General features: G+C 41.7%; 3 protein-coding genes and 3 non-coding genes across 6 annotated transcripts; 3 read left to right on the forward strand and 3 right to left on the reverse strand.

Moving 5' to 3' along the window:
• Positions 1-10,100: 10,100 nt before the first annotated feature.
• Positions 10,101-10,182, reverse strand: trnas-uga. Its single transcript has one exon. It is a non-coding gene; the product is annotated as a tRNA-Ser (tRNA).
• A 9,249-nt stretch (positions 10,183-19,431) lies between these two features.
• On the forward strand, positions 19,432-19,503 carry trnaa-cgc. The gene has a single exon. It is a non-coding gene; the product is annotated as a tRNA-Ala (tRNA).
• A 435-nt stretch (positions 19,504-19,938) lies between these two features.
• On the reverse strand, positions 19,939-20,011 carry trnav-uac. The gene has a single exon. It is a non-coding gene; the product is annotated as a tRNA-Val (tRNA).
• Positions 20,012-23,647: 3,636 nt separating this feature from the next.
• LOC117813372 (microtubule-associated protein 11-like) lies at positions 23,648-34,183 on the reverse strand. The gene is made up of 13 exons (XM_034684549.1): positions 33,835-34,183; positions 32,822-33,162; positions 30,926-31,021; positions 30,472-30,601; positions 29,049-29,135; positions 28,523-28,643; positions 27,731-27,878; positions 27,418-27,500; positions 26,827-26,978; positions 25,015-25,151; positions 24,853-24,931; positions 24,583-24,697; positions 23,648-24,372 (listed from the first exon to the last, which is right to left on the reverse strand). The coding sequence occupies exons 1-13, from the start codon at positions 34,025-34,027 to the stop codon at positions 24,216-24,218; spliced, it is 1,839 nt and encodes a 612-aa protein (XP_034540440.1). The 5' UTR covers positions 34,028-34,183; the 3' UTR covers positions 23,648-24,215.
• A 16,882-nt stretch (positions 34,184-51,065) lies between these two features.
• LOC117813373 (odorant receptor 131-2-like) lies at positions 51,066-52,593 on the forward strand. The gene has a single exon (XM_034684551.1). The coding sequence runs from the start codon at positions 51,428-51,430 to the stop codon at positions 52,394-52,396; it is 969 nt and encodes a 322-aa protein (XP_034540442.1). The 5' UTR covers positions 51,066-51,427; the 3' UTR covers positions 52,397-52,593.
• Positions 52,594-63,918: 11,325 nt separating this feature from the next.
• On the forward strand, positions 63,919-64,877 carry LOC117813126 (odorant receptor 131-2-like). Its single transcript, XM_034684233.1, has one exon. It carries the CDS (start codon positions 63,947-63,949, stop codon positions 64,847-64,849), a length of 903 nt encoding a protein of 300 aa, XP_034540124.1. The 5' UTR covers positions 63,919-63,946; the 3' UTR covers positions 64,850-64,877.
• Positions 64,878-72,089: the final 7,212 nt, after the last annotated feature.

A 72,089-nucleotide genomic window follows, 5' to 3' on the forward strand; every position in this document is an offset into this window, starting at 1 on the left:
AAACACGCATTGCTTTACTGGATTTCATATTATGTAAAGGCTCAGTCTGAAGCTGTAGCCTGGACTCACACAGAATTTAGATTTTAGCTCTATTTGTCTACAAACATCATCTTTGATGAACTGATGAAGCAGGCAGCAGAGAAACTGTTCAGATCAAATCTCTGCTTCCATTCTCTCTTATATAACACTTACTTTTAATATTTCACTCACTAAATTAAAAGGGACGTGATCATTTAAAAAAAAGACTGTTGCAGTCACTTTTGGACATGCCCCTGAACTTTCCCATATTCTATAGAGTTCCAGCTGTGAAATCATATGGATTCAATTGATTTTTTTAATGTTTGACCAAAGAAAAAAAGGCAGGTGTATGGAAAAGTTAACCTGATATCATCAGGCTATGGTGAACACTTGGTTCTGATTGGTCAAGTACCGGAAACCACATACACACTAATTCAAAAAAGGTGATCTATACAGCAGAAATAAACACGTTTACAGCTTGGTACAAAAGACGAGTGTAGTCTGGATAACTAATGTCCCGATCGGCACACACTGGGTCTCAGTCATGAAACGTGAGTAAATCTGTGTGTAGATTTGCACATAAAAGCTCACCCTACTAAAACTCTACTCCGGATTCATGAACAGCCCAGGAAACTCAGATTTGAACGTAAACACGTGTGTAAGATCATGAATGCCAACCCTTCGTAAACTGACAGCGCACTCCCGGAGATCATCAATTAGCATAAATCCCCGCACATGAATAGCAAATAATCACCATATAAGGACGCAGACCTGTGCATCTGGTCGGCCTGCCCTGCAATCATAGCACAAGGAAAAAAGGATAGAGCGCGAAAAAAAGAACTTCTCCAAGGCGGAGATTTAAATTATTTTGGGCGAAGTGGAATGGAGAAAGCACATTTTATTTTCTATGGATAAAAAGTCTCTACATATAAAACACATGCATTTGTATAGAAGACTACATTCTTACCGACAAGCCAGCCGTCTCTCACAGCTCCATTTTCCAAATGGGTGCCAACTTATGAAGCTGTCATGCGTCCCACTTGGCCACCGAGCCACAACGTTGAGCAACACAGTTTACATCACATATCGGCTGCACATTCACGGAATGAAAGTTTATGTATGCAAATGCATCATCAGATGGAGCCTTGATGCGTATGTGTGTGCAGTCTATGGCACCAATGACATTTGGCATGTTGGCCAGCGCGCTACACCCCCGCTTTACCTCTATTTGCTGTTGTGCGCCATAGGGGAATTGAATGTACTCCGGCCTTGACTCAATAATGCCGGCAAGTACTGCCGGTAAAATGCAGCTCATTGATGGCTGGGAGATTCAAGATCTATCTGACATCTCCCGCTGGAAGGTCCCTGTGGCTAAGAATCCCAGCACGGAGAGCACCTGCAAATGTGCGGGTATGGCGTGGCTTCTTTTAGTTGGCCTCATCAGATTAGGCTCCAGTTAGTCTGTGTGGTTTTAAACATGTAGTTCACATTCTAAATAAACCTAATCTAGATCTCAAAGCTTTAATTGCCAACTTTTTTCTTGTATGGAGGAAAAATGTGTTATATATATATTTTTTTATATTGTGTCATGTTTAAATTACGTGTCTCAAAGGCATCTGCGTATTGTGTACATAACAGAGAGCAGTACATATTAAAATTGTAATTTCCGACAGTGACAAGCAGTATTTATGTGTATTCTTACATTTACACTAGTGCTACACACAGCTGGGAGCAGGTGTAGATTTTGTGAGTAGTTACTCACAGGTCAGCGCTACTAAAAGATCGATATATGCGGAAATCTACGGAAATTTCCGCTGCACACGGTTTACACACAAATTCGTGCTGCTCACGTTTCCTTAAAAGAGACCCAGGGTGTGCCGATAGAGGAATGAGCTATTCAGACCTAACCCGTTTTTTTGAACCAGGCTGTAAACATGTTTATTATTGCTGCAAAGGTCATCTTTTTTGAATTGGTGTGTATGTGGTTTCTGGTGTTTCTGCAGCCAGCCTCAAGCGGACTCTCAATGAACTGCAGTTTTTAGCACTTCTGCATGGGCTTCAGATTTTAAAGTAGGATGTTGCCGCTCACTCTCAAGGTGTTTAAACAGCACGAGTATCTGAGTAGAAAGCATTAGAGAGAGGAAGAAGAGAGGAGGAAAACAGAGAGGGAGGTTAAAAGACACAAGGAGCTGAGTGAAAGAGATTTTGACCAAACTTTGGTAGACATGCTCAAAGCAAACACAAATTATTTACAACTGAGCATAAGTATCACCTTAGGACCTATGGTAATCCATGAATCACCCCCTGACGTCAGTGTTTGGTGCGACACATTCAGACTTGATAAGTTAAGTCTGTAATTTACTCGACTTTACTGATTTCTGATTTAAAAACATTCAGGCGCTGCACCTTGTCTCTGGGGGCAGCACCACACTCTTTATGAATAAAAGAAGATGGTAAACTTCCACAAAGAATGTGCATTAAAATCTTTAGGACATACAGTACATGGACTTTTACTTCACAAATCACAGACATGGTCGGATTGCACAAGATTAAAAACACAGACATCCTCCACAATTATTACAAATAATCAGAGGTCCCCATGTGATACTAATCCTGTGTGACGGGGCTTTAACCACAAATGAAAATGTTCCGTTTGATGTTAATTCAACTGCACAGAGGCTGATAAGAATATACCTCTGACATGGAAGCGCTACAAGCAGTGGACTTGGAGGGACCGTAGTTTTAAGCCCAAAAAAAAAAAAACACTTGAAAATCCATATTTTGTTAACTTGCTTATGTCTTTGGATGGTAGCCTGTTGATCAGTGGGATGATTAAAAACCAGAATAAAGTAATTTGTGCAAATGAATTATATTTAAAGTCAACGCATAGATGCGAATAGACTCGAGTATTGGTCTGGCGGCGGCAATGACGAAAACTCCAGCAAATCTATCGCACCATGATAGCCAATCAGCGTAGATCCTCCGAATACATATGGTGTGACGAATGGACCAGCAGAGATTCATTCATCTGGAATATATCAGACACATTTATTATATCTCTGTGTGGCTTCCCTGAACTTTGTGAGTCTTATTTTTATGGGATCAGGAATAAAAAGGAGCTAACTGTGAGGAAAGTGAGTGAGGAGGTCGGATTATCTGGTAAATCGTGAAAACCTTTGTCTGTCACTTGAATCCAGCTATCGCTTGTACTAGGAAGTTAGCTCTGCCCCCATTAGCATACCCAGCTTGCCCATTCAATCTCTGCTAGCTCAACCTTGTTTGATAACAACAGACTAGTGTGTCATAGGAACCCCGCTCCCAAAAATGTGCGTCTTGGGCACTCGTGTACACGCGGTTTTGATTCACAAATTGAGCAAGTCATTAGCACGAATTAAGCGAGGAAACACAAAACATTCTCACATTTCTATTCGCACAAATAGCGCAAACATCCGCATGTGGAGTGAATGTAACATAAGAGGACATTTTTTCAGACTTGTAAATAACCCGAAAATCTTTAGGTATATCTCTTAACTGTCAAAGAGAAACCTACAACAGAACAAAAATACAGAGTTTAACTTAGAAAAACAGTAAGGTAGTTCCTTTTGACAGCATTCTGCAGCAGGTTTGTTAGGCATCATAAAAAAGAAGGAGGTTTGGGAGTATTAGTGACCTGACATGGTCACCTACACAAACTGATATGACTCAGTTTTTTACAGTGAAAAATCAGACTTTTAAAACAAATCTAAATGATGATGTTTGACCTTTTTTTTTTGTTTTTTTAAACATAAAAATGGGTCAACTTTGAAACTGAGATATGAAACCACCTTTCAGTGAGCATGTTGGCTCAGCATGGGGGGATACGCTCTGTTTTATCTTTCTATAATTCACAGATACATCCCCTGAAAATATAACCTGCTGCAGCTTTGGACAACAGTTAGGTATTAGAATATGTGAACATAGCTGAGGCTCTGACTGTGAAGGAGGTTAATACATAACTGAGCTGTGATGGAACATTTCTCCTCCAATAAAACACCAGAAACAATGGAAAGCTTATTTAATTTCTGCCGTGATTGTTATTGATTCAGTGATTAGAAAAGACACTTAGATGAGGCCCAACAAACAGCTGGATTAGAGTGAGTGAGTGAGTGAGTGTGTGAGTGTGTGAGTGTGTGTGTGTGTGTGTGTGTGTGTGTGTGTGTGTGTGTGTGTGTGTGTGTGTGTGTGTGTGTGTGTGTGTGTGTTTCTCCTCCACTTTGGGAGTCCTCTGGGTTAGTTCTGTGAAAATCCTGCAGCAGCTGAATACATTAGCATGAAATTAGCAGCGAGGAGATAATGGAAACAGGATTTACAGAGAATGAAGTGTGAGCTGTAATAATTACTGTATACACTCAGAGCTACCGCCCCCTCCTATATTAACACACAAACACAAGCCTGTCATTTTAAACACCCGACAGTGCCTGCTACAGGCAGCAGGATTCATTACAGGTAGAACAGAAACCCACAACAGTCTGGCAAATGATCTGCTCTGAAAATGCTCACCTATTTTGAAGCTCCAAAATCATGGCTTTCAACATGCAGCATCACTGAATCCTACATCCTACATCCTACACTTCTACACCCTAAACTCCTACACCCCTACACTCCTACATTCTTCATTTTACATTCTACATCCTATATCTTACATCCTACATTCCTTCATCCTACACTCCTACATCCTAAATTCTAAACTCCTACATCATTCACTCCTACATCATTCATCCTACACTCCTACAACCTACACTACAACTTATACTCCTACATCCTGCATCCTACACCACTACACTCCTACATTCTACATCTTACATCCTACATCCTACACTCCTACAACCTGCACTCCTATATTCTACATTCTACATCTTACATTCCTTCATCCTACTCTTACATCCTACACTCCTACATCATTCACTCCTACATCATTCATCCTAGACCCCTACACTCCTACACTCCTACAACCTACACTATAACTTATACTCCTACATCCTACATCCTACACCACTACACTCCTACATTCTACATCTTACATCCTACATCCTACACTCCTACAACCTGCACTCCTATATTCTACATTCTACATCCTACATCTTACATCTTACATTCCTTCATCCTACTCTTACATCCTACACTCCTACATCATTCACTCCTACATCATTCATCCTAGACCCCTACATCCCCACACTCCTACATTCTACATCCTACTCTCCTTCATCCTACACTGTAGAGGTTGATAGTCTAACCCTGACCTTGATTCTCTGTGTGTAATACACTTACCATTGATGAGTACTTCACACAACTACACTTTTAAAAACAAATCCCACTTTCCCTTTAACAGTTTGCCGTAGGTTAGTCTGTGTTTTTTTCTGTTCCCTCACTGTTTGCACAGTGGTAATACATTTTTTAAAATAACCGTTTTTTTGACTCGGGGGTAACATTTTTGTTGCCGAAACAGGTATAAAAAAATGTTTGATTCTCTACTATTATCACATCAAATCTATCGTCTAAGTCTTTCTAATGTCCAGCAGGGGCGACCCCTCTGATTGTTTATCAGTCTGAGAAATGGTGCTCCTCCTCAGCTGATTTATTTCCTCAGTAAACACTAATGAGTTTGTGGTCTCAATCTCTAGTTTCAATTCTTCTTCAACACAGCATGATGTTCATTTAGAAAATGATGGTCCTATTTAGAGTCACAGAGGGCAGGAAGAAGGGCAGGGTCAGACAGGACATACCTGGGACTGACAGGTGACTGGTATTAGCAAGTAAAACCTCTTTAAGAGTTTCATGGGATGCTTTTTTCTCTTAGTTTTAGATTTGTATTTATGAGTCTTCATGCAGAGCAGACAGCTTACCAGCATGGAGCTGCTGTTCTCTCTGTGATAAATAACCACATGAACAACAAGCAGCAGCTCCACGTAAACACAACACGCTCAAACTCTGACCATATGTGATGAACTGTTTGACACCTCACTCCTGCCAGGAGAGAGAGAGGGAGACAGGGAGCGAGAGAGAGAGACCTCTTGCTGAAGAACAGGGACATTTTGTTCTGGTGTTAGAGGCCGGACAGAGCAGGTGGTCACATCACACAGAAATAAAATCAACACTGTGAGGTGAGAGACTGAACAGCAGAGGTTTGGCTTCCTCATCTTGACTCTCTGAAGGTTTATGATTTCAGAGATTAAACACAAACACACCTTGATGTAAAAAATCAAATTCATCTACAAACTTGTTTAGACGAGACTGGCCCCATTAAAAATGAAAAGTAGAGGTGGGCGATATATAGTCCCAAAATTATATCACGTTATTTCAAGATAATTTGCAATAAGAATATACAGTATATGACGATTTTTTGCTAGTCAAGTTAAACCGATTTGAGCCATTCCAGCACACAGCTGATGTTAAAGCCTCAGACAGATCCAAATAGATTCAGTTCTTGCGAGCACACCCACTTAATGCAGCTGTTATCAGCCGACATCAAACTTAGAGAGAAGAGAGGTAAATTTAATGAATTACTTGTAAAGTCAATGTAGAGACGCGAATAATATATATGCGAATGGTCTGGCGGTGCAAGTGAATGGCGCAAATTCATTTGCATTATTATACACGTGAAAAATTCCTGAGAGTTGAAAAATCTGAACTCCAGCAAATCATTTGTGCTGCGATAGCCAATCAGTGGGCAGAAACTCTAGTGACGTATGTGATGACATAAGGACCAGCAGAAATTCATTCATCTGAAATATATCAGACACATTGATTATATCTCTGTGCGGCTTCCTGGAACTTTGTGACTCTACCTGTTTTTTAGGGGATCGGGAATAAACAGGAGCTCACTGTGAGGAAAGTGATAGAGGAGGTCGGATTACCTGGTAAGTTGTGAAAACCTTTGTCCATCACTTGATTCCAGCTATTGGTTGTACTAGGAAGAGAGCCCCTCTTTAGCATAACCAGATTCTCCATTCAATGTCTGCTAGCTCAACCTTGTTTGATAACAACAGACTGGTGTGGCGGTTGGCGTGACCCGAGGGACCACCTTACATCTGGGGCACTTGTGAACACGTGATTTTGACCCATGAATTGAGCAAGTCATTCCCGCTCATTAAGCTTGTAAACACAAAACATGATTTTGTTTGTATTTGCATGAATAGCGCGATCATTCGCTTCTGGTGTGAACATGACATGACACTGTAAACATTAACATGAGCTGTGACACTAGGAGGAGGCGGAGCTCTTCGGACTTTGTTCCGGAGCAACATTCTTCATCTGGTCACTAAATCATTGACATTGCCATAGGACACTTTTTATCAGGTGAAAATGTATACCGGTATTATCGTGGATGGTATGATATGGCACAGCCCTGATGCGAAGTCTTATATTTGTGATTTTCAAAAATCTGTGTTCATATGACATTGCTGTGAAAGTTATTTGTGCACGTGCATTTGCTGTTAGTACTGAAAACGCCTTTTCAGCCACCCAAAACGCAACAATATCTTTACACTCTTTTTGAATGTTGCGTTTTTGTTTTAAATTAACCAGCCTCTAATACATACCAAACATTAAATCTGAAGACATTAGCAGCCCTGTTTACACGTACACACATATTCTAGAAAATTTCAGAGCAGTCTGCTCCAGAGACACCCTCTCACACAGCTAAAGATTGAATGACATAAACACCATCACACCTTCCACTCTCACTGTGAATTTTCTAGAACATTACCTCCAGAAGGAGCTCCGAGTAGCGGCGCAACTCCTTCACATCTAAAGGAGTCAGTTGAGATGGTTCAGGCCTCTGATAAGGATGCCTCCTGGATGCCACCGCCTGGACGTTTTCTGGACCCGTGTAACAGGGAAGAGATGTCAGAGGTCACTGGAGAGGGCATAATCCCATTCAGCCTGGATATGCCTGCAGAACATCAAAATAATAATTATAAACACTAACATACATGTGTTAATGTTTTTGTTGGTGGTTGTTTACTGAAGAATGACATAAAATCTTAAAATAACAACCCTGATTCAACATGGATTAAGTGAACATTACATCAATCTGAAATCCCTAAGATTCAAACTCCAACCTGTTTTGGTGTGTGCAGCTGGTTAGAAGAGTTTGTAGACCTTATCGGGATGGAACGAGCTGCTGCCACATTAATACATCATGATCAGGGATTAAATGGATTTTGGGATAGAGTTAGATCCTTCTTGAACTCCTTACTAGAGTAAATATTATATTAGTTCAATGATTGTTATGGTTATTTTTTATAATCACCTATAACAACATGAATTTACACTTTACATGAACTTCTAGCATTCTTTAAGTATTTATTGATGCCCTCCAACCTCTGTCGTCCTTCTGTTTTTGTTTGTGGTAGTCTTCTTTCTTTTATTTATTGTGTGTGTGTGTGTTTGTGTGTGTGTGTGTGTGTGTGTGTGTGTGTGTGTGTGTGTGTGTGTGTGTGTGTTTGTATATATATACTGTAGGTAATATAATAGGTAATAATACATAATGTATGTTTAAGATGTAGCCTATGTCCTGTTCATGTGGAATAAAAAGGTATATAAAAATAAAAAATGAAAATAAATAATCTGAAATCCTACAAAAAAAAAACATAACATAAAAAAATATATACACTACCGTTCAAAAGTTTGGGGTCACTTAGAAATTTCCTTATTTTTGAAAGAAAAGCACTGTTTTTTTCAAGGAAGATAACATTAAATTAATCAGAAATACACTATACATTGTTAATGCGATAAATGATTATTCTAGCTGCAAACGTCTGGTTTTTAATGGAATATCTACATAGGTGTATAGAGGCTCATTTCCAGCAACCATCACTCCAGTGTTCTAATGGTACATTGTGTTTGCTAATTGCTTTAGAAAGCTAATGGATGATTAGAAACATCTTGAAAACGCTTGTGCAGTTACGTTAGCACAGCTGAAAACAGTTTTGCTGGTTAAAGAAGCTGTAAAACTGGACTTTCTTTGAGCTAGTTGAGTATCTGGAGCATCACATTTGTGGGTTCGATTATACTCTCAAAATGGCCAGAAAAAGAGAAGGAAGATTGGAAAAAAGTACGGACGGACGAATCAAAGTTTCAGGTGTTTGGATCACACAGAAGAATAGTGAGATGCAGAACAAGTGAAAAGATGCTGGAAGAGTGCCTGACGCCATCTGTTAAGCATGGTGGAGGTAATGTGATGGTCTGGGGCTGCTTTGGTGCAGGTAAAGTGGGAGATTTGTAAAAAATAAAAGGGATTTTGAATAATGAATTTTGCAACGCCATGCCATAAGCACTGTCCAACCTGTGGACAGTGCTTGATTGGAGCCAATTTCCTCCTACAACAGGACAATGACCCAAAGCACACTTCCAGATTATGCAAGAACTATTTAGGGAAGAAGCAGGCAGCTGGTATTCTGTCTGTAATGGAGTGGACAGCGCAGTCACCAGATCTCAACCCCATTGAGCTGTTGTGGGAGCAGCTTGACCGTATGGTACGCAAGAAATGCCCATCAAGCCAATCCAACTTGTGGGAGGTGCTTCAGGAAGCGTGGGGTGAAATTTCTTCAGATTCCCTCAACAACTTAACAGCTAGAATGCCAAAGGTCTGCAATGCTGTAATTGCTGCAAAGGGAGCATTCTTTGATGAAAGCAAAGTTTGAAGGACAAAATTATTTTATTTCAACTAAAAATCATTATTTCTAACATTCCCAATGTCTTGACTATATTTTCTATTCATTTTGTAATTCATTTGATAAATAAAAGTGTGAGTTTTCATGAAAAACACAAAATTGTCTGGATGACCCCAAACTTTTGAACAGTAGTGTATATATATATATAATTTCATCTTATTTCTCTGCACTAATTCCTATTCACCTATGAGTATAGTCGCATTTGGCTGGTTCAACAGGCTAAGGACCAGTCAAGTATGTTGACTTTCTCTCCACTTGTTTTCTTCAGCTAATAAACAGTCGTTCCGTGCTTTCAGACAAATTTCTACAGCTTGAATAAACCATTTTATACGGTCTATGAAATAAACACATGAAAAAATGTTTCCACTTCGCTGCGAGCAGGGTTCGAACCTGCGCGGGGAGACCCCATTGGATTTCAAGTCCAACGCCTTAACCACTCGGCCATCGCAGCTTACGTCACAATGTATCACAACTGTACACTATATTCCAAGTATTAGCTGCTGCTCCACAGTGTTCAACATTTAGCCTGTTCGACACGCGTCTTCGGCTTCAAACACGCTCCCTGCTGCCTCTGTGTGTTCCTGTTCTGACGAAGCTTACTCACTAAGCCTGCGTGGCTCCTAATGTAGACACCAGACTTCGGTAACAGCTCCACTTCGCCCGGGTAAAGGCACCTTTCAAAAAGTTAAATGTGAAATCAAAGATGGCGGATTGTCATTTTTCCCGCCGAGAACTCTTCCTCCGGATCTTTGGCCTAGTGCTCCCCCTCGTGGCCGGACAGCATCAACAAACACAATTTGACAAATAAGAGATATTTTATGACGACAGAATAATATTTTGACTTTTCATAGCATCAGCACTGTATTGTTGTTTTGGCCTATTTTGATTTTTAAGTTTAGGCGGCATTCATAACCATGGACTAAGTTACAACGTCTAATACCTGCCAACACTCCTGATTTAGGTGATTTAATGAGCTCATTATTTAAAGAAAATACAGGGCTGGTTTCTACTGTTTATGGTATTAATTATTTCTAATAAAAACACTTAAGCCTTTGTTAAGATTAACTGTGACATGAATAGGTCCAGCCTAAATGTGATTACTTTAAGTGTGAATAACCAAAAAACCCAGATCTGACATTTCTACCTTCAAATCATGTTCTTTTTCCAAATTTACTGACTTTCCTAACCCCTGATAAACAAAACTTTTTCTACATTGTTTGTTTTTACATTTATCCTACATCTGTATAGCATGGTATAGCATGGCACGTGCAAAGAATCCTTTTGTCCTTTATTTTCCCTTTTCCTCCTTACTGCACAATATAAATGATCTGTTACTTTGTATGTATGTTCGGGTTTTTTTACGTTTTAAACATTTGAAGGGTATCCAGCGGGCACGTTCATTATGTTTAATACATTCAAAGGGCATCCAAAAGGCACTTTTTTCTTTTCTTTTTTTACATTGTACGCACTAAAGGGGCATGCAGAGGGCACTATTTCATGTATTTTCCATTTTCCACTGAAAGCACACCAGAGAAGGCCAGTTTGAATGTTTTATCTACTTCTGTGGAATCCAAGAGAGCACTTCAACACAGTTTCTTTTGGACATGTGGGCACCATTGAATTAGACTAATTAATTTCAACCGAAACACCTTTTAATATTGTGCTGCACCTATATCTGCTTATCTGAATATTGATTTGGATGAATTTTTGCCTTAACAAATTAGTTTATTATTTGTGGCAGGAGAGTGGGGAAGGAACAGGTGTTGGCAACACCACCTAGGGGAATTTCACCCATAAGACATTCAATTTCGAACCAGCTATTTCTCTTAACTCCGTTCAAGAGAGATCTTGTTAATAAAAAAAATATATATTTTATTTAAATCAAAATAGATTCGCCTAAAATTGGCTGCAGGGTTCAAAATGTATCAGTAGTGCACAGTCAGTGGTTCCCTAAGGAGACTGCAGCAGGCAGAGGCATGAAAAAGGAGGGGACAAGGCTGTAGCTTACCATGAAAATCAAAAGGGGAAGAATCCAACTACCCCCACATCGTGACAACACAACAACCAAAGACTGTGTAAAATGCCACCACTAGGTGAAGGGACTGCCGCTCGTTGAGGTCCACAGCACCTGTCGAACACACAAAAACAGATCAAACGTTACAAGCTTGCCCTGCAGGGAACCACCAGACTGAAATACATGCAACCTTTAACAGAAATAATAATAGAAACTAAATGATACAAAAAAACTAAATTAAATGTATTAATAGCCTAAACAAAATAACTAATTAGGAAAATCAACAAAGGAAAGCAAACGAGTATTATTAATGAATGCACAAACTCATTTGCTTTAATAAACATCAAAAAGGATGAACGAGACAAAAAAAAATGGGATATGTGAAATAATAATTAAGAAAAACAACAAAAGGAAAATAAATCTTATCACACACTCAAATGGACTTAACAAACTATACCCAAACTTAAATAGAAAAGAAGGTGAATAAGAGAAACTAAAGAGCTAAACTAAGAACCGGGTCGGGTTTAACTATGCTGTCTACTTCATTTACTTTTTGACATCTTTAACTATCAAAGTCAGGTAAAGTTAGAAAGATATTGACAAATTTCGACCTTCTCGGATCAATAACTTGCTAATGAAAGGTGGTAAAAACACAAAATATATCTCTTTCCCATCAGTGTAAGACAGACAATGAGCTACAGCGTAATTTTCATCAATATAGGCCGTCTCTCCGTTGGGCTAATAACATTGGTCTTTATGCGCTATAGGTGGTGAGGAGAGTTGGCAGGGACCGTCTACAAAGTGTACTGCCGAAAAGATACACTAGTAAAAAACAATCAATGACATCACTCCTGAACAGTGTAGTGTCCTGAAAGTCACTGCAAACCTTAATCATCTCATTCTGATTATAACACAGCACTTGGTTTGAGAATATGGTTTGACCCCCCCCCCACGCTTCGGAAAAGTGTTGGTTTTCTTCCCTCAACCTCCACAACAGTCACCTCTATTTCTGCCGAGGTGAAATTCAGCATTTTAATGCACCAAACAGATGTCCTGGTAGTGGTAGTATGCTGATTGCATGTTGCGGGCACGCAGCTGTCAATTTAGAATGATTCTGATTCACTAATATACACACAGTGGTGAGAACAAAATTGGCTGGTACGCACGTGTCATGAATCTGATGGTGAATTCGCATAAGCACTTATTTTATGCACAGAGTAAGAACATTTCTACGCATTTATTAGTGAATGAGGCCCAATGTGTCTTACATTTCAAATTTTGATGGACTGAGATGAAACCCTTTGTTCATGCTTTGTTCCATCTTTATTCATTCTGACACAGACCGGACTCTTCTGATCCCAGCTGTGTGTCCCTGAAGAGTAACTCCTCTATGGGTCACCCTATGGCTGTTTCCGAAACGGCCTGCTACATACTACTTACTAATGTAGTAGGCAGTAGGTATTGCCTACTACATACTGCATTTGAATTTAGTATGTAGTATGACTGTTCTGTCCGATCTGTCATGCAGCATGCTGAGCCAGACTTCGCTGGATTTCCGGTTTCGGAAAGCGGAAATAAACAACGGCGAAGCCGATAAATAAAATGCTTATTTAGCATCCATTTATGATTTAAAAAGTTAGGAAGTGGTTTATATGTAATTTGATAACTTTCACAGCACCCAAAAACAGATTTCATCCCGTCAAAAAATGAGGAAAAAGAAAAAGCAGAACGAGCGCTGTGCATTATGGGAAACAGTACGCGAGGCAGACTGGTCCGATGCATACTGAGATATTTTCCCGAATCAGTAGACATCCGGGGAGTTTTGGCTTACTGCAGATTTTGCTCTTGTTCACATACTACTTACTACATACTGAATTTTGGACATATCAGTACGTACTGCTAGTATAGTAGGCGATTTCGGAAACAGCCTATGTCTTTCAAAGGTGGACGCCATTCTCCTGAGGAAAGGTAATGACTTTAAATACAAAGATTTGATCCTGTTGGGTGCAGGTTCCACATCCCTTTCTACAGTTTCCTCTGAAGTATATGTCTTTGTCATTATCTTATATAAAATTTTTAGATTCTTGCAGTTTGTGGTTTAATGATTTTGCACCAGTCATTATAATTTCAAAGGTTGTACTTTAACCAAGATGTGTTACATCCACAGAGTTGACTGGGAGAAAACTGAGGCCCCCACTGATCAATCTGCTCATCATCAAACACGTGTAGACTCCATATTTAAGGTTCGAAAATAGTGCAAAGACCACATATTGGGATTTAAAAACTTAAACATGTTATTGTTTGATAACAATATATGCTCAGTCATTTTAAATTTGATGCAGCAGCACGTTTCAAACAGTTGGTACAGAGACATGTTCATCATCAGCTCTTCTTGGAACAACACTCTGTAAACGTTGGTGAACCCAGCAGACCAGTTTCTGGACTTCAAAGTGAAATGTCCCATTCTTGCCTGATAGAAGATTTCAGCTGCTCAACAGTTCAGGGTCTCCTTTGTCGTATCTTTAGTTTCATGATGCTCAAAAAGTTTTCCATTGGTGAAAAGTCAGGACTGCAGGCAGACCAGTTTAGCACCTGGACTCCTCTACTACAGAGCCATGCTATGTACAGAAGTTGGTTTGACATCATCCTCTGAGAAGTCCGACCCTGGCTCCTCTTCAGATTCTGACACAGAGCAGGTCTCTCCGAAGGATGTCACTTCCTCGTCTCTGTCAATCCCTGATGCGGCAGAGGAGGAAGAGGAGTTGACTCTGTCACTAGGTCCAACAAGTGTTCCAGATGGTTGATCCGGGTTGCGGCGGTGAAAGTCACGGATGAGGCGAGTGTCAAGGATGTGTCGACTGGGGACCCATGACCTCTCCTCAGGCCCGTAACCCTCCCAGTCAATGTGATATTGGAGTCCCCTTCCCCGGCAGCGAGAGCAGATCAGACGATGAACTGAATAAGTGAGACCCCCATCAATCAGTCGAGGAGGCGGAGGAGGGTCAGCAGCGGGACACAGAGGACTCTCCCGTACAGGTTTTATTCTAGAAACATGAAAGGTTGGTGGATGCGCATGGACCGAGGGAGTTGTAGTCCGACTGCTGCTGGATTGATCACTCTTTCAATAGGGAATGGGCCAATAAACTTGGGTGCCAGCTTCCTGGATTCCACTCGGAGTGGCAAGTCGCGGGTCGAAAGCCACACCCTCTGGTCGACCTGGTAAACAGGAGCTTGGGACCGACATCGGTTGGCAGATGCTGTGCTGCGGGCTGACGAGCGGATGAGGTTTTCTCTGGCTCTTGACCATGTGTTGCGGCAGCGGCGGATGTATGCCTCCACCGATGGACAGGAAGCCTCCTTCTCTTGAGCTGGAAAGAGTGAGGGCTGGAAGCCGTATGCACACTGAAATGGAGAGAGTCCAGTTGCTGAACTGGTCAGGGTGTTGTGGGCATATTCTACCCACAGCAGTTGCTGCGACCATGAGGTGGGGTTCTTGGAAACCTGGCAGCGCAGAGCTGTCTCCATTTCCTGGTTCTTCCTTTTAGTCTGCCCATTAGATTGTGGATGGAAGCCAGAAGACAAACTAACTGTGGCGCCAAGCAGAGAGCAGAACTCCCTCCAGAATATGGAGGTGAACTGAGGACCCCGGTCTGAAACCACATCCCTCGGAAGTCCATGCAGTCTGAAGACATGATTCAACATTAAGTTGGCAGTCTCTTTAGCAGAGGGAAGCTTTGGCAGAGCTATGAAATGTGCTAGTTTACTGAATCTGTCGACAACAGTCAGAATAGCAGTGTTGCCCCCAGAGAGAGGGAGGCCGGTAACAAAGTCCAGAGAGATGTGGGACCATGGGCGGTGAGGGATAGGAAGCAGATGAAGGTGACCAGCTGGGGCATGATGAGAAGCTTTGTGGTGGTTGCAGACTTGGCAGGCGTTAACAAAGTCCTTGGTGTCTTTCTCCATAGTTGACCACCAGAAACGCTGTCGGAGTACATCCTTGGTCCTCTGGATCCCAGGGTGACAGGTGAGCTTCGAAGAATGGGCCCACTGGAGCATGTCAGAGTGCAGATCAGCTGGAACGTGTAAGAGGTCAATGGGACAGGAACTGGGACCTGGCTGATTCTCTCCTGCCCGCCTGACCCTCTCCTCAATCTCCCATGTCAGGGTAGCAACAACACAGGGGCTCGGAAGGATTGAAGCAGGACCCACAGCGGACTCCTCCAATTCCTGGAACTGCCGAGACAGAGCGTCTGGCTTGACGTTACGGGACCCAGGGCGATAGGAGAGGGTAAAATTAAAGCGGGTGAAAAACAAGGACCAGCGGGCTTGGCGAGAGTTCAGTCTTTTAGCTGTGCGGATGTATTCCAGGTTCTTATGGTCAGTCCAGACCAAGAATGGTGTTTTGGTTCCCTCCAACCAGTGGCGCCATTCCTCCATGGCCAATTTAAGCGCCAGCAGTTCTCGATTACCAATGTCATAATTTCTCTCCGCTAAAGAGAGTCGCCTGGAAAAGAAGGCACAGGGATGAAGCTTCTCGTCCATTGCCGAGCGTTGCGACAGCACTGCTCCTACTCCCACATCGGACGCGTCCACCTCTACTACGAACTGCCGATCAGGGTCTGGAAACTGAAGGATGGGTGCTGACGTAAAGCGTGACTTGAGGGTCTGGAACGCCAGGGGGGCGGCGATGGAGCTGTAGTTCCGGATGAAGCGGCGATAAAAGTTGGCAAAACCCAGGAACCGTTGCAGATGCTTGTGGGAATCGGGAACAGGCCAGGATGTGACAGCAAAGACCTTTGCTGGATCCATCTGGATACTTCCTCGGGCAATGGTGTATCCCAAGAATGGAACCGAAGAAGCGTGAAACACAAACTTCTCCGCCTTCACAAATAATGAGTTCTCCAGCAAGCTTTGCAATTTAGCCTGCACGTGATGAACATGTTCATCCAGAGTCTCAGAAAAAATCAAGATGTCGTCCAGGTAGACAAACACAAAACGGTTAAGCATGTCCCTCAGGACATCATTAACCAATGCCTGGAAAACAGCTGGAGCATTAGTCAGTCCAAAAGGCATCACCAGGTACTCGTAATGCCCGGTGGGGGTGTTGAAGGCCATCTTCTTGATTAGGGTTAAGGGTTAGGGTTAGGGTTAGGGTTAGGGTTAGGATAAGGGTTAGGGTTAGGGTTGTGATTAGGGTTAAGGTTATGATTTGGGTTAGGGTTAGGATAAGGGTTAGGGTTAGGGTTAGGATTAGGGTTAGGGTTAGGTTTGTGATTAGGGTTAAGGTTATGATTAGAGTTAGGATTGGGGTTAGGGTTAGGGTTAGGGTTAGGGTTCGGTTTGTGATTAGGGTTAGGGTTAGGATTAGGGTTAGGATTAGGGTTAGGATATGGGTTAGGGTTAGGGTTGTGATTAGGGTTAGGATTAGGGTTAGGGTTAGGTTTGTGATTAGGGTTAAGGTTATGATTAGGGTTAGGATTGGGGTTAGGGTTAGGGTTAGGGTTAGGGTTCGGTTTGTGATTAGAGTTAGGGTTAGGGTTAAGGTTATGATTAGGGTTAGGGTTAGATATTTGATTAGGGTTAAGGGTTAGGGTTAGGGTTGTGATTAGGGTTAAGGTTATGATTTGGGTTAGGGTTAGGATAAGGGTTAGGGTTGTGATTAGGGTTCAGGTTATGATTTTGGTTAGGGTTAGGATAAGGGTTAGGGTTGTGATTAGGTTTAGAATTAGGGTTAGGGTTTGATTTGTGATTAGGGTTAAGGTTATGATTAGGGTTAGGATTAGGGTTAGGGTTGGGGTTAGGGTTAGGGTTGGGGTTAGGATAAGGGTTAGGATTAGGGTTAGGGTTAGGGTTGTGATTAGGGTTAGGGTAAGGATAAGGGTTAGGGTTAGGATTAGGGTGAGGATTTGGGTCAGGATTAGGGTTAGAGTTAGGATTAGGGTTAGGGTTAAGGTTAGGGTTAGGGTTAGGATTAGGGTTAGGGTTAAGGTTAGGGTTAGGGTTGTGATTAGGGTTAGGGTAAGGATAAGGGTTAGGGTTAGGGTTAGGGTGAGGATTTGGGTCAAGATTAGGGTTAGAGTTAGGATTAGGGTTAGGGTTAGGGTTAGGGTTAGGGTTGTGATTAGGGTTAGGGTAAGGATAAGGGTTAGGGTTAGGATTAGGGTGAGGATTTGGGTCAGGATTAGGGTTAGAGTTAGGATTAGGGTTAGGGTTAGGATTAGGGTTAGGGTTAGGATTAGGGTTAGAGTTAGGGTTAAAACTAGAACTGAACCTAACCCTAACCCTAACCCTAACCCATGCAGAACCAGAACCAAACTCATGCAAACAGAACCAGAACCCAGCTCAAGCAAACAGAACCAGAACCAAACTCAAGCAAACAGAACCAGAACCAAACTCAAGAAAACCCAAACAGAACCGAACCAAACTCAAGCAAACAGAACGAGAACTGAACCAGAACTGAACGAAAACCAAACCAGAACCGAACCTGAACCGTACCAGAAACATACCACAACCGAACCAGAACCGAACCAGAACCAGAAACAAGCCAGAACCGAACCAGACCCGAACCAGAACCGAACGCAAGCAAACAGAACCAGAACCAGAACCAAACTCAAGCAAACAGAACCAGAACTAAACTCATGAAAACAGAACCAGAACCAAACTCAAGCAAACAGAACCAGAACCAAACTCAAGCAAACCCAACCAGAACCGAACCAGAACTGAACCAGAACCGAACCAGAACCAAACCTTACCAGAACCGTACCAGAACCGTACCAGAACAGAACCAGAACTGAACAAGAACCGAACCAGAACCAGAAGCATCAATCTGCTCTACTGTCTGAACGAGCTAAAGGACCATTCTCTTGAAGACGAGATCCAACTGTCCCTGAATTCAGGACGTCTCCACACAGATAAACTGTCTCCTGCTCAGTGGTCAGCTCTGGTCTCCATCTTACTGTAATCAGAGAAAGACCTGGACGTGTTTGACCTGAAGAAGTACTCTGCTTCAGCTCAGTGGTGTAAGATGAAGTCTGGAGGAAGAGGTAGATAGTGATGTCAACGGCAGACAAATTCAGAAATAAGCTCAGGTCAGTTAAAAAAGTGGAAGTCCTCATGAGAGAAGGATGTCTTCCGACATAATCCAGATTTTTTTTTGGTATCGCTGTTTTATTACGGAGTCTAGAGCAGCACAGTACAGGCTTTCCTTGGTTGCGTCCATTCTGAAATTTACTTCCTGACCCCCATTTGAATTCCACACTTCACTGGCATGACGTTATTGCAAACAACCTATATACAAAGCTGCACAGAATGTAGTGATAATGAGAAGTTAAGTGAAAATCATGTCAAAGATCCTAATTACATTACATGATAAAAAAGTAAAACAATTATGACATAAAAAGTCCTAATAATGAAATAAAATCTACTTTAGTGACATATAAAGTCGAAATGATGTAATAAAAGCAATAGAACCTCATCACCCAGTTTAACGCTGTATTTTAATATTGCTGCATTTATTGACGCAAAAATATGATTGAAATTATTATTCTCTTTTATACCTCATTTTATACAGTCTATGATCTCAACCTAAGACCATCAGGAATACGTTTTGTTTTCATAAAAAAAGTCTAACATCCCGGCTCCTGTTATCTTTGAATAATGGTTTCTGGGCCGTCTACCACGCTGTATGGGGATGTAGCTCAGTGGTAGAGCGCATGCTTCGCATGTATGAGGCCCCGGGTTCAATCCCCGGCATCTCCATCTTTTAGTTTCCAAAATAAATGCGTGCTGGTGAATTAATGTTGATATTTATGTTTCACAAGCTGTGAATGTATATTATTAATGTATTATTTATATTATTTTTTTATATATGATATTTAATTGTTGTTCTACTACTAATTCTAAAAAACAATAACAGAGTTAGTGATACATCGTGAAAACACTGCTAGGTCCTCTGAAAGCTACAAAAACACATGACAACCTTTTTATTCACAGTCTATGATGACAACAGATATTTTTAATAAATAAATTATAGTATAAACGGCAACGCGTCAACCGCTTTTATTTTGAAAGTGGGATCTCCAAACCGGATATGGACTTTCAATTTGACTTTCTATGTTGTCTTTGTTTTTGGATGTTTACAGGTGTTATATAAATGTGTGTGATGTGTAAAAACTGCACAAAGAAAATAATTCATGGTTCCACTGGGGCTCGAACCCAGGACCTTCTGCGTGTAAAGCAGACGTGATAACCGCTACACTATGGAACCAGATGGTATGCCACGGGAAGCTATATGAATTCTATATCAAATTACATTTTTTGGCGTATTGCCATTTACTACATATTGTTATCTACATATTAATTCTGCTGTTGGTAGAAATTGTGTAAAAAAAACCGTTATTTTTTCTGCTGGGTTTGGAGAAAGGGGCATAATGCCCATCTGTACTCATCAGTAAGTGGAGCAATTTGAGACTATTGCAAAATCTCTGCGGTTTCCAATGCCTTTGAATTAAGCAATATTATTATTCCCCCCTCCCGTTATGACAGACCAATCATAGTTGATCTCCAATCCTCTGTCCTGATTGGTTAAGGGGCTGCTCTTACTACGTTCTCCGATTGCTTATGAGTCTGGCACTATCATGACTGCACACGCCTATCTGTGTTGGGGGCAACGGGCAACCTGCAGTCTAAAAATACGAGTCCAATGCGGAAGTGTTAAAAACTGCAGTTCATCGAGGATTCGCTTGAGGCTGGCTCTGGAAGTACCGGAAACAAACATGTTTACAGCCTAGTACAAAAAACAAGTGTAGTCTGGATCGGAGGGGGGGGGGGGGGAATTTTTTTCTAACGCAGTAATTTCAAAGGTATTGAGATTACAATTCTTCCAATGAGAGGCACAGCTGAATTGATTGACAGGTGAGAACTCTGTAGCTGTTAGCTAGGAGGCTCAAAGCCCGCCTCTTTATGCTCGACAGCAGCGATATGGCTCCCGCCAATGATTGGCCTCAAAACAGTGCTTCAAAAACAGATGGGTGACGTCACGGATACTACATCCATATTTTATACAGTCTATGGTTGGGGGGCTTAGAGGAAATCTGGTTGGGAGGGATAGTGTTGACATTCAAAGTCCCTCTCTGGACAGATGTTTACTCTGTGATTACCAACAGCAGCTTTTACTACGCTGAAGTTGGCTTCCGGTTCGTCTAAAGTAGAGATTTAACCAAAATAAGTTCTAGTCTGGAACCACTTCACCAGGATTTGTAAAATCTGGATCAGATCATCCGAAGTAGAATACAGACTTTTTAAAACACAGTTTCAGATTTGTGAAACTTTTATTCTGTCTGTGAAAATGCATTAAAAGGAGATTTCTGTTATTTTTTTTCACCTTTGGACCACATTGGACCAGGACCACTACAACTGGACTTGTCTGATCTTCCGTTCTGCCCTACATTATTTAAGAGAGTGTACAGACGCTTTAATACACAGTCTCAAATTTGTGAAACCTCTACTTAGAAAACTTGGAAAAAGGAAGATTTCACTGCTTTTTTGGACCTTTCAATGGGGTTACAGGTGAAACTTTTGTTTTTAATGGGTGACTACTGTTGTAGCACTAATGCTTATTTTTACTTGATGTTAGCTACCCAACAATACGTTACATTGGTACTACGGTTTAACAAAGACTCTCAGCCCATTATTTCGACAGGCACCTAAGCATTCGACTGACGTGACAGATAGCAGGATGGGACACTTATTGAACTGAAACACTGCCCACTTACCTTACCATCAGGTGACAAATCTTTCTCCTGAAGAAGCGGTTTACTTCAATCAAATCAACAAATAATCAAATTAATCTGCCAACATTATAAAAAATAGCATTTAAAAAGGAAACAACTGCATTATTAAGGTGAATATAATAGTAATATAATCGTCTTGTTGGCTAGCTAACTTGAAGTAAAAAGAGAAACATACACATGAGCACTCCCAAAGTATTCCGCTATATAATAACCATTCAGCTTGTGTGAGCATTTCTCCTTTACCATTGTATCTTTGATTTTAAAACTTAATTGTTAACTAGGTAGTGGCTGAATGCTAACGCTAGCTGTGTTCAGGTGTTTAACACCTAAAATATGTCCAGATCTTTCTTCTGTTTTTTTTTTTTACTGTTAATTGTCTTTGATGCTGCTATCAATCTCAAAGCCATGAAATGAGATTGATAGACGTGATAACATTTGAGCTCCCCATCCTTAGCTTTACCAACATGTGGACCAAAGTGCAAGACCAAGATGATGTGGAATAAAGGAAACATAAAGATGTTGTTTCTTGTTTAAGCATTATATTACATTCTTTAAAATTACATAACAGACATGTTGGTTCTGAGTGTGAACAGAAAATAATACTGACTTAAAGGTGAATTCAGCCACAACGCGTCAGTCCTCAGTTTGAGACAGTTTCCTGTAACTTCCTCTGCTTTGGATTTCCCTCCTAATAACACAGAAACATGGTAATACATGATGAAAATATCTCACACAGATCTCTGACTGTGTTCTCCCAGCCTCTCTCTGTATGCAGACAACACTCCTCTCTGTGTGAGTGTATCTGAATCTGCAGCACAAAGGTGAAGAAGGATGGTGTTTTGTTGCTGACTGTTGACTGATAAGTTAAAAACATCCTCTGGCCAGGTGTTTGAGGAAGGAACGCGTGTACACATGGTCTTCATGTTCTGAACAAACTTGAGTCTTCCGTAGAGACGTTTTTGTTAGTTTGTCACCTCGTCTGTTCTGCTTTTATTTGTTTGAAGCACATTTTGTGAGGAGCTCTGTATTCATATATTTAATAGCTCACTTTCTGCTTCTGGGCCGTTTGGGTCACAAAAAGATCACACCCAAACTTAAATTACATCCTGGAATTTAATATATTAAGGGCTTTTCAGGGTTTTGGATGTTGGATTCCTGCACTTTCTAATCCATTTTACTCACTTAAACAAACTAATCACAGCTGTGGCCTAACAGTAACCCTGTGACTTGATCTGTGAGTTTTAAACACTAATGCTAAGCTAAAGATGAGTGAGTGCTAGACTCATTACTTAATCATGGATTTAGGAAGCTGTGTTTAGGTTGCACACATAGACTGTATAATTTATGGACGTAGTCTCTGTGATGTCACTAATCTGTTTCTCAAGCCCTGTTTTGAAGCCTATCGTTGAGGTGCCATATTGGAAATGCTGAACGCAAGCTAACATCTGTTGAGATATTGTGAGGTAAAGAGGCAGGCCTTTAGCCTTTTTGCTAACAGCTACAGGGTGCCCGCCTGTCAGTGGGCAAAACTTGTATTCTTAATAACTTCTGAACTGTTGTAAAGAAGTTCACCCCCGTACAGTGTGTTCTGACAGAGAAATTAGCTTTTCGGACCTTAACTGTTTTGTGAACCAGGCTGTAAACATGTTTATTGCTGCTGCAAATATTGTCTTTTTTGAATGGGTGTGTATGTGGTTTCCGGTGTCTCTGCAGCCAGCCTCAAGCAGCCAGAGTTTTTAGCACTTCCGCATGGGCTTCATATTTTAGGAGCAGAGGTTGCCGCTTGTTTGCACATCAAGCACTGAGATACTGTTTTGTCTTGGTGTAAACCATGGTAGTCTCAGTAACGTCAGCCATTAGTTCTCACAGGAACGTTTTGTTCAGAGATGGCGGCCACCATATTGGAAACGCTAACTCAATCTAGCTTTAGAGTGACCAAGAAACAGGCATTGTAGTGGAGCTGAGGCGGTGTAAGCACATGTCCACAAACTCAGCTGTGCCCCTAATTATGCATGTTCATGTTTCACTCTTACCTTCTGAATATCTCATCAGATGTGTTATTAAAAAATCATCCTCCATAAAGTGTGTACAAATCAATGAATGAGCAAATATCCCAAGCCATCTTTTTTATCAGGACTGTCAACGAGTTAAGCTAAAAGAACATTTTAACATGGACGCTAAGGGGGCTGTCTTGGCTTTTGGCGACAGCCTCAAGTGTACACTTTAGGAACTGCAGACGTTGCTGCTTGGTTCTTCCTAAACTCTTACCTTACAGTGTCTAAAATAACGTATTGATCAAAAAAGTATTGATTAATTGCTGATCTGCATTGGTCTGTTGTCAACACAGCATCAATCTCTGTGGCCTTGATTGGGACTCGGCAGGTTTTTTATGTCAATCAGCAGTAACAAATATGAAAATGGGCGTTGTTCGAGTGAGTGTGGTAACATATATGGCGTGGTTTGAATGGGTGTGACCACATAGGGACGTGGTTAATATGGTCTGCAGGTCTGTAGCTGTCCCCTTCTTCGTCTCTGTGTTTCTACTCCTTTTAAAGTGTTTCTGAAACTCGAGGCAGCAGATTCAAATTACAGACGAAGGTGAGCTGAGGCCGAGATTATCCTCCTTTCCTCCCTTGAGTTCTCTGACTTCCTTGCTGTCCTTCCTTGCGTCCTTGTTCCCTAACTGATGGGATCCACCACCAGCACTTTGCACTCTCTCTTGGCGATCTTGTCCAGCGAGAGCAGCGTTTTGTCCTGCGGGGGGAGGTAGAGGGGCCGACCGACTGGAGAGCCAACAGGAGGGGTGATAGCTCGCCGCTCCATGGCGCTGCCGGTTCTGACACACACACACACAAACACACAAGCACACACGCACACGCACCCACACATCTGGTTGTATGAAACTTGACATGGTCTACAAAGTGTCACATTTTTGTCCAGTTATGCTGTCCTTAACATCGTCCTAGCTCTGTTATATCGACATCTAAAACTTAGATAAACTGACCAGAATTAACTCATATTGTGTGTGTTTGTGTCTGTGTGTTACCTCATGATGTGAGACCGAGACGGCTGCTGGTGTGAGAATGACTGAGATCGACCCAGACTGGCCTGGTGTCGGTCCAGCAGGTCTCGAACCGCCGGGCTGGACGGACTATTTTTACCTGCACAGGTTAGGAAGAAGATGGTTTGCATTCTGCTCTTGTGTTACAAACAGAAACAGAACTTTTAACATCCAGACGACGAGTACAGATTTTTTTATCTTTGTAATCTGAAGTGAAGAAACAGACTCAGAAGCTCGTTGACTTTTTGATCTTACGTGACAGCGGCCGAGCGTCTGGTGGAGGGTTGGACACTGAGGCTGTGAACTGCAGCTTCAGCTTCATGTGCTGGCTCAGCTGCAGAGGGTTCAAGAGAGGTGAAGACACGTTAGCATCAAACAGTGAAGCTAGAGGAGGAGTTGGATCTCACAGCCACTCACCTCGTACAGTCCCGGTTTGAGGATCTGGAAGGCCACGCTGAACGACAGAGTGCTTCCTTTCCTGCACTGACCGAGGTTACTGAGAGGAGTGTGACAGACCACAGCGGCCAGCGCTGAGTCCTCGATGTGAGCACGACCTGAACACATGCACACACAAATATAATTACACACTTACATACTTTGAAATTGAATCTGTGAATATTGGACAAAGAGGACACTCTAAACCTGCTCCTTGAGGGAAGTACACTCAGTTAACTGTGGTTATGATTCAAAGGCAGATGGCTGGAGATTTTATTAAGAGAAATGAGACGTCATTTCCTCCGGAGCGTCATGTGAAGCGACGTCGGTTTGTGATGACGGCTTTAACAGCTGTTTGTGTCTGCACACATGTTCACTGTAATAACTCTGATAAATATGAACAGTAACAGAGCTCTGTCTCTGTATTTACCTGTTTAACAAACACCTGCACATGAAGAGAATCTGCTCTCTGTTTATTCTGTCCTGAAGCATTACGGATCAATTCATGGGTAAAATGTGTTACAGGAAATACAAATCATGCAACTCTTTTCAAACCCTGTGCTCATTATTGATCAGCCTTAACCTGACAGGAAATATAACAAGCGTTTTTACTAACAGACAAACTTTACTGTCAGACTTCTCTTCATGAAGAAAACAAGAACAAACAGGGAAACTAACAGGAGGAGTAACTGATTATTAATATATATTCTATCTATGATATTAGACTCTATTACTCTATTTCGTTAGACAGTGAATCTGACAAAAACAATCAGATAATCTATCCTCTGTTATATTGAATTTATGATTTTGAGTTCAGTATTTTACATCAAACACTTTTCAATCTCAGCTCATCACATACAGACTGTTTAGAAACCAACGTATGTTTATGATCTGTTTCAAGGAACCCTTAGTGACTGTTAATGATCAGTCTCAGGGCACTCTTAGTGACTGTATTAAGGTCTGTTTCAGGGAACCCTTAGTGTCTGTTTTAAGGTCTGTTTGAGGGCACCCTTAGTGACTGTTTTAAGGCCCATCTTTTCTCTATTATTAAACTCAGGTGATGTGAAGTTTCAGAGAAGTCCGAGCCACCGCAGTGTCCAATCAGTGAGAGGTATTTGTTAAGGGGGCGTGTCTGTCAGAGAAAAGTCTTCCGCGAAGTGTGCACTCATGTTTCCTCCGTCCTCTCTCCTCCGAGCAGAGTTAAGAGCTTTGGGACGCCACTTAATACGGTGGGTCAGTAACTACTTCCGGTTGGCAGTGAAGGGAGGAGAGAGGAGACTGAAGTTAAGAGCTTTGAGATGCAGCCATAGAGTACGGTCTAGACCTGCTCTGTTTGGAAAGAGACTTCAGATAACCGGGTTGGGATTTGGCGCAATATAAATTAAAATTGACAACAAAATAGAGAGGTCAAAGTTTCTCCTTCTCCAATTAGCTCATCGTGTGTGGACAGATCTGAGCTCTGTCAGGATGAGAGTTCACAGCTCAGCTCTGTGCAGCAGAGGGAGGAGATGCCGACAGCTCATCTCCACAATCAGACACAAAACAAGAGCAAACTGCACAGGGCAAAGATCGTTATGAGTGATTTAATGTTTGCAGTATGTTTTGTGAACTAGACCATGAGTTGGAGCAGATGATGCAATCATGCAATCAGCAGATGAAATCTGTTCTTAGCGAATTCACCCCTCAAAGTGTGAAACTGAGGTCTGTGCCTCATGAAAGTATAAATTCAAAAACACACACACACACACACACACACACACACACACACACACACACACACACACACACACTAACCCTCTGGAGTCCAGACAAGTCTAACAGCCAGGAAGTCCTGCAGGTTGTTCAACAGAACGTATTTGACCTTGAAGTGCTCCTTCACCCGCACTGTGCTCGGACAGCTTGCCGTCATGACAAACCGTGGCTGGTCCAGGCGGATACTGGGCAACCTGAGGGGGGGGAGAGAGAGAGAGAGAGAGAGAGAGAGAGAGAGAGAGAGAGAGAGAGAGAGAAGGAGGAGACGGGGGATGATCCTTATTTATTTTTGCGGCTGGTTTTTTTTGTTGCAGTTTTATGATTTATTTGCGTAAAGGCTGCAACGGTTCCGTTCCTGCCAGCTCTTGTTCTAGAGTCAACACCAAATTCAAAATTCAAATTATGACAAGACATAAAAAATCTGTAATAATGAGTGCAATCGGTACAGTCTTTAGTGTTAAAGGATCTTTGGATATCATTCCCTTTAATAAAGGTATAAATGTGCATTATGTGTTTTTGCACCTTGCCTTTTATTGCACATTGATTATTGGATATTAGTAGACTTTTACATGGAACATAATTATCTGAATAACTCGTTCTCCATGTCTTAAACCTGCCCTGCATGGAGCTCACCTGTAGTGGGTGTAGATGCAGTTGGTGAAAGGCATCTTGGGAGTTGACCACTGCAACACAGCGACCAGAGGGACCTCCATCCCCTGGAAATCAAACATTCAACACATTCACACAAATATACTGATAGAAGTGTAAAAACATTCAGAGATACATAACCCTTGATCTTCAGATAACACTGATGGACTGACCAGTAAAGCCTGTCTGAGAACTTAAATCTCCTTTTCAGGGTCGCCATGACTCCAACAACGAATTCCAGAAAAGACAACACAAGACAACAACCTAAAGCTGTGACACAACACTAACACGTCCAAACCTCGTTGGAGTCGTCCTGCGGAATGTCATTGAGGTGCAGCTGAAACAGGAAGTCGTGCTCCTCCAAGGCGCTGAGCATGCTGGGAAGGCGGCAGGCAAGGCTGTCAACCCTGCAGAAAGATGCCATGCCTACCTCACCGGACTCATGGCTGCGGAGCATGAGAAAGTGAGAGAGAGGAAGAGAGAGTGCTGCCAGATCAAACCATTAACATCTAGAGTGGGTTTCAGAAACCTACAATATTCAGTAATATCCACAACAGAGTCATGTCTGTTTTCAATGCAGTGATTTCCACTACAGAGTCATGTCTGTTTTTAAAGAAGTGATTTCCACTACAGAGCCATGTCTGTTTTTAATACAGTGGTTTCCACTACAGAGTCCTGTCTGTTTTTAATGCAGCGCTGCCTGGGGGTCTGAAGATCAGGTGCATCCAGTCTTGGTTTTGGTCCTTGTCCCTTTTGTATGGAGACGTCTCCAGATTCTCTGACTCTTTTAATGATGTTATGTACTCTAGATGATTAAATCCACAAATTCTCTGTCATTTAACTCTTTGAACATTTTTCTGAAACTGTTGAACTTTTTGCTCACAGTCTCTCACAGAGTGGTGAACCTCTTCCCATCTTTCCCTCTGAGGCCTCTCTGGAGTGTCCTCTTTATACCCAGCCATGTGATTAACCTGTTGATCATTAACCTCATTAGTTGGGAGATGTTCCTCCAGGTGTTTGTTTAGCATTACACAACTTTTTCAACATAAAATTAGGAGTCTATAACGTACATACACGTCTTTGTACATACCACACATTATCAACCAGCAACACGGAGCCGTCCGGCATCATGGGAAGGTAGGAGGCGTTGAGGTTGGGTAAAATCCGAACGTCCCGAACACTCACCTCCTCCTGAGACGACTCGTTCAACACTGACAGGAGGAAAAACAACATCCATTCAAGTTAGATCCTGATTCATCTTCTGAATTAGAAAACTCTGACCTACAGTGTTCAAAACTCTGGAGCAAAACATAGTTTCTGCTCTCACATGTTACAAACTTTTGAGCGGTTAAATATTTAAGTGGGAAGGGAAGAAATCATTAGTGTCACACGTGGGATCTCTTTATTTCACTTCTCCTCAGCACAGCTTGTTTTAACAAAATTATTTCCCCATGATTTATTCCTGTAAGGGTGAATTCTGTTCAGCAGCCTGCACATTAAAAACACAGACACATACAGAGAGTTAAAGTAAGAGCTAAAATATGGATAAGATCTGAAATCAAACTGAAACAAAGATGCTGGTCAGGTCAATAAAAGGGTAAGGATTGATGTTTAACCTTTGAGGACTGCGAGGTGCCTCCCAGAGACGGTCATCTGTTTACAGCGGACGGTGGGAGGCGGCATGACGGTCAGAGTGGTGCTCACTGTGGAAACAGTAAGTTTGTTAGAATATAATCCCAGAGCGGCACACTGAGCAGATTAAAGTAACAAAACAAGTTCATCCTCAGATCAGATTGGATGAGGTGATCTCATCTTAGTTGTTATCCTGATCAAACCTCTTTGTGTTTTTGAAAACTTTTGAATAAGATTGGGAGAACTTTGATCCAGACAATTAGGATTATCCTGACCCATGCAGAGAGCTGGAGCTGGAACACAGGTTATTAAGTAGATATTAGTTTAAATATGTTGCTCTTATGTTTTGTTCACACTGGCGCTTTATTTGTGTGTCAGTCATGTCAGTTTTTAATGCAGTGATTTCCACTACAGAGTCATGTCTGTTTTTAATGCAGTGATTTCCACGACAGAGTCATGTCTGTTTTTAATGCAGTGATTTCCACTACAGAGTCATGTCTGTTTTTAATGCAGTATTTTCACACTGGAATACTTTGTTTTACTCGCTCCATTGGCTTGTCAAATCATGTTTATGTAAGTACCCAAAGACACAAGGCCATTTAAAGTCTTTGTACCAAACAGCCTCAGTATCAGACATCAAACAGTCATTAGAGCTCACAGTTTGTGTGGATGTTGGCGCCCCCCTGTGGACACAGTATGCATTGTCAGTTGAAACTCGGGTGATCTGGATATCATAATCTTGAAATTTTTGGGCTGGAATAGGCCGATCTCATCCAGATTCATTTATAAAAACAAAAACGTACATATTTCACCAAGCTTTATTGGGATCAGAGTAATCCAGATTTAAAAAATAATTTTTTGATCCCATAATCTACTTTACTTTTTTCAATGAATCCATCGTTACAAAGGAATGATTCAATCTGTTTCAGATACTGAGTTTAAAGATTAACAAATCTGGATTACCAGAGCTCTAAATGGGACTACATACTTCGTCTACAGGGGGCGCCAAAATCCACACAAGCTGAAAGACGCTTATGTTGCTTTCACACCAGTAACAGATAAAAGCATTCTTGAATTAGATGTAAAGTCAATGTTACGATGCAATAGATAATAAGACGAGGAGTTCCTGTCGTGCAGTGCAAATGATGTGAAAGCGTGATTGGAGCAAGTTATATGCGCCGAATGACGCAAATTTCTTTATTTGCTTATTCTCCAGAGTTGAAAAATGTCATTGTCTAATTTCAGATTTAAGACAAAAGTAATCTGGGTTACCAGATCCTGGATTGAAAGAAGTGGATTTCCAAATCCAGATCAATCTAGTCCAGATTAAAATCTTTGAATAACTGAGCCCCAAGCTTCGCTTAGAGTCCTCATGAGTACTGAAGTCCAGCTACGTGTGTGCCGTACCCTGAGCCTTGAAGGTGTTCAGGTCATGTCTGAAGGTGTGTGTCGGCTCTCGTTGCTGCAGGACGCTCAGGTAGCCGAGTTCCTGCACCTCGGCTTTCTCTGCTTCCTTCTTCCAAACTGTGACCATCACCTGAACACAAACACACACATAATCCATGACTTAATCAACCCAGGTGCTTATACAACGTTAGAGTGCTACATTTGTTTGTAAATAAAGCATGCATTCTCTCAAATGTCCAGCAGGGGGCGACTCATCTCATTGTATATCAGTCTTCTTCTATACAGCATGATGTTCATTTAGTAAATGACAGCCCCATTTAGAGCCACAGAGAGCAGGAAGAGGGGGAGGCATTTCCTGATGCATGCTCTGAAATGACGCAATGTTTGGAGAAAGCCTTTGAATCTTACAAACTGAGACAGACAGATGGGCGGATGGACAGATGTTCCTCCTCACCTTGACCTTCAGGGTGCTGACAGGCAGTTTGTCCAGAGAGACGGTGAGGGGGAAGATCACTTCATCTGTTAGGACCACCGGCTCGTCCAGAGGAGACTGATGAGGACAAACAGACGGATCAATACGGAAGAAATCAGGATCAATACCTCAGAGCGAGCAGCAAGAGGGGTTACAGTGACCTCATGCTGCAACACAACAGAGATATACAGTTATATAACCATTATAAGACAGCAATCTGCACCACCAAAAACAGGTTATACATAATTAATGCAATAAGTAAGGGATAATGTATGATTAGCTAGTATTTACTTTTAAAAATAAACGAGGCAAATGTCACAACTTTGAACACTGCTGCTATCGTCACCACCGATCATGGTTTAAGTTTCTTTGCAGCGATCGGTAACCTAAAGTATCTCTCACCTGCTCCGCTGCCGTTGCTAATATAGCTGGAAAGGATCCAATATGAAAATGTCCATAGCCTGTCGATTTAGCATGCTAACCCAAGCTAAAGTTTTAGCCACATTGTTTTGATGCTAACGGAAGCAAACGGTTTCACCTCACCGTACGGTCTACGTTGTTAACAAGTAGAAGCAAAATGTGCCAGAACTCTTCTCCGTGGATTTACTTGACATGACGTGTGATCAGTTTGCCTCTGGTATTTCCCAAAGTTAATAACCGTTGTCAAGGGGTTGTTAAGGGGTTTTGACCAATCAGAATCAAGCATCTTAGATAGCCTGAAGAAAAGTAAGAAAGACGGGTAATAATAACACATTAAAGCCACAAGCGGCGCCCGCAGCCGCCGCCTATGCGAGCCGCCGCCACATGTAAACCCCTGCATGATATTTGCCACCACATGATGGGAAAGCGAGATCTGAGAGTATATACTGCCTTAGGTGGCGCAAATGTTTTAAGTTTTTGGCAGATTGCCAAGAAAACCTCCGAACTTGACAGTGTGCCACGCCCACAAATTTTGTCTAAACAGAATTCATTTAACAATAATTTAATCGTCAATATGTCTGCTATAGAATGTGCCATGTTTGGACTGAATCGGGGAAAAACTCTAGGAGGAGCTCTCCAAAGCATGCACCCTTATTCGGGCATCATTCTTCATATTCAAAGCTGTATGTGCGTTTCATGCCCCGCCTCAACGCCTGCCACGCCCACAATTTTAGTCTGAACGGAATTCTTCGAACAGTTATTAATCATCAATGTGTCTACTATAGGTTGCCCTTGGTTTGGACTGAATCGGTGAAATGGCTTCGGAGAAGATAACGAAAGTATGCACCCTTATTAGGACGCCATTTTTCATGTTCAAAGCTGGGTGGCGCTCTTCCTGTTGAGTTTCGAATATGGGTGCAAGAGGCTTTTTTGTGCATCCTGATGCCATGAATATGCGTAGAACTTTTCATGCATGTAGCTCAAAGAAACTCTATGCTTAGGGTGGTTTTTTTACCTCTAGGGGGCGCTACTGAGAACTTTTCGCGAGACCTATAATAACTTGCAATTTTCACCAGACCCGATGAGTGTGCAAAAATATCCACGCTTTCATTCACGTTCAGGGGTCCAAAAATGAAAGAACAATCCTTAGGGTTACAATAGGGCCTTCGCCACCATCGGTGCTCTTCCTTTTAACTCCGCTCATTCATTTAACGCACCCTGTGGGAAGGAAACGGGTCTTATTAACGTCAAGTTCATCTTCAAATCTCTGTCATTTGGTTCATTCCACAAGACCGAAGTTATTTGAATTTACTGTTGATGTGAATCCAGCTAACAGTGGAGAACACAGAGTCATAGACCACTCAAAGGCACACAGCTGATGCAGAGAGCCCTCCTTCCCCTCACTAAAGGCAGGCCACTCTGGATAGTTGTGACAGTGTGACACCATCAGAGCTGTACCTGCACAGGCGCCCTGCGGAACTCCCTCCCCGCCGTCCCAGATGAATTGTGGATGAGCAAAGGCTTGCAGTCCCTGAAGCTCCGACACCTGGAGTCCACCCTGCTGCCGAGCGCAGCGATGGCCGCCTCTGCTGCGGCGATGTAGTCCTCCTCGCCGTCCTCATTGCCCTCGTCCCCACTGCTCTGGTAGTCGTGTTGATGCTGGTGGTGGTTGCTGCGATGGCGGCTGCTCTCACCTGGACTCACGCTGGCCACAGCGCACAGAGAGCCCGCCAGCTCCCTCCACGCCCGGCTACTGGCCGTTTCAGTCCCAAAACCTGCTGCAGAGCCATCAGCGCCCCCTGCAGGAGAACAATGAGCACATTTACATCATTATGGACTAAATACATCGCAGTATCACAGTGTGAAGCTTTTATTTTGGTGCTTCCAATAGGCGGCAGTGTGAATTTGCTTAATAGCTAAATATTTAGGGTCACAGAGCAACATTTAACATTTCTATTTCACATTGATTGTAACTTATATATATTTTTTTAATAAAAAAATGAAATGTGAAGAAGATCACAAATATTGCTCTTAATGTGATACAAAAATGTGACTTTAAAAACTCACACCGTTTTTATGACGTTTTGGAGCTAAATGTGGAGATTTGTTTTTGTTATTTTCAGTGTACACAACTTTATAAACGGCGCCCCATACTACAGCCTTATGCACAAACACAGAAAACAACAAGAAAACATACATCACTGGTGTACAGAGCCAGCCCTAGCTGCAGACCAGTTACACATATTTTGTTTTTGAATTGGATTTCGTGTTCTTTGCATTGGGAAACAAACTATCAGGTTGAACTGAAGCCCAGCATTAAAGGATTTACGGCTCTATAGTTAACGTTAAAGGTGTTGGTTTATTCTCTGTTTTATTCTAACATCGACGTTGCAGTTCTTCTGCCTCCCTTTCTCCCCTCCTCCCTTCATCCTGAGCCGGTCGGTTGCAGGCACCCCCCCTCCCTCTCTTACCGGGGCCGTGCTCGGGTGTCGTCGCCCCGCCGTCCCTGCAGCGCAGCACCAGCAGGAACCGGACCGTCTCGCCCAGGTAGAGGTGGCTTCGGCGGGGCAGAGTGCGGTAGCGGGCCGGGTCCGACAGATCCGTGATGGGCACCGCCGGGAAATACATGAAATACTCACACTGAGACTCCATCATCTGCACCATGGCGACAACCGGAGGAGGCTGCGCGAGGACCAGAGTCAACAAACACAGAACAATGAAACACACACTTCCTGTTCTCACTTTCAAAGTAAAAGTCCTGGTTGAGGAATTAGACAACTGCGCCACACAGTGGACATATTATTGTTATTTAGATGCTTTGTAATGGAGCTATGTTCCCTTGTTATAATTAAGGAACCACACAGTTACAAAAAAACAAACTAAATAAAAAAAAATCTAAACAAATATAACAATATATTTTTCTTTGATCCAGATTTTTAACAGTGTTTGTTTTATTAGATCATTTATTTTTAATTCTGTTGATAAAGTGATAAATCAGTAAAAACATGGCCCACCATGTTTTTGCTCCTAGCAGGAGTCAGTCCTCGGGCCTTGATAAGAATTAAGCAGTGTAATGTAGGAAAACTGCTTTGTTTACTTTCTTTCCTGGTACTGCTGATGTTATTGTGTTATATTATGGACTGTACATGATAGGCAAAAATAAGCCTTGGGCTTCAGCCTATTCCTTTTTTGCTCATTGTTGTTGTTGTAGTTGTTGTTGTTGTGTGAATTTTGTTGTGTGAAACAAATTAGCATGAACATGTAAAATTGTGTTATCTCTTTTTGTTAGATACTCACACAAACTGGAGACTTTTGTTCTTGTTAAATTAATGACCAAAATAAATATTCATTCACTCATTCATTAATTCTGGCACTAACCACAGTCGTAGATATTTGTTGGGTTGTTAATCTTTAAAAGAAGCTGTATGATAATTACAAAGATTTGCAAATAAGGATTAGAGAATAAAAAAGCTTTTCTCTCAGACATGTTAGCTGCCGATCAACATATTTTATAACGGCCTGGTTTTATGTGATTTGTTGTTTGATTGTAGAAGACAATATATATAAACATCTGTTCAGAGAGAGGGACTTTGAATGTCAACACTATCCCTCCCAACCAGATTTCCTCTGAGCCCCCCAACACAGATCGGCGTGTGCAGTCATGATAGTGCCGGACCATAGACTGTATAAAATATGGACGTAGTATTCGTGACGTCACCCATCTGTTCCAGAGCGCTGTTTTGAAGCCAATCGACGGCGGCGGCCATATTGGAAATGCGGAACTTAACCAGGCAGACTGGTGTGTAGTGTGAGCCCCCTAGCCAACAGCTATGTGTTCCCGACCGGGAGTCACGTCAGTCATGTCCTTATTTGGGCAAAAACTCGTAATCTTAATATCTTCTGAACCGTCACGTTAGAAAAAAATTCACCCCCCGTACAGTGTGTGCCGATAGAGAGATTAGCTTCGTAGGGCCAAGCCGTTTTTTGAACCAGGCTGTAAACATGTTTATTAATGCTGCAAAGATCGTCTTTTTCCCATTCATGTCTATGTGGTTTCCGGTGTTTCTGCAGCCAGCCTCAAGCTGATTCTCGATGTATTGCACTTTATAACACTTCCGCATGGGCCTCATCGTTTGAGACCGGAGGTTAGGCTAAGGCTAAGGTGATTCTTGAGCCTGGTGGGACAGCTCAGGGTGTTTTAACCCTTTTCTGTCCATGGTTATCTGTGGTGGCGGGAGGAGGAGGGAGGCAAAGGACTCAAGAGGTTACAGGATACTGTGGACCAAGGCACCAAAATAAATACATAAAAAAATAAGGAAGAAGAGAAAGTAGAGAAAAGTAGAGAAATAAAGAAATAATGAGGTACATAAATAAAGATAGAGTAAAGTAAAGTAGTGAAAAAGAGAAAGAAAAACAAAGAATAAGGAAAATAAAATAAACTAAGGTAGTGGAGTAAAAGAGTTAAAGAGTGTGTGCGTTTGTTAATGTATTTGTGTTTCATGTTTTAAGTGTACTGTGTATATGTGTGTGTATGTGTGGTAGTGGTATGGGCTCAGGCAGCAGTGGATGGGCAGATGTTTCTGGGTCATGGAGGGTTCAGTGGGTGGAGGTCTTTTTTGAGTTGAATGATGAATGACAGGGGGGTGTTGATTGTGGCGTGTGCTTCCTTGATGGTTTTCCGGAGGGCAGGGTTGTTGGTTGCAGGTTGCTTTGTTCTGTCTTAACTGTAAACGGTGAAGTTGGTGGTCTGAGAGGGTGATCCAGGCTGGGACAGAGTATTCAAACAGTGGACGGATGTATGCGAGGTAGACTTTTGTTATTGTGGAGGGTGATGCGCCATGCTTTCCGCAGAGGGCTTTGAGGTGGTTCAGACGGGTGTGTGCTTTGTGTTCCAGGTTATTGATGTGTTTGGTCCAGGTCATATTGTTTTGGAAGGTGATTCTGAGAAATGTTGCCTGTTTGGTGATGTTTATTGTCTGGTTGTGAAGTGTGAGGTTGATGCTGTTGAACTGCAGGTGTTGGTTCCAGGTGAAGATTACACATTTGGTTTTGACAGGGTTGAGGGTGATTCTCCAGAGGTTGGTCCAGTCTTCTATTTCGGTGATGCATTGTTGTAGTTTGGAGGTGGCGAGCTGTGGGGATTTGGATGTGGACCAGTAGCATAGATCGTCTGCGAACTGGGAAACTTTGGCTATGGTGGATGGGGGGTAGTAAATGTCAGAGATGCAGAGGAGGAAAAGGAGGGGACTGAGGGCTGAACCTTGGGGGACTCCTGCTTGGGGGGTGAAGGGGGTGGAGATGGAGGTGGAGACTTTGACCTTGATTTGACGGTTTCTGAGAAAGTTTGAGATGATGGTTTGGGTGGGTTTTGGGAGTTTGAGGTTATTGTCCAGAAGTCTGTAGATGAGTCCGTTGTGCCATACTTTGTCAAATGCCTTTTCTATGTCAAAGAATATTGCCAGGGTGATGTGTTTTTTATTGAAATTTCTGTATATGTCTTCTGATAGCCGGAGGGTGTTGTCTGTGGTGGTTCTGCCTTTTCTGAATCCTGCTTGGTGAAGTGAAAGTAGTCCGAGTGATTCTATGTGGTTGGTGAGTCGTGAGGTGAGTATGCGTTCTAAGAGTTTTCCAATATGGCTGAGGAGGCTGATGGGGCGATAGCTTGTGGGGTTGTGGGGGTCTTTACCAGGTTTATGGATCATTGTGATGACTGCTGTTTTCCAGGGTGAGGGGAAGTGTCCGGTTGTGAGGCAGGTGGTGAAGAGCTGTCCGAGGTGCTGAAGGAAGGTGACTGGGGCTAGTTTGATGAGGACGGTGTGGATGTTGTCTTCTCCGGGTGCTTTGTTTTTCATTTTTTTCAGGTGTAGTTGGATTTCTTGGGTTGTGACAGAGTTTGTGAGGGGGTGGGAGTCTGCAATGGGATGGGCTGTGTTGGTCTGTTGGTGGTCGTGTTTGATTATTTCTGAATCTACCTGTATTTTCCATGTATTGTCGAAGAGTGGGTGGTTTGGGGTTGAGTGGGTGTTTTCCAGGTGGATGCGGAAGAGTGTGGCCTTTTCTTTATTGTCACTGATGATGGATCCAGAGACCGGAGGTTGCCTCTTGTGCCGGACTTCTAGCCAATCGGAGGACGTAGTAGGAGCCGCCCCTTAAACAATCAGGACAGAGGATTGGAGATTAGCTATGATTGGTCCATCATAACAGGAACAAGGGGAATAATAACATTGCTTGATACAAAGGCATTGGAAAACGAGATTTTGCAATAGTCTTAAATTACTTCACTTACTAATGAGTACAGATGGGTATTATGACCTTTTCTTCAAACCCAGCAGAAAAAAATTAAGTTTTTTACACCATTCCACTTCTTTATTATCCCCGGGTGGCAATTTGTCTTTCAGTCAGCGGTGACACAAACAAAACAGTACAACAAGTCACACCAACATCAAATCATTCAAAACAGTAACAACAGTAACAACATGGAAACAACAGTTATGCGGTATTGTTCAGCAGGCTAGCTGCTATCTATACAAAAGAGTTTCTTTTCCTATTTGTCCTGCTTTTTGGCATCGCAAATCTGAGGCCTGAGGGAAGCCGGTGGAATTCAAGAAAAAGAGGATGGCACGGGTCAGCCACGATGGACCAGGCCTTGCTGAGGGTCCTGGCTCAGTGAAGGCTTGACATGTCAGGCAGGGGTGTGCCCGCAACCCTGCTGCATATCTTCACTATAGCCTGCAGACTATTTTTATTTTTTAGACTTGTTGACCCATACCAGGACACCATTGAAAAGGTTAAAAGCGATTAAATAAAATAGGAATAAAACATCTTCATGAAAGTTGTGTTGACATTAAAAAACCCCTGAGCTTCAGATAGAAGTACATTCTTTGGTGGGCCTTTTTACAGACAGCGTCAACCTGATGCTCGAACTTCAGTTTGTCATCAATAAAAGTGCCAAGATATTTGTGCCTGTTCACAATGTGCACTTCTAGATCATCAATAAAAACAGGGGAGAAGGCAGTGGGGGTCTTCTTAAAATCAATGACAAGCTCCTTTGTCTTCCCAGAGTTGATTAGCGGTTAGAGAGGGAGCTTTCTAATTGGCTGGACAAGTTGCGTGAACCTGTTGTCGGCCCCACTGTACGCTGATTCTGTTTCATCGCCGCCGTTTCACTCGTCTTTCCACTGAAAAACTGCGGGCTATAAACGCTGTGAAAAGTTCCCTCAAATTCCATGGAGCAAGCTGCTATAGACTTACTGTGTTTAATACATGTAACACTCTGTTAATGTCACTAAATCAAAATAATGATTACTACAGTCACATCATTAATATGTATGTGATATCATTTTAATGTTTGGGTGTCCAAGTCCATGTACTACCACTAGATTCCTGTATAGCCTGTAGCCAGTAACAGCTTTTTAAGGCCAGGAAAGTTTATTTGTTAGGCTCCTTTTAACTATAAGGAAGTTCAAGGTGTGTCGGGGTGTTCAGATATACTTGACTTACTTGACTTTATATTTAATTTCAGACCCATAGATCCATATCAGTGTAAAAAAGAAGAAAAAATAAACAATAATGATAAATACAATACAGGGCCAGTAGAAACAAACAAAAAATAGTTACAGTTAAAAAAAAAAAATTAAGTAGTGTTCAACAAAAGTCTATAGGATTATTTTTATAAATATGTACAGTATATGTCATGTTAAAATGCTAATTTACAAATGTGACAGATAAAATATTTCTGATATGTTTATGAATCAACCTTTTAGGGACATGGTGGCAGCAGGAGCAGCAGTGACAGGCAACAGGAGGCAGGTAGCGCTGCAGGCTTTAAGGTGAGCTCCTAGTAGTTGAGGCTGTAGCTTTAAGTAGCCTTTTGGAAGAGTTTTAGATAATTTGGGTTAGACTTCACCAGTGTGAATGCACCACACCAAACTCTGATGTCAGGGGTAATTCACAAATTAGCAGAGGTTCCCAGGTAAAAGATACTAATCTAGTGCAAAAAGTGCGAAAACAACTTGTAACAGATTTGATAATCTCCTTTTTTGTATCCCTTCCGAATCAAAGTATCTCTTACAACATGACAACTCACAGAAAAAAATCATGGATGTATTGTCTCACTCCCTCTCTGTTACGTGCTGAGCAGGTAGGGCTGGGCGATGAATCGATAACGATAATTATTGTAATCTGATTTTTTTCCAATAGAAATATTGGGGATCCACTGAAAATTTGGCCACCGAAAATTTTCGGCTTAAAATGGCCCAAAAGTGCATTTTTTGGTTTTCGGCTGTGGAATCTTGATTAATATCTTCTATTATAATCATACATTTTCCTTGAAGATAATCAAGTGTTTCTTATTATGTTCATGTATTCCTTGCTCATGTATTCTTCTTTTAACAATTGTATTCATATGTTTTTCATTATATATAATTTATTGAAGTAGTCAGCAAATAGTAAGGCATAAGGCCAGAGAACTGTGCAGATCTCTGAACAAAGGTGAGGTCAAGGACAGAACCTGCGTTTCTGCAAGCTCGAATGTCTTCAGCCCGGATGCAGTTGAATGTTGTAAGTTGAGGGGATTTTTTGGTAACGTGATGACAAACGGTTTGTGTTAAGATAAATGAGTACCTTATGATTACACAAATAATCAGTAATGCCGATGTATGCTTTTTTAAAGAATTGTTGATATATGCTTTTGATAACCACAAATGTCGTAAGATGAATAGGATATGTGCAGACGTGTGCTTTTTGTAAACCACTAAACTGAGGTAATGTCTCTGTTGTTTCCAGGGTACAATGTTCACCTGACAAGACCCTTTGCTCACCCCTGATTGCAACCCACCCACACCTGTTACCCCCCCCCCCCCCCCCCTCCTTTCTCCCCCTCCCTTTGTTTTTCTTTGTGTATGAACAACTGTATTAAGATGACACGTACACGTTTCCCCCCCTCCCTTTCTCCTCCCTTATGCTTTTGAAGAACTATAAAGTATTGAGCATCTCTGTCATCCGGCGGAGAACTTCAGATGCTCTTGAGTATGCTGTAACTTCTCTCTCATGCTGCATGAATAAACTTTGTGTGTAAACTTTGATACTGAGTTCGAAGCCTCATTTCTGGTCACTGCTCCGCTGGACGATTGCCTCACGGCCAGGGTCACGCCACCACACGGCCAAAACACTTTTGTCACTGAAACAACACGGCCGAAACAGAATGTTGTGATGACACAAGAAAAAAACACGGCCAGTTCACGCCTGTCTGGATAAGGGCCAACATGTCTGCATCCGTTATTCCTTTAATTGCAGCACTAAAGTGTGTTCTAGGCAAAGAGGTTGAGTGAAAACAATGAAAAGTACACTCTTAGAGTCTGTCAGCACACGTTTCACTGAGATCTATTTGGATCCTCTGCACTTCATTGCTACTGTACTTGATCCGCTTTATAAAGATCATTACTTGGATGTGGGAATAAAGCAGCACATATGAGAAATGATCCAGGCCTCGATGGATGCAGAGAACCCGATTGGAGACGGAGAAGTGCACAGCGCAGGAGAAGGAGAACAGAGCGCAGAAAAAAGGACTTGTCTCTCTGAACCAGATGAGGGGCATGCACCCTCATTGTCTGATATTTTCAATGAGATCCTTGATTTTAGTGAGGTTAGTACAGTCAGAGCCATAAATGCAATGGTAGGGGAGACCGGGGACAGTTGTAATATTTTTGACATTTCTGTCTATAACTTTGAGCTCTTTTAACTCAGTGTGTTCAAACTACTATACAAACTAGCTTCAAGTGTCTGCTAATAAATGGCCTAGAACATCCCTGTGCAACACAAACAGAAAATTCATGGCCTACTCCCTACTAATAATTGGCATAATAATTTATTTCGGTGTTTCGGTTTTCGGCCTTGGTTTCCTCATTTTCGGTTTCGGCCAAGAATTTTCATTTCGGTGCATCCCTAATAAATATAACAAGTGTTTAAACCTGCAATTACACCCCCCAACCACTGGAAGGGGGGGGGGGGGGGGGCTAATGTGTCCTAAACACTAGTTGCCAACCAACATCAAACAGAAGAAGAAGAGTGCAGTCTGTGTAGTAAATTTTAATCAAATTATTCCAATTGTTTGAGAAAAATAAGAATCGACAAAACTCTCATGCTCAACCAAAGACTTGTGTCCTTTTAGCAGCATCAAAAGTGAGGGATTCAAGCTAATCAGAGAAATAAATTCAAGTTACAAGCCAACAAACCGCCTTCAGGTTTCACTCAAAAGCAAAAATCTGCCTTTTTTTTTTCTTTCAAATTTAATTTTCCAAATAACAAGAGAGATGATTAAAGGGACAATATGCCTGATTTACAATAACACTAAAGTCTAAGTTTGGGTTCTGCTTACTTCTACGAATAATACAGTTTGTTCTTGTTGTGATGGCAAAATGCATTCAGTGTGGTGAAATACTCAGAGGGAGGATTCCCCAAATCGTATCCAGCCTCTTGATAACTCATTAGGACACATTAAATATTCAAACCCTCACTCAATAGTGTTTACAGTCAACAGTAATTTAATGGATGTCTCTGGAGGTTTGTTTATCAGGAGTACTTACAGAGAGGGTGAGATGGGATCGTTTGTGAAGTTCAAGTTTAACAAATACAAGAAGTTCAGAATAAAGAAGTAAACTTACATCTCCGCTCACAATAGTCTGCTTGATTTCTTATACCTGAGCTCTGAAATAAGTGTACATTAACTTAAACCAGTTTCCCTTTTCAAGCTGCCTTGAAGCTGAAAACACTGAAAATTATGGGGTACAAGTTACCCTAGACTGTACAATACATGGAAGAAGTCTCTGTGACATCACCCATTTGTTTCTGAAGCTGAGTTTTGAAGCCTATCATCAGCAGTCGCCATATTGGAAATGCCGACTCAACCTAACTTTTGTTTGGCCAAGCAAGAGACAAAGAGGCGGGGCTTTAGTGTGCCAGAGGCCAGAGGTTGCTGCTTAAGGGGGCCTCATGTTAGACATTCTATTGATGAGTTTAAAACATCTCAGAAATACAATTTCAAGGTTAAGATTAGCCTCACAATCTTGTGCTGGAATCTCACTTTGTAGTCAGACTGACTGCAATCAAAACAATATGAAGAATGCGAGTGGAAATAAATACAAGAAAATTCTTCCCTGTATTCATAGTTTTCAGTCATGTGACCAAAGCAGCAGCCTGGAGGGCAAAAAAGACCAAAGTAACATGACGGCTTCCATTCATTCAGACGTATGAAACCATCTCTCCCTTTGAAAAGTTCACTGTCAACCCTCAACACTAAATATTAACCTTCTCCTTAACTTACCTAAGAACACTGCATCACCACACTGTATCACCACACTGTATCGGCCCCTGTAATGAGAAACTGCAGGAGAAACAGCAGCAGGCTAGTCTACAGTTTCTGCAGACCGGGTCAGCCCTACCAGGTAATTCAGCTCATTTTGAAAGACTCTGACCCGAGCACTCATCTCGGTTTAGGTGTACGCTCTACTTGTGACTTGTTGGCTCTGTGATAAAAACATTAGTGTGGCTCAGGCTGGTCTTGAGAGTGGAAAATAATGACAGTTAACGGGCACAGATGTGAGAGCAGCCTGAGGAGCTACTGGACCCTAACCATCTCTGATAGGAAAAAGTCGACCAACATCCTGTCCATCCTGTCCATCCAGTAAGGAGATTGATGAGAATCTGTTGCAATGGCAGCTGTTTGCCATGTGGCTAGGCTATGTCCTCAACTCAACCACCAGTTTCTTGAAGTCAGATAGTCAGATTATGTTTTTCTAATTACCATCTTTGGGCTCCATAACACTTCTTCAGAAATAATGGATGTCGTCACTGAGAATACGTCCATGAGTCTGAACTTCTTGGAACTTCTTTATTGACAGGAGCAGATTACTAAGTCTTACGTGTAAATATTGTTGCCAGTGTTTTTCAGCAAACTCAGTGCCCCAAGAGTAAATGCTCCCATCTGACATGTTCTCCAGATAATTATTTTAGACTTATTAATAATTCACACCTTTTCTCATTTCTGCTTATAGTAAACAGCAACATTAGTGATGATTCCTGTGGGTATTAGAATGAATAATATGAGAGAAGGGATGATCTAAACCTTTATGGAGAGTTTGGAGAAAAACAAGTCGAAAGAAACTTTTGTATTGTCTCAGACTTTGTAGTGACATGACTTTAGAGTAAACAATCATGGCGGACTACGGGAGCAAAACCATTTCTAGCTGCTTAGCTTCCTAGTGCACTCTTTGTGGTAGCAATTTCTGTACTTCTCGTGATGTATGACACATTTTCCTTTACTGGCATTAATTACTTTTGATATACAGTATGCCAAATGATATTTTTTAAGGGCTGAGAGTGCTTGTTTTCGAAAGTTGTCTGTCCCTTTGAAAAAGAAACCCCCTCGATCAGCTTTCACAGGGAAACGTCGGCCAACTGTAAAAAACATACCACCGTTCACAACGTTCTCCATCCAGTAGAACCTAAAGAAACAATCCCACTGCTCTGCACAAACAATCTGTTTAAATGAAAAGAGACACTGTGTTTACAAATGTGGCACATTAATGCAACTTCATGAACTGTTAAAAACTCAGGACATGTTGACCGTATCAGACAGGATCTAATGTTAACTCAGGTCGTGTGTATAACATACAAAAGGTAGTCTTTAAACATTTGTTTACTTTTTCTTTGTGCTGGAATGGTTGCGTTTGAGTATGTGTCAGTTTCTGTGTGTATTAGAGTGGCTGGGCATTGGAATAGCGCATAAGATGGAGAACTTTGAGTCAGTCTCAGAGCTGTTAGGGGCTGGAGTTTATGGCCTCTGCAGGCCTGGGGTGAAACAAGCGTCCTCAGTTAATATACTTCCGTGCATGGGAGTTTTTGTCAAATCTCCTGGTTTATCTTGTACAGTGTAAGCACTCGGGTCGTGCATTAAAGTCAGACCGTACAATGGGCCTCATTCACTAATAAATGCGTAGAAATGTTCTTACTCAAAATCCCCGTCGGATTCATGACAAGTGCGTACCAGCCAATTTTGTTCTCACCACCTTGTGTATATTAGTGAATCAGAATAATTGACAGGCGCGTGCCCGCAACCTGCAATCAGCATACTACCATGCCTCAATTAATCTATATAAGGACATCTTTTCGGTGCATCAAGACAAGAGGGGTAGAGGTGATTGTTGCGGAGGTTGAGGCAAGAAAACCAACACTTTTCTGAAGCGTATCAGCAGGAGTCACCAGGACAGAAAAAAAAAGAAGCCCGGCTTTCTTACTGAGGCTGTTAATGTTTCCACGCCTGGCTCCGGGTCTTCATCAGCAGCAAAGCTGTCGTTCCATGCAGCACGTGCCAGATGCAGAACCTCTCCCCCTTCCTCTGACACAATCACCTCTCCCCTTCCTCTGACACCATCACCTCTCCCCTTCCTCTGCCCACTGCTGAAAGCCCGGGTTCAGTAGAGCTGGAGGAGAGGGTGTTGTCCCCTCTGTTTCAATGCTGAGGTCCTGCTTTGAGATAGTGTGTGAAATAAATGCAGATACATGTTAGCTAATTCAGTTTTTGAAATTAAAATAAGTGGTATTAATAAATAATGCCAATGCCTGTAAAATTGCACATCTGAATATAATGTAAATAGCTCTGTACATAGAGTAGGTCTATGACATATGTGTCAAACTCAAGGCCCACGGGCCGGATGGCATTATCTTTGGCCCGCGAGATAATATCAAATTATTTATAGAGCTGGCCCGACGGTATTTTGCACGCACCACTAAAACTACAAGTCCCACAATGCACTGCATGTCAATTGAGGGCCCGCACGCGAGAGCCGTTACCCGACTCCGCTCATCATCAGCCTTATGAAGCTAGTCACCTGGAGTCAATTTTCAGCTATCCCTCTCCCTCAAAAATGGCTAAATGAAAGGTGGACTTTGAAAACAGGGGGGTTCAAGATAGGTGGGAGGCAGAGTATATGCATGTGCGCAACGATATTATCTGACAGAAGTTTGATCCGTGAATATGAGTTTTAACATGCTGGTTTCATCACGGGCAGCTTGGTCTGCGCTTTGACTGATTATGATATGTAAGATAATAACTGTGAGAACCGGGCATGGCTTTACTCCACACTTTTCTCAGTAACACAGTAAACACATGCAGGTGATGAAGATGTGTGATCAGTGTGTGAGGCAGCCAGGGCCGTGTCTTTGCGCTCCGCGTGCGTCGTACAGCAGTCTTTATTAAAAGTATAACTACACTCAGTGACTCTGCACAGCGTTAGAAACATTGCAAACATGACTGTCACTTTGCTTATTTACGTCCTCTGATGTAACTTTGGTTTTTACCTCCCGACAAACACGTTAGGATACAGCCCGTGTGTTTCCTCTACACCTCGGAGGAATGTAAAGGTGAGACAAAGCTGATGAAATATTTGATGAACTCTAAGACATGCTTTTATCTTTTAATGACAGCTTATTGGAAACGACTCACAACAAACACACGTACAAATAGAATATGTAGATTTTAGTGATGATGGTGACGCGGGTCTGTTAATGTTGTTTTTCAATGAATGAAATGTGTAAAAGGCATCAAAATATAATCTGACTTCAGTTCTCCCTCTCACCAACTGCGTCGCCAATTTCCCCCTGCCTCTAAAATGTACGTACGCCTGGGTCAGAGTTTGCTTACCGGTAGTCACATTTTCACTTCAAGTTTGTTTTTTATAAATCACAAACTTGGGCTGAAAACTGGCGGACGCCAATTTCAGGCCCTGTTTTGTGCGTAAGCAACCTTTATAAATGAGACCCCTGGTCTTTGCGACAGTGGGCGAGGGTGCTCATGGGAAATGGCGTCTTTATCCCGGAAAAAAGCTACCGATTCCGTCCAAAGGTGTCACTGTAAACAACACCCGACGGATAGTCCTCATAGCCCCTTTAAATGTGTCATGCATTTAGTGAAAAAAATATGTGTTTACATTTTCTGAGAAAGTTGGTTGTCATCATTTGTGCGTTCGCATGTTCTGAGGAAGTTCTATTTTTGTTTGCAGTGTAAGAATAAATTCAAGTAATAATATATTGATGAATCTCAGATTTGTGCTTCAAACGTTTATACGCACAGTTAAAGCACATATTGGGTACGGTTACATGATGTTTTTTAATTCGGAATTAAAGTTTTCTTCTTCGTGTTTACATGGAAATAGTAATTCCAAATTGAGGTTTACATGGAAAACATGTTTAATTGTTTTTATTTAATTCCTCTTAAAGTCTGGGGGTTGGGAAGGGTTCTGGTTGGACAGGGGCGGGCGTGACGTAATTACGTTTACCGGAAGAAAACAGACTCCAGTTCCTGCTTCTTTCATTTTCGGTTACAACATGGAAGACCACACAATAAGTTCAAATTTCGCTTTGATTTTGACTATAGTTGTTAAAAAGCAGCTCGACACAAACGTACTGCTTCACTTTCGTCAGCTGAGGAGGAGAAGAGAGATAGACAACCGGAGAAGGGAGGCGGAAGACCGGACTGTGGCGATTCAAAGCCGGTTAGTGCAACGGCTGCTCTACCTCAGCCTGAAATATGTGCCCGCCAGCGCGGAGTATGTGCGTCATCGCGACAGGACAAGGGAACGAGCATGCACAGAACGACCGGAATTAATTTAAAGCGGAATGAACGTATACATGATAGAGGAATTATTCAATTCGGATTTAAAATCAGAATAAACCAGCTACTTACATCGGATTTAAGTTTAATTCGGAATTATCATTTTCATTCGGATTTAGGTGTTTACATGGTAATTTTAAATCTTTTTAAAGAGGATTTAATCTTAATTCGGAATTAAACAGGAATTAAAAGTCTCATGTAAACGTAGCCACTGTGCATACACACTGTTACTGAATGAGGCTCAATGTGAGCACCTAGATCATGAGCTTTGGTCAAGCGTCATGGACGATTCACTCGTACAGTGTGAGTTCACTTTCCACCCCAACTTTTTAAAACTTGTGCAGTGAATGCCCTGCCTAAGGTAAGGAATCTAGATAAAACATAAGTAAAGGTGTCAAGTGAGTGAAATGTAGAAGATTTGAACACTTGGTACAACCTTGATACCAATTTAGTTTAAAGATAGCACACTTTTACTGAAAGTGAAGACTTTGTTGACTTAAACTAAAACTGTGGAGAGCAAAAAAAAACAATAAAGTGGGACTTAAACTTTTAGCCATGTTCCTCTCAGGACTAAAATTAAATCTTAATTAGCTGCCAAAGTGAACGATGCATGCTGTTGTGTTTTTATGTAAGACGTAGTAAACCGTTTAAGGTTATAGCTATGTGTCCAGATTACTATGGAGAGAGTATTGTGTCTTTAATATGCGATCAAAAATAATGGATTTGAGAACAAAAACAATTTTGCAAACCAAATTATGATTTGAAAAATTTGAAATAATGCTATGAATAAAGGAAATATATTTGTGATTAAAAATGTATCTTTATAAATCCACTCTTTTTTTGTTACAAACAAAATTATTATTCTCACGAACCACAGATTCGTTTGCGTTTCCAGTTTTTGCATTTGCGTTTCTACATAACTGGCATGGGCGGGACCTCCCCTGAGAGATGCAAGAAGCCTCCTGATTGGTCAGTCTCACTCAGAGAGACGGTGTGACAACTTCCGCCCCAACAAGTTGTTGCCGCTGTTACCGCCCTACTGGTTTCTACGCTAACTGGTTTCCGTGATCCAGCTGTGTTGTATTTACTTACAGACAGGCGCTGTGTTCTGCTTCAGACACAAGATTCGCCACACATTTACAAACATATTAACAGAAGTTCTCGGGTCTCATCTCACATCTACTGCAGCAACAATGGTCGGATCAGTGAGCAGTGCATCACAGCTACCCACGAAAGTCATTAAATATGTAAAAATAAAGTATTTTCAAACTTAAACGGAGTTGGATTCGTTCCCACGAGAGCAAAATGTGATTATGTCAAGAGACCGCTACCTAAGCTCGTGAGCCACGAAGCTCACTTTGATTCAGTGATTCTGACAGGTATCAATCAACTACGTCATCATCCAGGTCACAGCCAGGGAACATGTTAGTCTGTGTTCACCTGAAACAACTGGTTTCCTTGAGTTCATATCAGGAAATACTGGACCATGTTTAGCGAAAGTTTCCTCCAAACTACGGCCTTATTAACCTCTGAACTGCAGCACACTACTACATCTTACTCTGTCACAGGTAAATACTTTATAACGGTGACCATCTAACCCACAGAACTCGGTTAAAATACACCTTTAGACGGTTTACGTGGAGCCGTGGGAACACAGTGCAGGAGGAGTTTTCAAGTCGTGTCTCAGTTAGAGTCTACTGCAGGAAGAATAACTCGGGTGAAGGAATCACAAGATCACAGACATCTACAAAAATACAGCTAAGAAAAGACAAAGGACAGTGTTGCTCCGCGATGTATTTTATAATCACTATTTAAAACATTATTGAACTCCACGCCAGGTAACACTTCACCTGATGTTCGTCACTTTTTGCCTTTGTGAATATGTGTAGGTCTGAAGTGTGCTGTAAGGCAGCAGCTAATAAAGCATCACTACCTACAAACACCTTACTAAATATATTGAGGTATTTCCTCACACAGACACAGAGTAAACTGTTGTTTTAGACGAGCACAGACCAAAATGTTACCCCACGTGAGCGTGTATAATATTTCAGTGACGGAACTATATTATTTCAGTAGAGTTCGTGGCATAGTGGTTATGTTTGTGGAATGAGACTTTTGGACTCGTGAATTTTGTTCGCGTAATATCGAGTCTGTGTTTTTGTTCGTCTTTGCATATATTTTTGTAGATGTAGATCCTGTGATTCCTTCACCTGAGTTATTCTTCCTGTAGTAAACTCTAACTGAGACACGACTTGAAAACTCCTCCTGCACTGTGTTCCCACGGCTCCACGTAAACCGTCTAAAGGTGTATTTTAACCGAGTTCTGTGGGTTAGATGGTCACCGTTATAAAGTATTTACCTGTGACAGAGTAAGATGTAGTAGTGTGCTGCAGTTCAGAGGTTAATAAGGCCGTAGTTTGGAGGAAACTTTCGCTAAACATGGTCCAGTATTTCCTGATATGAACTCAAGGAAACCAGTTGTTTCAGGTGAACACAGACTAACATGTTCCCTGGCTGTGACCTGGATGATGACGTAGTTGATTGATACCTGTCAGAATCACTGAATCAAAGTGAGCTTCGTGGCTCACGAGCTTAGGTAGCGGTCTCTTGACTAAATCACATTTTGCTCTCGTGGGAACGAATCCAACTCCGTTTAAGTTTGAAAATACTTTATTTTTACATATTTAATGACTTTCGTGGGCAGCTGTGATGCACTGCTCACTGATCCGACCATTGTTGCTGCAGTAGATGTGAGATGAGACCCGAGAACTTCTGTTAATATGTTTGTAAATGTGTGGCGAATCTTGTGTCTGAAGCAGAACACAGCGCCTGTCTGTAAGTAAATACAACACAGCTGGATCATGGAAACCAGTTAGCGTAGAAACCAGTAGGGCGATAACAGCGCGAAGGGAGACATATCAACATCGAGAAACAGGTACGTTTTGCGTAACATACCTGTCTATTTTCTGTCTTATTGGTGCTATTAAGGTTACACTTGTCGTTCGTTCTTCCAGTGTTTTTTTCCCCTAACCGTTTTAGACGGCGGTATCAGACATTAACACCTAACACGCTGTGTGCTCGTCATAAGTGACTGACTTTATTACCGCCCGGCTCATAATAACAGTTACCTCAGTAAACTGCTTCCTGATGCTGCTTTCTGGTACCAGCGACAGTGATAAATAAAACATGATCAAACCCTAAGGGTTGAAGATCAGTGAAAATATGGCCCCTTTTATGCTTTTAGTTTCTTTTTACTTAACTTAAAGGAGGAATGACCCCTCAACAATCCACACACACGCCTCCTGATTTGTTCTGATAGTATATCTAATGAAAAAGTTTGTTTATTTATTTATAAACAGGCCGATAACTATGAAATTAGGATAACTGTCACTAAAGCCGGGCGGTAATAAAGTCAGTCACTTATGACGAGCACACAGCGTGTTAGGTGTTAATGTCTGATACCGCCGTCTAAAGCGGTTAGGGGAAAAAAACACTGGAAGAACGAACGACAAGTGTAACCTTAATAGCACCAATAAGACAGAAAATAGACAGTTATGTTACGCAAAACGTACCTGTTTCTCGATGTTGATATGTCTCCCTTCGCGGCAACAACTTGTTGGGGCGGAAGTTGTCACACCGTCTCTCTGAGTGAGACTGACCAATCAGGAGGCTTCTTGAATCTCTCAGGGGAGGTCCCGCCCATGACAGTTATGTAGAAACGCAAATGCAAAAACTGGAAACGCAAACGCAAAAACTGGAAACGCAAACGCAAAAACTGGAAACGCAAACGCAAAAACTGGAAACGCAAACGAATCTGTGGTTCGTGAGAATAATAATTTTGTTTGTAACAAAAAAAGAGTGGATTTATAAAGATACATTTTTAATCACAAATATATTTCCTTTATTCATAGCATTATTTCATATTTTTCAAATCATAATTTGGTTTGCAAAATTGTTTTTTGTTCTCAAATCCATTATTTTTGATTGCATATTAAAGACACAATATTCTCTCCATAGATTACACCACTGAACAATGTTATATGAGGGTGTCACATGGGTGTGGAAAAAGAGTTGCTGTACAGTATTAAAGGAAGGATACCTCTGCAGACCAGCTCTGCTCTGCAGCTGATCACCACGGATATTTATCTGTTAAGTGTCTCAAAATGAAAAAATGTGTTCTGACATTTTAATGTTTTTTGTGTCTGTTCAACAGGCATCTGTGCTTAAGTTAGATCTTTACCTTTTTGGAAAAACAAACTGAAAGACATTCATGGGACTTCTACAGTTATCTACAGTCACTTTAGGTTTTTTATGTTCGTTCATCAGGCATCTGTGCTGAGCTTTGATCGTCTTTTCAGGAATACTAACTCTGGTGTTATCATTTGAATGTTTTATTAATGTCAGATTACTTTTCTAGAATGTCATTTGCAAACCAGTCTGTGACTAACATCACTACTGAACACCAGTACCAGGGGCTGCTGGAGAGAGTGTTACTTTCTGCTCTAATAACAGCGCCATGCTGTGTGTTCCTCTTCATTAATGGGACCATGTTATTCATCTTAAGGAGTAAAGCTGTTTTTTGTGAAACCTCTCGATATATTCTTCTGTATAACCTCCTATTTGCAGATACCACACTGATGGTGTTGAGTCAGATAATGTTCATACTGTCTTCTATTAGAGTCAGGCTGATGTATCCTGTGTGTGGCTTTCTGATCATGCTTGCTGATCTTACAAAAGAAATCTCTCCTCTCACACTGGTGGTGATGTCTGTGGAGAGATATGTGGCTGTGTGTTACCCACTGAGGCACGCTACCATCATCACCATGAGGAACACATGGATGGCCATCTTTACAGTGTGGGCCTTCAGCTCACTAAATGTCCTCACTCGAGTTATTTTGCTGCTACATTTTCGGTTTGAAGACTTGGAGAGTTTGCAGATGACATACATTTGTAGTGCACGCGTTATGTGGATTTTCCGAAAGTCTAACCATTACGAAAAAGCATACACTGTTTTTGTGTTTGTGTCAGCTGGTGTTGCTATCACTTCTTCTTACATTGGTGTGATGATAGCAGCCAGATCAGCCTCCACGGACAAAGCTTCAACTCGTAAGACTCGAAACACACTGCTACTGCATCTGATACAGCTGGGCCTCAGTCTTTCCTCCACTATACAAAACCCATTACTCATAGCTATCTCAGGATTTGTAACAAGGCTACTTATTATTCGTATACAGATCATTTTTTACGTGTGTATTTTCATCTTCCCCAGATGTCTGAGTTCTCTAATCTATGGTATCAGAGACCAATCCATCAGACCCCTCCTCACGTACCACCTGTGCTGTCGACTCAGACTCAGTGAAGACTGAGAAATGTTTTAAGTTTTCTGTCTGGTGTTTATAAGTCACTTTTTTCTGACTGTAGTGGTTCAACATGACAGAAAGACACTCAACAAGGGTCCTTAAAATATGCAAACCGGGGATGTGGGTTCAACACCTGCCCCTCTTCTACTGGTCCAACTTGTTATTTCAGCTCGTTTTCATATTAAACTGCAGGTGTTAAGTTATTTGAATGGATTTTTGTCTTATTCTTCACAAAATGCATCCAACCCTACATCCTGGGCGACAGCCTTCTTTGTCTATTAATATTCACTGCAACAGAAAGCAACCTTTTTTTCTGACCTCACCTAGAGTCCCCAACAAAAATTTTAAATTGTATTTGGTTTCAAATCACATCAATACCAATACAAATCAAATAATTATCAATGCACCTTCTGTGAATATTAAGGTATCAGACTGATTTAAGCAACCCAGATTATAATGGTCTTCCACTGTTATTGCCCCTTTGTCTCTGCCCAGGTTGAAACCTTTACAAATTGGTAAATATATATATATACGTTGTGTCAACTTTATCACTAATTTGCAATTTTACATGAACCGCTTATAACAGCCGGATCAGAATAAAAATGCTCAGTGTGAAAAACACCTCAATCGGTAGAGATGGTTCGATATGAGTCCCATTAAGACAGAGGTTTCCTTGTGATCACGAGGGGTGGTGTATGCTGTTTCGTATTAACCCTAGAACACTATCGCTAATATTAGTAACACCATCACTAACGCCGGGTGTTTTTTACTCAATATAATATACCCAATAAAAAGCATTTGTCATCAAAATATGACAAATACATTACAAATTAGAGTAGTGTTCTTTTATTTTAAACTGTGCCATATCTATCAAAATGAAAAAATGTGTCATGGGGGGACCCAATAAAAGTGCTCCAAAATGACTGAAAATTTGGAATTTGGGACCAAAAATTTCTAAAACAAAAAAAGATAATAAACTGGAAACTAGGTGTTCGGCCAACCCATTCCTGGGACATTTGAGACTTCCCTGGTGAAGGCACAGTCTCCTTGACACACAAACAGCTGCAGGAGAGAGAAACAAAAAAGGGTGAAAATCACCCAAACACGTGCATGGAGGAAAAAGCAGGTTTTGGAGTAGGGAAACACCCACGCCTTCAAAGACGTCAAAGACGTCAAAGACGATGCTCAAGCTACCTAGGGGCCGATGACACTCATTCAAACACAACATAATGAATATCATGTAAATGTGTTTGCTCAGGTGAAAATCACCTGGTGATAGTGTTCTTGGGTTAAAATCAATATCAATGTCAGGACTCGATGGATATGGATTCATACTAGTTGAGGTAGAAGCTGAAAGATGAAATTGTTTTCAAATATATGCCCTTTTTAAATTTGATGCAACAGCACGTTTCAAACAGTTGGTACAGGGACATAGTGAATGGTAGGTAACTTTGTACACAGCTTTGAGAGATACACTATGTGGCCAACTGCAGTGGTGGACAGCAACAAAGTAAATTTACTCAAGTACTGTACTTAAGTTCATTTTTTGAGTATTATTTTTTGGGGATACTTATTACTTTTACTCCATTACATTTAGAAGACAATTATTTTTACTTTACACTCCACTATATTTCTATCAGTGCTCTAGTTTCTAACTACTTTTGCTTTGAAGTCAGTTCATTGATTTCCTTCTCTTTTCTGAAATTTGACAGAACAACTTTGACTTGTATTGGAGTAATATTTGACCTGGATGATCTATACTTTGACTTGAGTAATGAAGCTGTGTTCTTTGGTGAAGTTTGGTGGAGGAGGAATAATGCTGGGCTGTTTTCAGGGTTTGGGCCCAACTTTGTGGCAACAGTTTGGAGAAAGCCCTTTTCTATTTCAACATGGCTGTCCCGCAGTGCACAAAGCAAGGACTTTAAAGAAGACAAGGTTTGATGAGTTTGGTGTGGAAGAACTTGACTGACCTGCTCAGAGCCCTGACCTCAACCCTATAGAGCGACTTTGGGATGTACTGGAACGGAGATTGCGAGCCAGGTCTTCTCATCCAACATCAGTGTCTGACCTCCTAAATGGTCTACAGAATGAATGGGCATGAATTCCCACAGAAAGACTCAAGCATCTCAAAGAAAGCCTTCCAAGAAGAGTGAGAGCTGTTCTAGTTGCCAAAGGGGGACCAACTCTATATTAAATTATATGAATAAAATGTCATTACTGTCCCTGTTGGTGTAACGGTCAGCCGTCCAAATACTCTTGTCCATATAGGGCCCGGTCTACTTAAGGTTTGCGTGTATAGAATCACGTACAAACTTGATATTGCACTCAAAGCAGATGTACTAACCAGGAGCACCGAGGATTGCGTCTGTCAAATGAACAAACTAGCACTTGTAATCCATTTAGCGTGTTTGCCGTCATGAATATGCAGAATACATGCAGATTATCAGAACGCGCTAAATACTGGGAGGAGGAGATGCAAATGTAATTATATAGCACACGCAATGTGATTTATCAAACCTGAAGCAGATTGCGGGCGGTGTTTTTGTGTCTATACTTAGCATGTTTGAAAGGCAGGTGCAAACTGGCACAGCGTTACACACAAATTGCTGCGGTCAATTGCAGCTCTCACCTCCTGATCAATGGCCTGTAACCCATCCGTTTGATTTCTTTGTGGCTGAAGCAACTCCCGATCAATGTCATCATAACAATCTAGACGCCTTCGGGGCTCTGCTGAGGTGTTTTCTGGTCTGAGATGATTTGAGGACTACGGCGGGGTTTGTCAGACATCTGATGAAGATTCTCCATTTAAGAAAAAAGAGATAGACATTATTTTTATGGTCATGACGGACAACTTAAACACTTTTCAAATAATGAAATCACATTTTTTTTCCATTCTGAATTCAACGAAACACACAAAGCAAATTATTTTGAACTAATTAAATGTGTCCGATATTAGAAATGAGCTGAGATTTTATTAAGGGAAAGTTTTCCTTTTTTCTTCTTTTTTTTTCAGTTACTACAGCTTTATTTAAATTTCATAATACATTTCATAACCCCATACCATCAGGGGATAGTGGCTTTGAACTGTGAGTTGATACCAAGCCGGGTGGTCCCTCTCCTCTTTAGAGCGGAGGACACAGCGTTAATATTTCCAAACCAGTTATCAGATTAAAGTTACTTATCCAGTCACCTTGCGTTACTATTTTTTGTCATTTTCAACAGTAGAAATCTATATTTTTGCTTTCTTCTTGCATCTCAGGGAGTGACATCACAGATGCGACAAGTCATGTTTTCAGCATGCGGCCGGTCAAGAACGAACTCACGTGTACCACCACACGCTGCTCCCCATACGTAAACAACTATGGAGGGAGGAGAGAGATACGCGTTTTCTAGCTGGAAATATAGTCACTATTTTGAGTTCATGTCAGCTAAAGATGACAATATTAAGGTTTGTTGTATACTCTGTGCTGCTGGTAACAAAGTACTATCTAGCTTCAAAAACACTACGCCTAATTTGAAGAAACATCTGGAATCGCAGCACAGCACAGTCAAGCTTACAGAGCAAGTCCCACCAGGTGGTTCTAAGCAGAGAGCAGCGAGCAAAGCCACGGCCTCGACTTCTGCAGGAGGTCCCCAACCCATCAAACAACAAAAGCTGGACTTTGGTGCAAAACCAGTAAGTGGGGGAGAGTTGAAGAAGTTGGTCGGACGGTATGTTGTAGAACAGGGGTTCCCAAAGTGTGGGTCGGGAACACCTGGGGGGTCGAGAGACACAAATGGGGGTCCATGAGATGTCTTTCAGAATGTTTTTTTTTTATTATTATCCATGAATATTGCATTTTAGCCATTATAGAAAAAAATAGACAAAAATAGTAGCTGCATTTGAAATAAAACATTGAAAATAGAAAATGTGACAAGTTTTCTGCCTTTCTTTTTGTCAGATGACTCCTTAGTTTAGGGTTAGTGAACAGTTAATTATCAAAAGCATCAGTAGCAGCAGGTTAATTCATAACGGCACAGGAAACACAGCCACATGCTCACATTGGTAGGCTAATTTTCTGCAGACCAGCTAAATGAAGCCACATTAAATCACTTTGAGGGACAGTGGGAGTCGCAAGACTTTAGCACCTTTATTTTGGGGGTCGCGGGCTGAAAAGTGTGGGAACCCCTGTTGTAGAGGAAATGCTACCCTTAAACACAGTTAACAAGATATCAGCCTACATGTGGTGTTGTACACTGTTTGGTGTTGTAAAACCACTCTGCTGCTCTAATGCTGTGAACATCAGGTTTAGGTTCAACATTCATAAAACATGTTAAAAATAATTTAATAGTTCCATTTATAAACAAGGTAATAGTAAGTTATACCATTACAGTGTTAACGGTTAAATATGTGTGATCAAGAAAGACTGGCTTTATTTTATTTTTTATTAAAACATGTATTTATTTCAGGAAATAGTATTTAAGTTAAACTTAAAATATCAGGAGATACATTGTTTACTTTTTATTTTTCGTATCGACATGTTAAAAATGCACTTCCAATAAAGTGAGTATTGGCAAAACCAGTTGTCACTTTTATGTTAAAATCAAGTAGTCAGCAAAGTAACTGAGTTACTTTTTAAAGGAGTAATCAGTAATCAGGTTACTTTTTCAAGGTAACTGTGGCAACACTGTTCATGACAAGCCTGCGTGACTCCAGTTTGCAGTGAGGCAGGAACCAGCAACAACAAGGATGAGTTACATCTGTCAGCATTTTCCCAGTGGTAATGAAGGACTCCTTGGTGACGTTCTATCTGCGGCCAGCAGAGCCAGTATTTCCTCACAGCTGGGATTTCTATCGTTGCCTGGTCTCTTGATGGGAGAGCGCCTGACTCTTTCCAGCCATGCAATATGGACAGGACTAGATATTCCTTTTGTGCAGACTCTAACTGCTGATGGCTCAGGGGTTGAAGCCAATTTACTGTGGAGTTGTGACAATCTGCTCCAGGTTGCTGGAGCCTGTTTGTGGAGTTGTCTGCTTCTTGCACAGTAATCTGCCTGATGAGTAGGGGCACCACATCATCCACATCCTCTTCAAATCTGGCCCACTGCTTGTGCAATCTTTGACAGTGTGCACACCCGTGACATGGGAGATCTGTCACTTCTTTGCCGGTTTGATAGCAGTCACAGTCTGCCTTCTGTGTTTCTTCTTGATAGTGCGTCTGCATTTGCATTTCTGTCTTGGGAATCTGACAATTGCCAGAAGTTCTCACCTGGTCACACAGTACCTCTGTTGTGCTGGAGTGAGATGACTGCTGGCATAGGAGATAACTCTTTTCTCCCCCCACTGGATTTGTGATAGAACTGCACCAATGCTGTGGTTGGAGGCATCAGTGTCCAGGGTGTAGCTACCAGAGAGTGTTGGGTATGCCAGAACTGGGGAAGTCGTTAGTTTCTCTTTAAGTTGCAGGAAGGCTTCCTGTTGTGGGTCTCCCCAGTGGAATTCAGTGTTCTTCTTAAGGAGTTAATTGAGAGGACTGGCAAGCTCAGCAAAGGCGGGGGCAAAGCGGGGGTAGTAATTGCAAAGTCCATGAAAGGCCTGCAATTGCTGGATCTTTGTTGGAGGCTGCCACTCCTGCACATCTTTGATCAGTCCCAGGTTGGGACTCATCCCCTCGCAACTAACCACATGCCCAAGAAAAAGGACCGTGTCTCTCAATAGCTGACACTGCAGGTTCTCTTCAACTCCTCTGCCCAGAATGATTATATCGTCCAGGTAGATGAGAAGTGTCTTCCACTGAAACCCTCGAAGGCTCTCTGAAATGTTCCAGGCGCATTGCAGAGGCCAAACGGCATTCTTGTGTACTCATACAAGCCATAGCGGGTAATGAATGCTGTTTTGTCACTGTCTTTGGGGTCCACAGAAATCTGCCAGTATCCACTCTGAAGGTCCAGAGTGGATACTGGCAGATTGCTTCTCCCAGGACATCAAGACACTCATCCATTTTAGGCAGCAGATAAACATCCCTCACCGTAAAGCTGCTAAGGCGACGATAGTCAATGCATCATCTGACTCTACCATCCTTCTAACAAGGACAACAAGGACAACTGGTGCTGCCCACTGAGAGCAGGAAGGTACAACTACTCCAGCCTCCAGCATTTCTTTCAATTGCTGCTCTTCTTCTCCTTGGAAGCCCAGGGGTGTCCGTTGGACTGGTTCGCGAACTGGTCTGGCCGTTCCAGTGTTGATCTGGGTAACAGCAGAGATGTATCATTAGCTGCAAAGAGGGATTCGTACCTTAGGAGGAGAGCGATCAGTTTTTCCTGCTGATCTTCATTGAGCGTCTTGCTTGAAGACGTGAACACTAAGCCTGCAGGTGTTGTGGTAAGTCCAATGCGGTTCTTGCCACTCTTCCAATGAGTGGCCTGGATTTTTCGTCACTTTCTTCCTCTGCTGCACTTTTCTGCTGGTGTCAGTTATGGGGAGGGGATCATCAGGGAAGGTCTCCACTAAAATGCCAACACAGACTCCACGGGGTAGGGATGCTTTTTCACATGAGAAGTAACAGAGTCTGACAGGGACCCTAGGGTCCATGTAGATGGCAACACTTCCTGATGAAACAGTCTCAGTTATGTTAATTGGCTCCAGAACTGCTGGAAGACCAGGCTTTGGGTTTTCAACTGTAACCCAGACAAGGCACCTTTCAGGTGACAGGATTATGTTCTCTTCCAAAATCACATGTGCCACAGAGTAGTCTTCACCCTCACCCTCCACAACACGTGAAGGCACTGGTTCACAGCCAACAAAGACTTTGCAACTAGCAAGGACAGTCATGTCAGCAGCTTGCATTGGATCAAGGCCTAAGAGAAAAGGGTTGTGGATCCGGCTTACAAAAACTTTCCAGTTTAGTTTTCGGCTCCCAATCTCTAAGGCCACCTCAAATTCACCCAACACTGACATTTTACTTCCTACTTCCGCATTTCTGAGAGAAGTTTTAGTGAGAGGTTTCCGTGCCTCTTTAGGGAGCATGTTGTAGACCTCTTCGGACATCACTGTAGCTTCTGCGCCGGTATCAACGACTGCATTAATGGGTAGGCAATTTACTTTCATGTCAATTTGCAAGCTGGGACCTCTTTTGGTTGTGCGTCCTAGCTGTGGCATGAGTAGTTGGCCCCCCTTGCTCCCAGGTACCCCTGAAGTCTCTGGCTTACTTTTGGTCAAGGTGTCTCGACTCTCTCCTAATGTGGCCCACCTCCCCACAACGGAAATAGGCAGCTCTGCTCATTTGATTTGGGCTAGGTGATTGTGCTCTTCCACTTTGAGGGAGCGGGTGACTTGACAGCTTCCTATCTTTGCCATGTTCTTGTGCTCTGTTGTTATATGGTGCCAAGCGCTCCACAGGTGCACAGTCTTTTACCACTGGCTTAAGCTGTTCCAACTTCAGGTACAGCTGCTCCACTCTGTCCATAAGTACTTTAAAATGATCCTCTGTAACATACTTGGGGCTCTGTAGACGCCTAGGGGCTAAGAAATGTTCATCAGTGCACTCCCCCTCTTCATCCGCCCAGGAGATGCGCTGTGCCCTTCTTGTTCTTGTGTCAGCATCGCAACCCAGGGTTGCCTTGAAATTGTGTTAATGGGCTTCAGCTAGCTTCTGTGCATCAGCCAATGATTGTGGGTCACGATTCATTACCTCGTAGGGTACTTTTTGGTCTCTCAAACCTTTTAAAAAGGCATCAGTGGCTAGCTGGTCCTGCAGTATTAAGTCCGTCCCAGGTTAGGCCAGGCTCACGAGGCTACAAACCTCCTCTACAAACTCTGCTGAGGATTCTTTGCCTTGTCGTATTGCTCCTAGCTTCCTACGGACAGTTGTTGGGGGGTCTTTTACTCCAAATCTTTGTTTAAGTTGCTCGTTAAGAAGGGTATAGTCCTCGCGAATGTGCTCTGGTAAACTGCAAACATAACAAATAGCAACTCCACGAAGACACTCATGAAATCTATCAATTCACTCTGCGGCAGTCCATCCATACTTGTGTGCTTGGTGCTCAAAAGGCAACAGAAACGAGTCCCAGTCCTCTTTGCTATCATATGTTGCAAGCTTGACCTTGGAAGCTTCCTGGGGTCCACGTCGTGCCATGTCATTTCGATAACCACTGTTACTGCTGGTGCTTCTTGTGTAACTGTGCGTGTTGAGGTTGAGGGAATTCTCTCATCTCTGTGTCTCACAGCCGGGTCTCGTATGCTTGAGAGATGTGGGGGGGCCTGTATTGAGTGACCTCTGCCTGATTACCTCTAATTCAGCTGCAAAAGGGGTATCTGTTTGGGTGTTGGTTTGCTCTGGAGCTTCTCGGTAGGTCAGTAAAGAAGGCAAACCAACTGTATAATGAGTTTGGCTGCTTTGCACTGTGGGAGTAGATCTCAATGCTGCTCTTTGCTCCGCAATCACATGCTGCAGGATTGGTGTTACGAGCTGTTGGAGCTGCTGAGCCTGGCGATCCAATAGTAATTGCAGCCATGCTGGTGGGCCTGCATCAGTTGGTGCTGCTGTGGCCCCCAGCAATTCCTCATTTTCATCCATTATTTTCTTCTGTTTTGTAGCTTTGTATTCATTAATTTTTCACTGGTTTTGTTACAGTTATTTTATTTGTCCTTTTCTCTTTTTCTTTTTTTTAGCAAAAAGTCTCTTTTTTAATTGTCCTTAAATGAACGGTTCCTTTTTACAGTATAGTCCAAACTTAGGTTTCGTTGTTGACAGTGCAGGCTTACTTGGCAGCTTGCCAACTTTTCCTCCGTTCACCGCAGCTTCACACACAGGAGCGCAGCAGTTTGGCAGCTTGCCAGCTTGCCAACACTTTCCTTAGTTCACAGCGGCGATTAGCACTGTAGTTTGTTAGCCACGTAGCAGTCAGGCTAGACAGTAGTGCTTCTTAATCTTTTCTTCAACTTTTATGGATTACTTCTCTACCTTAGTCCTGCTGGAACGACACATCCGACATAACGAGGCCGTCTCTCCCGGTCAAAAACTTTTGACACAGAAATCCCACTTCTGACACCAGTTGTCAACTTCGGCCAAACAAGGAAAGTCAGACGTCTTTGCAGCAGGAAGGATAACTCTGGACACAGGATGTAACGTTTACCTCCGTTTACTGTTGAGAATGAAACACTGATAATAACACTGTCTGTGGAACGCTCTAGCTCTAGTGTAGACAAACTTATCAAGTCCACACCAGAGCACGCAAGCGTTCACAACCACGAAAGGAGTACAACAAACCGGAACCGTCCAGAACCAATGTTGCCAACTCCTCAGTGAGGAAAGTAGCTATTGGCTGTCCTAAAAGTCGCTCGAAGTCGCCAAATGACGTCATCGCCTAATTTACATAATCTGAATTGTAATAGACGCTGTCAGAGAGACGTGTAACGTCGAAGGAGAGACATAAATAGGTTAAAAACACCCTAAATATATTTATACATACACTAAGGAGCCTAAAAAATCTAAGTAAAACATTTAATTTTTGAACAACAATATTTATTGTATACAATCTACAATAACTATCTAAATTGATCAGCCAGCAGTTCCTTCATACTTGCGCGATTGATTTGCAGTCTGGACGCGAAGGGGTTAACATCTCTGCTCTGACTGCAGCTACAAGGGACTGCTGCGCGTCTGTGAGTGCTCTGGGACGGGGGAGGGGGCCACTGTAGCTCATTTAGAACAATAAATGCTTTGATTTCAGAGTCTCCAAAAGTCTCCAATAACACCAGGGAAAGTTGCTGGATTTGTCGCTAGTCGCTTTTTTGAAAAAGAGTCGCTAGAGGGGTCTGAAAAATTGCTAAAAAATAGCAACAAAGTCGCTAAGTTGGCAACACTGCCCAGAACCAGTATTTTCCGCAACTCCCGTAGTTCCAGTTCAGGTAACCTACATAACATAACATTTTCTCTGACCCATTGAATAACAATACTGGGAGCAATAGTACCCGCATTACAATATGTAACAAAAGTTAAAGCCAAGTAAGCAATAAAAGTAGGCAAAACTCAGTGTCACCACCTCCATCTAAGGATGAAATTAAACAACTTAATGTTTATTAAAAATCTATCTCATTACCGAAGTCAGTGAATCCTCCACCATGGATCTGTTTAACTCTTGGCAGAATTAAACACACAAAATACTTAGCTTTTATGTGAATATTTATTACAAATCAACGATGAAACGATAGATGAATAGATTTATAGTGATAATGGTTACAGTATAAACATCAGTGAATGGAAATAAATGAAATGATTAAGATGATAGCTAATGTTAGATGACTCGGAGCTTATAGAATGAATGATAGTGAGATTTTATGAGACAGTGAAATAGTTTAACTAAACTGTATAAGGGAGCAATTTTCATTGGGTTGTAAAAACTAATTTGGAAAATGTTTATTTTGCGATATCTGTGCTTTATCACACATCAACCCATGATCACAGCAACTGTAGTTCAAACATTTTTACTTAGGATCCTCCTCTGTGCAGTCCAGTGAAGCACAACTCTAGGCAGGTGGCTTCAAACAGAATGCACCAAGTTGGAGCAGGAAACGCTAATTTTCCCAGGATCCACCAAAATGAACCTGGTAGGAATTGGGAAATCAAATAGTCTCTAAATCGTTGCAACACAGGAGAGTGGTCAGGCTTGATGCATCGACTGGATCGATGGAAAATTCTCAGGGGTCTCATTTATAAAAGAGTGCACAATAGAGTAGAATGCCTACTAAAAGTACACGTACTCCGAAGACCCGGAATGGCGTGCGCCATTCCACGCAAACTTGCAATGTTCTGTTTATAAATCACAAACCACCTTGAAATATGCGCACGTAGTTCAGACTCGTAATCCGCCCTTTTCACGGCAACATTCAACCATTCAATGAGTCTACTATATAGGGTATGATAATTCTCACTCATGATTTGATTTGACTTCAGCACAGATATATTCCAGGCTTCTTCAAAAGATGTCAATTCAATTCAATTTTGCTTTATTGGCATGAACAAAGACATGTTATTGCGAAAGCACATAAATTCATACACATACATTACATATATATTCATAACATATTATATTAATTACACATGATTACATATTAAGTACATATTATATATATATTACATATTTATACGCATTAATGATTGATTACCCATTCAGCAAATCTCAATGTCCTCTTCTTTTAGGATGTTGTGGAAAAGTTGAAGAAAGATTACATCATGTCATCATTAGGGAGCAGATAACTGTGTTGACGTGCTGGTGTCACGTGAACATTGTAGAGAGCAAAGCTTTTATACGGCATGTGAGGGCAGACAAACCCTGCAGACAAGCTCTGTCCACATGCTAACATGCTCAGCTTTTAACCTGCACAGGTAGGATGTTTTTGTTGATTTCAGGTTTTAAATGGGACTCAAGAGGCATCTGTGATAAGGACATTTTATCTTAATTTATAAACAGGAAAACATTAATGATATTTTACTTGTTGAAATTGTGTTGAATTGCTCTTCAATTGTTTTTGAGATGTTCAATGATACTGAACTTTTGCCAACTGGTAATTATGGGATGCCATGGCTGGAAAGAGTGATCCTCGCCACCTCAATATCACTAAATTTCTGCACATTATTTGTCATTAATGTCATCATGCTTTTTGTCCTGAGGAGTAAGCCAGTGTTTCGTGAGACCTGTCGTTACATTCTTCTGTTTAACCTTCTTTCTGCAGACACTTTGCAGATGGCAGTGTGTCAGATACTGTACATACTGTCTACTTGTAGAATAATGTTGTTGTATCCTGTGTGTGGTATTTTGGTCATGTTTACCTATCTCACAACTGAAATCTCTCCTCTCACTTTGGTGGTTATGTCTTTGGAGAGATATGTAGCTGTGTGTCACCCTCTGAGACACGCTGCTGTCGTTAACATCAGAAATACTGGGGTGGCCATCTTTACAGTGTGGGCCCTGGGTTTACTGAACATCCTCACCAGAGTTATTTTTCTGTCAAGTTTCCCATTTGAAGATCTGGAGAGCCTGCAGATGAAGCAAATATGTAATGCGCTTTTTTTGTTTCTTGTCCCGATATCATACGATTATGACAAAGTGTATAGCTGTTTGTTGTTTGTTTCATCTGCTGTTGTTATCACTTCCTCTTATATTGGTGTGGTAATAGCAGCCAGGTCGGCCTCCACAGACAAAGCATCAGCACAAAAGGCTCGTGACACTGTGCTGTTGCATCTGCTTCAGCTGGCCTTCAGTCTCTTGTCAACATTGCACAACTCTGTCATTGTCTCTTTATCACAACTTGTCTCAAGACTTGCATTTGTGCGTATAATGAATGTCTTGTTTGTCTTTATTATCATACTTCCCAGATGTCTGAGTGCTTTAATTTATGGATTCAGAGACCAGACAATCAAACCTATCTTTTTTAAACATCTAGGCTGTCAATTTAAACTGTTATCCCGAAAAAACTGAGCCCCGCTTAAGGTGTTGAGATTTTGAATCAGATTGCATATTTTTGTCAGCATTAACAATTTTCTCACCTGGAGTTTTGAAAGTGCAATGTCTACTTTTCTTGCCTGACACAGAATTTCAGCTGCTTGATAGTTTGGTGTTTTCTTTTTCAGGATTTAATTTTTTGTTTCATGATGCTCCAAATGTTTTCAATGGGTGACAAGTGTCCTGGACTCTTCTACTGCAGAGCCATGCTGTTGTAATTCATGCAGAATGTGGTTTGTCATTATCTTGCAATGTAAGGTCTTCCTGAAGACTTAATTGTCTGAATGGCAGCATTTGTTGCTCCTAAACCTGTATATATTGTTCAGCATTAATGGAGCCTATACAGATGTGTAAGCTACTCATGCCATGGACTCTTATGATCCCCATACCACCAGGGATAGTGGCTTTGAACTGTGAACTGATAAAAAGCTGGATGGTCCCTCTCCTCTTTAAAGCGGAGGACACAGAGTCCATGATTTCCGAAAAGAATGTCAGAAATTGATTCATCAGACCACAGGACAGTTTTGGCATAAATCTTCCAATTGTTACTTGCATCAAATTTAAAATGAGCATAATATTTCTCATCAAACAATAAGATTCTTAAGTCTCAAGATTTGATATATTGTCCTTGCACTATTTTAAAATAAATGAAGGCTTTAAATTATTTGCAAACCGTCAGAATATACTTTTAACAACATTATATACAGCGTCCAAACTTTTTGGGGATTGTGGTTGAATGAATTAACAAATTCTATTTTTATTTTAATAATGAAATCATATTTTTAAGCCAAAATAAGTTTTATGGCTTGTGCATTCAGACTATGACCTCTCATGACTTTCAAAGACACTGCCACCCATACCATGGACACTTATGATCCCCATATCAGGGATGCTGGCTTTGAACTGTGAGCTGATAACAAGCATGGTGGTCCCTCTCCTCTTTAGAGCGGAGGACACAGCCCAAATGATTTCCAAAAAGAATGCCAGATTTTGATTCATCAAACCACAGGTTAGTTTCCACTTCCCCTAAGTCCATTTTAAAGGGGCTCAGGCCCAGAAAAGTCACTGTTTAGTCTGGACCATTTTTATAAGGGGTGTGAATCCCTCCTAGTCAAAGACTGTCTGATTCTAGTAAATCCTTAATGGCTACAATTTGATTCAGGAGTTATTCAGTCAGGTTGATTCGATTAGGCTCAAAGCAAATTGATAATTTTATCCCCATTCACTTTTTTACTTACTGTAACCAAACAAAATAAAGACAATGTGTTAATCAAAGTAACTTACAGTCCACACTGAAATTATAATATATACAGCAAGGTTTTTATAACGCACAAGTGTTTCACTATGACTGATAGTTGGGTGGAGAAATGTGAACATTTGGTATACCATATAAATCTTGGCTCTTCTGCACATCTACTTTAATTGGCTCAGTGAAGCCCTGCTAGCACTTTAAACAAATAATGTATTTTCTATGTATAGCCGGCTGATTAGCAGAACAGCGTTCCTTGGTGCTGTGTTTATGGATCTCGGTGTCTAATGCACTGACAGTACGCGGTTCGAGAGTGATGAGCTCGGAGTAATGCTGTGGTAGGGTCGTGGACACCTGCGATTGCCAATGTTGCCTTGTCTTTTTGGTTATCTTTTTCTCTCCTTTTTCTCTCCTTTTCTCACTTAAGTTGTGTTTTCTTGGAAGCTTGTTAGATGGTTTCTTTTCCGGTCTTTGTTGCCGTTTTTTGAGCTTTACGTTCGTTATTGTAAGATGAAGTCCCACTGTTTGATAAAGACTCTGCTCAGTAACTGTTTGATAAAGACTCTGCTCTGTATCTGTTTGATAAAGACTCCGCTCTGTAACTGTTTGATAAAGACTCTGCTCTGTAACTGTTTGATAAAGACTCTGCTCTGTATCTGTTTGATAAAGACTCCGCTCTGTAACTGTTTGATAAAGACTCTGCTCTGTATCTGTTTGATAAAGACTCCGCTCTGTAACTGTTTGATAAAGACTCTGCTCTGTAACTGTTTGATAAAGACTCTGCTCAGTAACTGTTTGATAAAGACTCCGCTCTGTAACTGTTTGATAAAGACTCTGCTCTGTAACTGTTTGATAAAGACTCTGCTCAGTAACTGTTTGATAAAGACTCTGCTCTGTAACTGTTTGATAAAGACTCTGCTCTGTAACTGTTTGATAAAGACTTGGTCTGACCAAATAATTTAGTTGCAGTTGGTGTTGTTCTTCCGAAACTGTGCGACCTCATGAGCATTTTTCAAGTCTAGTTATTACTAAATTAATTAATAAAGATTGTTGTGTTTTAAAACAATTTTTGCAAATAAATATTGTAATTATATTTTCACAACACACGCCTTTGTATTGTTTGTGGTCCAACCTGTGTTTTCTTAAAGGGGAAACCCTCTGTTGAAGGGTCAGGAACTAAAATAGGATATTAACATTCTCAGGGTGAAAGTCCAAAGGTGGCGTTGTTGGGTTTATTTTACTAACACCAGAAGTCCCTCACCAGTCCTAACTTGGTTACATATGTAACAAAAGTTTAAGCCAAGTAAACAATAAAAGTAGATGTAAACAAACAGTGTATGACAAAACTCAATGTCACCACCTCCATCTAAGGATGAAATTAAACAACTTAATGTTTATTAAAAATCTATCTCATTACCGAAGTCAGTGAGTCCTCCACCATGGATCTGTTTAACTCTTGGCAGAATTAAACACACAAAATACTTAGCTTTTATGTGAATATTTATTACAAATCAACGATGAAACGATAGATGAATAGATTTATAGTGATAATGGTTACAGTATAAACATCAGTGAATGGAAAATAAATGAAATGATTAAGATGATAGCTAATGTTAGATGACTTGGAGCTTATAGAATGAATGATAGTGAGATTTTATGAGACAGTGAAATAGTTTAACTAAACTGTATAAGGGAGCAATTTTCATTGGGTTGTAAAAACTAATTTGGAAAATGTTTATTTTGCGATATCTGTGCTTTATCACACATCAACCCATGATCACAGCAACTGTAGTTCAAACATTTTTACTTGCAATGTTCTGTTTATAAATCAAAAACCACCTTGAAATATGCGCACGTAGTCCAGACTCGTAATCCGCCCTTTTCACGGCAACATTCAACCATATATGGTCAATGCAAAGCACTTTATGAATGAAGATGCATACAAATGAGCCGGAAGATCAAAGGTTCTCCCACGGCAACAACAGAGAGGAAGACGTAGAAAATAAAGTTCCTGACACACAAACCGTGGTCCTCATGAATGAAGCAGAGGTGAGAGAGCACTTATTGTGTGTTCCTTACAACAGGAGGGCCACAATAAAAATAGAAATATCTAGTGACTCCACGTCACTGCAGCATTAATGTATCCATCACCAGTGCCAGAGCATCTATCATTCATCATTACGCACAGGTCTCACTGCAGTGTTTCATTTGTACAGGACTCACTTTTTATTTCAAATTACAGAGAGCTCACGTCAATCAACGACCTCCCTCCCTGATATTATCTGACAGAAGTTTGATTTCAATCATCAATCAATCAATAAATCAATCTTTATTTGTATAGCGCCAAATCACAACAAACATTATCTAAAGATGCTTTTACGAACATAGGAGGTCTAGACCACTCTATGTCAAATTATGAACAGAGACCCAACTTCAAGAGCATTGCACATCGCAGTATTTAGCTAGTTACAGAGGCGAGGAAAAACTTCCTTTTAACAGGCAGAAGCCTCGAGCAGAACCAGACTCATGTTAGACAGCCATCATACCTCGACTGAGTTGGGTCTTGAAAGAGGGATAGAGGAGAATAAGAGAGAGAGGTGATAGTGATGAGACAAGTAGTAGAAGCTGTTGCTGCTGGAGTCCAGCAGGTCCATATCAGCTGGAGTCCAGAATGTCCACAGCAGGAGGATGCCTACGGCAGCTCAGGGGGACCTACGAGACAAGGGAGCTCAGGGACTCCAGAAAGGTCTATGATTAGTAATTTTAATAGGACAGGCAGAGTTAAAGTAAGTGATGGGGGGTTGGGGGAAAGGGGTTGAGATAGGATCCCAGTGTGTCAGTGCACCAGTTCTCCCGGCAGTCTAAGCCTATAGCAGCATAACTAAGAGCTGGTCCAAGCCTGAGCCAGCTCTAACTATAAGCTTTATCAAAAAGGAAAGTTTTAAGCCTAATCTTAAAAGTGGTGTCTGACTCCCGGACCCTGACTGGTAGATGATTCCAAAGGAGAGGGCCCTGATAACTGAAGGTTCTACCTCCCATACTAACTTCAGAGATTTTAGGTCCGACCAGCGGGCCTGCATGTTCGGAGCGTAGCGTTCTAGAGGGGTAATAGGGCACTATGAGCTCTTGGGAGTCACGTGACCTGCAGGAAAGATGGCGGCTTAGCATTTTCGCTCCTGCTCCTACTTCCCCCATTTCACTTAAAAACAACCTCTAATTTAATTTAACCTCCGTTTCCGAGTGTGTTGTGACATTTACAACATCCACCCTGTATGATGCCGAAACAAAGAAAGTCCGCCAGAGCTCCTGACCCTGACCACGAGTCATCTGAGGACGGCGATGGCGAGGGTTTTCAGAATAACACACTAGCCGAAATGCTAGAGACAGCCATGGTCAGCAGAGTTCATGGCTGAACAGTTTACTGGACTAAATGGAAGACTTGACGAAATAAAAGCTGAGCTGTCTCCTTGCAGTAAGGATGTTGCTAAGCTGCGTACTGACCACAGCGATCTCCGCAAAAGAGTCGAGATGATGGAGAAAACCACCGAGGGCTGCAAAGCTAAACTAGAGGACTATGAAGCTAAGCTAGCGGACTTAGAAGACAGAAACCGGAGGGACAACGTGCGTATATTGGGTATCCCCGACTAAACCAAATAAGGATCCCTCCCTGTGTGGCAATTACAGACCCCTGTCACTTCTGAATTCTGAAATTAAAATACATGCTAAAGTCTTGGCCTCACGGATAGAAATGCACATGACTAAATTAGTACATCATGATCAAACTGGGTTTATAAAAACGCGCCAGGCAGCAGATAACATGCGCAGACTCCTTCATGTGCTACATTTTTCTAAAGATATTGAGTCTCCATGTGCTGTTCTGTCTTTGGACGCAGAAAAAGCCTTTGACAGACTTGAGTGGAATTATCTCTGGATGGCCTTGGAAGCTTTTGGTCTTGGTACTAACTATATCAAGATGATTAAGGTACTCTATGCTTACCCCTCAGCTATGGTCATTTCAAGTAACATTATTTCATTACCCTTTCCAGTATCGAGAGGCTCCCGCCAGGGATGCCCTCTTTCTCCTCTTCTGTTTGCTCTTTACCTAGAACCTCTCGCGCAGACAATTAGGCAGCATCCCTCTCTCTCACCCATATCCTTCTGTAACACCTCACACCATATATCGCTATTCGCTGACGACATTCTGCTGTACATAAATAACGCGTCAATATGTATCCCGATAGTGTTAGAGGTGTTTGAGGAATTCAGCACTTTCTCAGGCTATAAAATTAACTGGACTAAATCTTCGCTGATGCCCCTCAATTTACTCCTCGACGCTGCCACATTGCCAATGCACATACCAGTAGTTAAGACCTTCAAATACTTGGGTGTGGATATCTACCCCTCCTTGTTTTCCATCTCTAGCAAAAATTTCCAAGGTATAATAAAACGGGTGGAGGCAGATCTGGAAAGGTGGACGCGCCTTCCGAATTCTCTACAAACACGCGTGTCAATTATTAAAATGGATATCCTTCCTAGAGTGAACTTTTACTCTAATATGATACGCCTTTCCCCACCTAAAGGCTATTGGGACAAGATGCATAAATTAACATCAAAGTTTATCTGGGGAGGAGGAAGACCACTAGTTTAAAGAGAAATGCCTACAACCTGTTGTACTATTGTCTTTAAAATATGTCATGCCCTTCTCTTTGAAATAAAAAACAATTGATCGCAAAAAAAAAGGGCACTATGAGCTCTTTAAGATACGGGGGTGCCTGGTTTTTAAGGGCTTTGTAGGTTAGAAGAAGGATTTTAAATTATATTCTAGATTTTATGGGGAGCCAGTGTAGAGAAGCTAACACTGGAGAGATGTGCTCTCTCTTCTTAGTTCTAGTTAGTACACGAGCTGCAGCATTTTGAACTAGCTGAAGAGTCTTTAGAGACGTATTGGGGCAGCCTGATAAAAGGGAATTACAGTAATATAACCTGGAGGTAACAAATGCTTGGACTAGTTTTTCTACGTCACTCTGAGACAGGATGTGTCTATTTTAGAAATATTGCGCAAGTGAAAAAAGGCTGACCTTGAGATTTGCTGAATTTTGGAGTTGAAGGATAAATATTGATCAAATAGGACTCAATTAGGACTGTGCACTCCATGTGCGCTGTACAGCAGTCTTTATTTAAAGTATAACTACACTAAGTGACTCTGCACAGCGTTAGAAACATTGAAAACATGACTGTCACTTTGCTCCGCGGCTGTTTTACGTCTTCTGATGTTACTTTGGTTTTACCTCCCGACGAACACGTTAGGATACAGCCCATTTTGTTCCTCTACACTTTGGAGAAATGTGACGGTGAGACAAAGCTGATTAAATATTTGATGAACTTTAAGACAAGCTTTTATTTTTTAATGGCAGCTTATTGGACTCACCACAGACACACATACACAAATAGTATATGCAGATTTGGGTGATTACGGTGAAGTTGGTCTATTAATATGTTGTTATTCAATGAAAGGAAATGTGTATAAGGCGTTAAAATATAATCTGACTTCAGTTCTCCCTCTCACCAACTGCATCACCAATTCCCCGTGCCTCTAAAATGTACGTACGTATGGGTCAGAGTTTGCTTACCGGTTTTATAAATCACAAACTTGGCATGAAAACTGGCGTACGCCGTTTTTAGACCTGTCTTTAGCCTGGGAGGTGACAGGTACAGGAACTGGTTTTGGCAGGGCCTCTGACCAAGGAACATGAATTGGCGTTAGCCTGGGAACTGACAGAGGAACAGGTGCCAGCAGGGCCTCTGGCTGAGGAACAGGAACTGGAGCCAACAGAGCCACCAACCGAGAAATGGAAAGGAACAGGGGGGGAGGTCACCCAGTTGGGGAACAGGAGCAAAGGGCACAGGCACTCTGCTACAACAGGGGGAAGCTGCGTATCTGGGTCTCTTGAGTGTTACCCTTTCGAG

This window comes from Notolabrus celidotus, chromosome 5 (assembly GCF_009762535.1).
Source record: "Notolabrus celidotus isolate fNotCel1 chromosome 5, fNotCel1.pri, whole genome shotgun sequence".
In the NCBI taxonomy this organism is placed as follows: domain Eukaryota; kingdom Metazoa; phylum Chordata; class Actinopteri; order Labriformes; family Labridae; genus Notolabrus; species Notolabrus celidotus.

Coding starts and splice junctions, on each gene's coding strand:
- LOC117813372 (XM_034684549.1), bottom strand. CDS start 34,027: ATGGTGCAGATGATGGAGTCTCAGTGTGAGTATTTCATGTATTTCCCG. Junction 30,602..30,925: donor TCAGCACCCTGAAGGTCAAG/GTGAGGAGGAAC, acceptor GTTTGTGTTCAG/GTGATGGTCACAGTTTGGAA. Junction 29,136..30,471: donor GAACACCTTCAAGGCTCAGG/GTACGGCACACA, acceptor CTGTTTCCACAG/TGAGCACCACTCTGACCGTC.
- LOC117813373 (XM_034684551.1), top strand. CDS start 51,428: ATGTCAGATTACTTTTCTAGAATGTCATTTGCAAACCAGTCTGTGACT.
- LOC117813126 (XM_034684233.1), top strand. CDS start 63,947: ATGCCATGGCTGGAAAGAGTGATCCTCGCCACCTCAATATCACTAAAT.